This window comes from Anastrepha obliqua, chromosome 1 (genome assembly GCF_027943255.1).
Source record: "Anastrepha obliqua isolate idAnaObli1 chromosome 1, idAnaObli1_1.0, whole genome shotgun sequence".
NCBI lineage: Eukaryota > Metazoa > Arthropoda > Insecta > Diptera > Tephritidae > Anastrepha > Anastrepha obliqua.
Genome location: NC_072892.1, coordinates 100,629,748 through 100,701,836, shown reverse-complemented (window position 1 = coordinate 100,701,836; position 72,089 = coordinate 100,629,748). Strand labels below are relative to the sequence as shown.

The following is a 72,089-nucleotide window of genomic DNA, read 5'->3' as shown; positions in this document are numbered from 1 at the left end:
ACTTTGGACACACAAAGGGTAAATACAGGGTTGCCCATATTCGACGGACCCATCTGGCAGTAATATTGTATTTAATTAAGACAACACCAGCCCGTACTTATTTTTATTGATGCGTCAAACGCATAGAGAGTTTGGCTGGGATATCTTGCCATATCCACCCTGTAAAGCAAGCCTGGCATATTGCGATTATCCTCTTTTAAAAATTTTGCAAAATCTTCTTGGTGGCACAAAACTAGTTTCAAGAACGGCTTGTAAAAATAAGTTGGCCAAGTTTTTGTTTTTTACGAATAGGGATGCACTTTCTATGTGAAATAAACTGAAAGAGCCGTCACCAAGAGCTTGACAACTTAAAGTGATAATACAAAAGTGGAATATTGTTGGAACTTTTTTTTATTATAATCTGGTAGATAATTTCATTGCATTTATAATATTTTTGAATATGATATCTGCGGCTACGAATATTGCAACAAATCGATTGCTTAGCGCGATGTACGGCAAATTTCGCCATCTTGTGGAAACCAAATGTCGTCGATGTTTGGTTGATTAATTTTTGGAAGCAAAAAATTAATCAGCATGGCTCGATAGCGCTCACTGTAACGGCAGCTTATTCTTCATTTCGAAAGAAATAAGGACCGCGTATTCCGCCAGCGTGTAAACCGTGTAAAGTATATGAAGTGCTCTATGAACTTCGCGAACAGATTTATTTTTCAAATTATTTTTCAAAGCTAATTTAGCTTTAAACGATTCATGATGCCTTGCCAAACTTTATTGAACAGAAATGCCAACACAGTTTGCTATTTTCAGCTGTGAAACCATTTATTTATCGATATCGATAGTTCTCATTCAGCTAGAAAACGCGCGTAAATATATAATTATTTAGATACATAAATAATTACAAAAAAAGCAATAACTACCTGCCAAAGGTGTCAATCCCATCATTGTATGGAGCGCATATTTTTAGAACACACTTGCTATCCCCCGACCCATTTACATGAACTATCTCCAATGAATTATTTAAATTTCAATTAGTTTGTGTTAGCATGGAGAAAGTAGTCACTCACCAATATGTGGCAATACTCAACCGCGTACATACACATCTGGGTAAATAACACAGCAAAAACTGCCAGGTGAAATAACGGAAGCAGGAGCAGAATGATTAGGGTCACCTACGCAGAATTTGCGGGCGTTTAAATGGCTGCTCTGTGCTGAAGCGGAGGTTAATTTTAAAAACGATGCTCAATCAAGGGTCACCTGTGCAGCTCGGTCGTCAGGTCGGTTGGCCAGGTTAATGTTGAATGAAAGAGGAAGCGAAACAAAAGCACAATAAATTGCTTAAAAAGGGGTAAACGAAGTATACGCGTGTGTGTGTGTGTTTTTCTCTGAAAATATCAAAAGAACAACAGCCAGCTGCCATTGAATGTGTGAAAGGATTGTCAGCATATGCACATTTATGTACTCACGTCTCGGGTTAGCCTATCACGTGTGAGTATTTCAATGCGACACCCTGATGAATACTAAGAACTAAGCCATTTAGGACAAATTGATTGATGTATTGTGCATTGATTTGTATCGCACTTTCACAAAAGAGATTAAAGCAAGGATTTCCATGCCAATTTGCTACGCTACTAATTGTCTGGAAAAGTTTAAGCGGCCAGAAGCGGATGAAAGAAAGCGTTAAATCGGCAAACAAAACCAGTTGACTTAGCTTAGCAAATACTTTATGGCTCTGTAGGAAAATCCACTAGCTCTGTACGGGAGTGCTTGAATTTCGAGCTGCGATTTGTTTGCGGTATTTTTATTTTTATATGAAGTTTCTTCCTGTTAAAGTTCGCGTTGATCACAAATGAGCTAATAATTTTGAAGAAATCTCGCAGAATATATATTCTTGATTAATTGAAATTTACTGGAAAAGTATTTCGTTCATGTTTCTTTTCTAATTTATGGTGTGCATCGTGATTTTGTCCATGAAATATAAATGCAGTCTTCTGCCTCTTCCAAACTTTAAATGGCTCTCATAAAAATTTGTTTCATTATTTCAACACTCTTGGAGTGTGCTCATGCATTCACAGCATTATAACTTACGCTGCATTCTACAGTCCGCGAAAAAATATAACAATTTTGACAAGTTTTAACGATAGATCTGAACAAAGACTATAACATACGAATACCCAACAGAAAGGATTACCAGAGTAGAGTCATGTCAGATGATAGCGGTCACCATATTTATACAGACGGTTTAAAGATGGGCACTAGATCGGGGGGGTACTCGGATCAATTGTTCTTAAATTGCTCCTTTATAATTCCACATAGGTGTAGCGTATGCCAAGCTGAGATCTACACTATAACAGGAAAAACGCTCTCGCTTATCCAACAACATAACACCACATTTGGTGGGTTCCCGGCCTCTCTGGAGTGAAGGGAAATGAAAGAGCGGATGACGGTGGCGAAAGGCTTTGAACTGGACCTACGTCGAGTAGCAGGGGACACTGGGGCTCCTCTAAACGAACTATACATTACAATTGACTGACTTAAGCGAAATTGCGGAAACCAATAGAAAGTGGTCTCTGACTACTAACTGCAGGATCTCCAAAGCGTTCTGACCAAAACTGTATTTTAGAAGGATAAAATGCCTACTTGGATTAAACAGATCCTCACAGGTGTTATAACTGGTCTCTGCACTAACCAGTAGGATGGGTGCACCTTACAATGACTTCTATAGAATTTGTGGAGATCAAGAAGAAATTTAGTCGGAACAACACCTCCTCTGTGAATGTCCTGCACTTCAAAGAAGCCGTGGCAAATATCTTGGCAATTATTTCTTTGAAGACCTGGGAAATTTGCAAGATGTCTCACTGGAGGGACTAGTTGCCTTCTTAAAAAGATCTAAGTGGTTTAAGAAACTTAGTTAGGTGATGGAAATTAAATGCAGGTATCACAGAGGGCCTAAGGGCTACCGAGTGTCTTGTCTTAGACAAGTAACCTGGCTAACCTAACCTATCAATTTATTTACTCATTTTTTAATAGAATAATTTTTTTATAATATAAATATTAATATTATTAATCCAAGTTTCAAACTGCGTACAAGATTTATAAAAATTCGATAAATTCTAGTAAAAACTTGAAAATATTTGAGTAGTCCATTACATTTTAGTACATATAAGAAGAGCAAATTATAAGTAGCTCAAAATGTTCGTTGATTTTTGATATTTTTTCCCTGATAGTGTTACGTAGTTTCTGCATATAAAAAAAGTCGTGGGTTTCTGACAAATTTCAGGGAAATTTTCTAGCAATTTGCTCTTTATATTAGAATTACTAAAATTTAATGTTTTATAAAAGTGGGTACCTATTTTTTTTAAATTCTGATTATAAAATCTGCAATGAGTATTTTTTCAGTTTTTCTAATTTTTGTATAAAGCTTGAAATTAAGATTTATATGGTTTTTGTAAACAAATATTGAATATAAAAAAAAAGAAAAATAGTCAAAACCAGCCAAACTGCTGTGGTGCTATTTTTTCTTGTAGGCCGGCCACAGTTGAGTTCAAAGTCATATTCAGATGTGCGGACTGCCACATTGCCTGCGGTGTCTCTCATGACCAAATCGGTACTAGTAAAACAATTTAGAATTATTTTGAGTAGCGTTTGCAATCGCCTCTCGGCAGTCAATGCCACACCTCCGAGGGTATTTCTGCCATGAAAAAGCTTCTCATAAAAGAGACTACAAGAAATTTTAGCTTTTTTATTCGAAGTGCTAAGCACTAGCCTGTATTTTGATGAAATTCGTTTGCAGGTTTTGCAGGCTGTGATAAATCATGGATCCACATTGTTGGAATTCCTGTAAAGGCTCACGTACTGATTCTCGCTGAATTCTGCATGAATTGTTGTTCAATTAACAACTAAAAAAATTACGATTGTATGTTTCTGTTCGGGTAACTCTCTCTCTTGCTTCATTGCACCTCCTATTGTGATTTAAAGTTGGACGTGTTGTTGATTTTTCGCTGCCTTGTATGTATAAAGAGAGAAAAAAGCAATGGCTAATAAGAGACTTTGTGGCAGCGAAAAAACCAACAGTAGCGTTTAATAATTTGAATAAAACCTGACAGATGGGCTGGACGTATCGGACATATATACTAATGTTAGCATTTTTGGTCCAGTCCGTAATAAATGTGCGAGCTTGTTATCAAGTGGCGATGAATAGTTGCACAACTGATTTTTTTCTTAATTTCAATTTGAAATTTTATGTGCTTTGTACGCATGGATTCAATTTTCACTGTATAATCGTACTAATTAACAATTTTTTGTAATAAAAATGGATTATTTCGGTTTTAAAGGGTGGTTAAATTTCAAGGGCCGATGTTGAATGTGAACCACACCTAAACGTCAACGACACCGTTGGACTTCTTTCTTTGGGATTATTTGAAAGAAAAGGCTTAAGCCAGCAACAAGTCAAGAGCTAAAGGATGAGATAATTCGGCACATTAACGGCATAGAACCTCAATTATTCCTCAGCGTCATCGAAAATTTGGACCAGTGGATGGAGGTGTGCCGCCGAGACCTCGGCGTCCATTTGGCTGATATTTTGTTCCACACGTATTTGAGCCATACCAGTATTAACATAATAAAGATAAATGACAATAATTTCCTAAAAAAATTGTATTTTATTCAAAATCAACATCGGCCCTTGAATCTGAACTACCCTTTATTAAAACTTATGTAATGTTTTTAATGTAATATGTAATGGATTTCATTATTATTTCTTTTACACGGTTTTTTGCGAAAATATTTACAGTGTGGAACCTATCCCCAAATTTTTTACACGATTTTTTGTTTGTGCGTAGTTCTAAGGAACGTATCTACAATGTACAAAAATAGTTGGGTGTATTCACTTTTCTCCCAATGCCACCATGCATTCTTGACTTACACTCACATATACGAAGTGCAATAGCAAATATGAGAATCAGCAAACAATTATCATATAATATTTACATGACCAAGAAAAACGCACGAAAAATATGAAATTGTGAGCAAATAACCGCAATAAATCTAAGTTTCTGAGGCTATAAACATTTTATTTTGACTCTCGAAACAACCATTTGAAGATTCTTTGAATAATCGGATACTCTTCACACTCGCTTAGCTGTCCCCTCATATGTTAGATACATGTACATTAGGGTGGCAGTTATTTTGCAAGATTATTTTTTTATTGGTGCTACCCCCCAGATTGGTTCCTTTATTTATAAAAATGGTGGAAAAAAAGTTTGAAGTAAATCTGGTAAGTGGAAAGTGTGCCCCCGGGCCTTCAAAGTTTCAAAAAACCCGAAAATTCGTAGTATAAGTACTAGTAGTAAGTAAAGTAGCCGGGCACTTAGTTTATCACATTACAATGATAATTCAAATTATTACGCTCAAAAAAAATATATTCAATGCAGAATCTACTAAGTCGTTCGACCCTTGCTTTTTGACAACTCTGTCAAAAATTTTCCATTTTTCTTCAATTTCTGAATTAATATACAAAAACAAAACGGAAGTTAAAATATGTGAGATGACTTATCAACTGATCACATTTTGAAATTCGAAATGAAAATAGATTTCTTCAAACAGATTTCCGCGCATAAAAAGTTGGGTTCGCGTTTTGACTAACGTACACATCGTGTCTTGGATAATATCAATATCAAAAACTAGTACTAGTATCAAATAAAGTAGGCGCGCATTTCGTTTCTGAAATAACAACGGCAATTCAACTTTTTATGGCTAAAAAAGTTTTGTATTAAAGTTTTTTAAAAAAATCATTAGTTGCGTACAACATTTGAAGTGCAGACATTCGGTAGTACAATGTCGCGACCTCTATTACGAGAAAAAGTTTATCTGCTCGGGTATTATTCAAATGAAATTTTTGGAAACAAACTTCCATCTGTAAAACAAACGTTATAAGTTTTTTTTTTCAATTTACGGGTGTGTAAGTTAACAATACGAGGCAGTGCTTCACTAGCTGTGCGGGAAGTGATGATATATTGGGAGAAAGCCCGAATTCCGACGCAAGAACTTAAGAACTGTATACCAAAGTTAGAAGGTCTCTATCAGCAGTGGCGGCAAGAACGTCGATGGATCATAAGAAAAAAGAAAAAGAATTCGTTGAAAAACTCGAGGATCTCTTCGATATTGCACACGCCAATCAATTGAGTAAGTACTTATCTTCATCTTCTCTAGCTACCTATTTAACATGAATATTTATGTATATCGAACTAAATCGTACTTATATTGTCAATACTATTTCTAGCTCAATCTGATATACTGATGACGTCGAGTTCAAGCAGCGGAGAAGATTTAGAAGCGCGTGCTTCAGAGGAAATTCTGCATTGCTCAAAACATTTGTCTATACCAGCAAAACAAAAAAGAAGACGACAAATAATAATAACTCTTAAGCTTGCTGCTGCTTTGGATAAGTGCAAGATCAGTGACAGGAATGCAGTTCATATTCTTATAGCTACACTTGAAGCCCTTGGTCAAGATGTGGAGAAATTCATTCAATTCTCGTGAGAAACTCCGCGAAAAGAAAACTATCGAAATCAAAAATATCTTTAAGGATAAGGAATTGCCTGTCGCTACGATACATTGGGATAGTAAATTACTGCCATCACTAACAGGTAAAGAGACAGTAGACCGACTTCCTGTTATTCTTTCAAATTGCGGTGCGGATCAACTTCTTGGTGTACCTGCATTGCAATCAGGGAGTGGAAAAGAACAGGCAACAGCTGTTTGCGAAACCCTTGCGGAATGGGGCCTTCAAGACTACGTAAATGCATTGGTTTTTGACACTACTGCCTTTAATACGGGCCCTTTTAATGGTGCGTGTGTTTTGATTGAAAGCTTTTTAGAAAAATATCTCTTATATTTGCCTCGCCTTGCCGCCATCACATATACGAAATCATTTTAAAAGCCGTTTTCGAGAAGAAGATGGGTAAAACTACCGGCCCAAACGTACCAATCTTAAAAAAGTTTCAAACTGCTCAAATAAATGTAAATAATTTTAAACCGGAATCGTGAATAAGAAGATCAGAAAACATTTGTGGATGGCTAAGGCTATTTATTGCTTTAAGATATTCATGTTTCGCGACGAATTTAAATTATCACTGCGTGAGGAAAATGCAATTTGTGATATTTGCATTTTCATTATCTGTATATATATCGAAGCGTGGTTTTATGCACCTTCTGCAGCCAAAGCACCATTTTTGGATTTCAGTGTTCTTTCCAAAATTTATAAATACCGGACAGTTAACGATTTGGCTTTACAAAAAATCAAAAATCATTTGTGGTATTTATCACCTGAATCCATCGCCTTGGCCTTCTTTGACCCAAATGTGACGGCAGAATCAAAAATTAAAATGGTAAAGGCATTTAATCATGAAACTGATGCTGAATGTGAAAAAAGTATTAAAAGGATAACCGTGGAAACAAGCCAAGTTCCTGAATTATTAAATCAAGGACTTGAACAATTTGTCTCCAACAAAACAAAACGATTCTTTGCAAGATTTAACATAAATGACGAATTCCTGTGCACAGATCCTGCCCGGTGGCACAAACATGAAGATTTCGCCCAAGCTTTAAAAGTAGTTAATAAACTTAAAGTAACAAATGATACGGCGGAGAGAGGTGTTGAGCTAGTAGAGGATTTTAATAAGTTATATACAAAAAACGAGCGACAAATGTAGTACGTGCTCCAAGTTGTAAGTGACTATCGACAGAAGTTCCCAGACAGCAATAAACAAACTATATCTAAAAATAAATATTTTTAATTAATATTTATTTTATTTTATTCAATGAGTTATTTCTTTTTTTATGCATATATGTGTGCTAAATACTGTATGGATAATAATTTCCTTCTTCAATTTATATATGTATAATTTAATATACTTTACCAATTAAATTCTTTTACTATTTATTTACGCTGTGTATATACTCATGTAAAATAAAAAACACACTTTTAATGAAATTAAATGTTTTTGTCATTTTGGGGTAAATTTTGCATATTGAAAGGCTCAGGGGCACACCTTTCCCCTATCCGATTGGCACCAAATTTCACAGAGGTCATTTTTATATAGAATGGAACCAAACTGGAGGGTAGCCCGCGAAAAAATATTGTATATAAAAAAACACGTCAAATAACTGCCACGCTAATGTACATATTATATCGTCCCCTTAGTATTAAAATAGCCTATACATTTTTTAATGTTTTGAGAAAATGAATTTCAAACTTTTTGTCGAAAGTAGCTCTCACTCAAATCTCGTTATGTCTGTAAATATGTATTATTTTTTGACTGACGTTTTGACCCACTTTGTGGAAATATAATTTGACAAAATTTTGACCACATATAATATCGACGATGGAGAATCCAAAAATTCAATAAAAAAATAATAGCCTATGAGCACATAGGCTATTGTTCTTAGTATAACGATATGTACCTCGACTTCAGATATTGGATGATATTATTCCTTTTCCGTTTTTATTTTGATAAACAAAAAATTGTTTTTTTGCTCAGTTTAGTCATAAACGGATTCCCCGACAAGTCGCTTCCGTTAAAACTTTGAGCTTTTGGAGCTGCTTTGGCTACACATTTTTTAAATATAACATTCGATGTGCCATTTCGGCACCTTTGGCTGAAAGATCGAGAAAAGGATGGGCGGAGTTCTAAGTTCCGAGCATCTGGGGATCTTCTTCAATTTTAACTCCCCGACTATTGCAGTGTTTTTCAGACTGAAGTGATGCCATTAATTAAAAATGTGATGCGATACTGTATGGTGCGATACCTGGAGATGTTACCTATGATTGTCACTGATAGCTAAGTGGCGAAAAAACCCCTCACAGAGTAGACGACAACTTCTAAGGTAGACATGAAATGTCGCACATACCCTAACCAGATGGTTGAGCCATTTCACCCAAAGGTAACATGGGTTTCAGGCGATTGACCATTGCAACATCGAAGGGAATTGTAGAGCCAATGAACTAGCGAGACTTGGCACCAAGTTGACTGATGAGTACACAGTTAATTGCAAGAAAGTTTTAGGAACAGCGAACGAGACGTAACAAATCCACATGCAGAATCATTCCACAAGTGTGAGCGACTTTCAATGCAAAACCCACAGAATTTCTGCTGAGCCGAAATAAACGTAATCTTGCTCACTGATTTCTGCTATAACGGGTCACTGTATGGCCCTCAGGCGTGACCGTCCTGCTATAACGGGTTACTGTCTAATAGACGGACACGCTCGTGGGCTAGGCACGCGGGCACTGAATTCGGGCAAGAGGGCACTGAATTCGGCAAGAGGGCAAGAGGAGGGAGATGGCTTCTATGCCAGTTGTATATGCACCACTTTAGGTAAATAATTCTGGAAAGAATTTACCAATCGAAAGTACCTGGGTACTTCGCCCTCAGAATAAATTCTACGAAATCTGTGAAAAACCTTAAGCTTCTCGCTGATAGTTACAAAATACCGATGTCAGACAGTTCTGGCGATTTGGAATTTTCTTCTCCAAAAATTTAGTATCTATAAAGCCGATAATATTAATTCAGAAATATTTTTCTCGTTTCTTTAAATGTGAATTTGATTTGTTTTTCTTTGCAACTTAAAATATCTATGTAAATTATATTATGAAAATTGTATTCTTTTGTGACTTACACTAAAAATTATAAAGTTCGCCCTTTCACGCTATTGTCGTTCACCTAACTCATACATACGTACGTATGTATTGAGTTGGGGAGTAAGTTCATAGCGATTTTATATTTTCTTTTATTTTACAACGATTTGTTTGCTGTTTGGCAAATTGAATTACTAAATTGAATTACTTAATCTTTTATTAGTTTTTAGGCTTAGAAATAGAATACAAGAATCAACATTTTCGATAGCTCCTCTTCTTTACTTTTCATCGAGGTGAAAAAGCTGCCGAAGCAGTCTGGGACATTTGCGCCGTGTATGGAGAAGGTGTCATAGACGAGCCTACAGCACGTAAATGGTTTGCAAAGCTCAAAAATGGTGACTTTGACGTCGATGACAAGTCCTGCAGCGGAAGGCTTTCTGAATTCCTTGAAGAACGACTCAAAGGGGACGTTTTGAATGGGAAGGGTCGCCAAACCAGTCGTGAATTGGTGGAAAAAATGAACTGCGATCATTAAACGATTCTCAATTACCTTCATTCAATGGAATTTACCGAAAAATTGGGAGCCTGGGTGTCTCGCGAGCTCAACGAAAAGACCAAATAAAGTCGCCTTCAGATTGCTTCTCAGCATCTCGCTGCATCTTATAATCAGCATTTTTTGTACCGAATCGTCACGGGAGATGAGAAGTGGTGCCTATACATCAATATGAAGCAAAGAAAGGTGTGGATGGCTCTAGGAGATAGGAAGAAGATCATGATATGTGTTTGGTGGGACTGGGAGGGTATGGTGCACTGGGATGTGCTCCAAAAAAATGCCACGGTCAACAAGGAGTTCTAAAGGGTATTCCAATAACAGGTGTTATTTTCAATAGCCCGCTATTTCGGTATATGTCACTTTTGAAGCTGTCATTTTTTGATATTTGACAAGTAGAAACTACGCCATTAAACTGCAACGATACACGCTTAAACAACTCACTGAAATTTTTAAAATTCACTATAAAAATGGTGAATATTTAGCAGAGACGGTTCGTAAAACTCGAACATTTTTGGGTCATCGTGAAGCACCTTGGCGGACCGCGATACAGAAATTGGTGGAAAAAAGTTGTTGGGACAAGTTAGTGATGTGAAGAATAAAACCCGTGCACATCGCTCAAGAACAGCCGAAAATATTGCTGTTGTAGCCGAAAGTGTTGAAGAAAACCCAGGTGTGTCCATCCCTCGTCGTTCTTTGGAATTAGGCATTCCACAAACGTCATTGCACCGTATTTTGCATAGAGAGTTGGGTCTTAAGGCGTATAAAGTCCAGTTAATACATGAACTCAAGCCGGCCGATCATAAACAAGGTCCTGTCTTTGCGGATTGGGTCGTTGAAATGCATGAAAATGATCCCGAATTCCATCGAAAAATCATCTTGAGTGATGAGGCCCATTTCCACCTCGATGGTTTCGTCAACAATCAAATTTGATTGATCTGGGGCTCAGAAAATCCAAGAGTTATTTTTGATAAGCCTCTCTATTCTCAACGTTTGACTGTTTGGTGCGGTTTATGGTCCGGCGGAGTCATTGGATCTTACAGTTACGGTGAATGAATTTCGCTATCGAGAGATGATTAACAATTTTTTATGGCCGGAATTGGATGGTATTGATCTGGACAACGTTTATTTTCAACAAGATGGCGCTACGTGCCACACAAGCAACGAAACCATTGATCTTTTACGGAAAAATATTACCAATAGCAGCTCTTATTGGAAAACCTTTTACGTTGCGCAGCTACACCGCGGGAATGAAGCTATTTGACTGAAAAAAACCTGATCATACTATGTCGATCCATAGTCCTTCACGACAATGCCAGGGCCCATGTTGCACAAGTCGTCAAAGTCGCACTCCAAGAGCTCGAAAGGGAGGTCCCTTAGCATCTGCCGTATTTTTCGGACCTTGCATCGACCAATTACCATCTTTTCCGCGCTCTGTCAAACCATATGAAGGGATGTACCTTCGATAACAAAGAGGTCCTTAAAAACTGGCTCAATAACTTCTTTGACACTAGACCGGGTAACACTAGAGAGGTGGGAAGAGGTTGTAAACATCAAATAAAACAGTGTATATATAATTGATTTACTTATTGGTATAATTATGGTTTCTTGTTTAAATAAAAGTCTTTGATAAAACCGCTACGAACTTATTCCCCAACCCAATACTATAGGGCCTATTCAGCATTGGTAGCTTTACATACATACATTCACCGAAGCTAAACGCAGCTAAAGCGCGTCAAACTCCCCAGCAATCGCTAGTTCCAACACGTTTTTCATCACGGTGGGCGTTTTTGCTGTCAGTATTACTACGCGTATGTCTGTACCTTCTCGTTTGTTTGTTTACCAGACTTGCTACTAATCATGCAATGATGACGCTGCAGGAAAAATTTTTGCCACTTCCCACATACTCCCAGTTTTAAGTTCAGTTACTTGCTATCGTTTTTGTTTCACTTTCTGCTGTTCTACATATCTCAGTTGCTGCTGGCGCGGGAGACGCTGTTGCTGTAATTTGCCGTGATTGTCATTGCGTAAATAACGTCCTGCGGCATTGCTAAACGCATGGCACAGAATAGTCCGGCCGCCATGACAAGGAATAGTCTCTAACAAATTGACATTAATCTCTATTACTAAATGTTTTGCTGATGCTTTCGGTCAATGCTGGTAATTGTTATAGCCTGCTGTGTGCTTGTTGCTGTTCTGAGTTCATGTTGTTGGCACACAAAAGTGGATTAATATATCAAGACATAACAAATGATCAACAACTATCCATTTGTTATTTTTTGCCTTTTTTTCGTTTTAACAACCAACTGGTGCTGTGAAAAATTATTGCTCCTTAAAACTATAAAAATCCACAGCTCCTGCGATACATTCATCAGTAGCTGCCAATTATCTATAGTGTTCACATATCCATCAAGCTAACGAAGATTTTAAGGCATTTCGTTCTGTGGAAGCGGAGAAGTGAAAAAGTTTTAAAGAGCATCAAATCAAAGTGCTCTAAACAAATTTGGTTTTTGTTCAGCTTGTCATGTACAATTTACGCGTGTACACTTTGCTTCTCGCTTTAGGCACTTCCTGCTACGTCTCCGATAGCACTAAGGCAACCAGCAATGACGATGATTTTCTGCAGGTGAGTAGTCTGCATTGCAATGGATACGAGTATAAGCAATTTAATGTTAATCAAGTTTGTGTGCTCTTTCGAAGTTGAGTATGTTACCAATACATGTGCGTTTCTTCTCTTGCCACTTCTTATATCGAATTTGCTTTGAGCGCAAATTAGAATTGCTTGCGATGTGCGATATGTTTTCATTCGCAATTAAGCTGAAAAAATAAACTGTAATTTGGCTTGAGAGCATACTCGCACATATACCTGAGTGCAAACATAAAAGCTAACCTTTGGTGGGGAAGATGTGGCACATACTCATACTCGAGAGTTAATCTTAACAGTTTAAAATGGCTTTGACTCGTAATGATGTCTATTATACGTTGAAATTGGAAAATCGGATTGAGTTAAATGCAGTTCGAGACATTTTAGTTGTACTAGGAAAATTTGCAGATAAAACTTTCGGAATAAATTGAATTGCTTGATTTTGAAAAGAGAAATATTTGTAAAGATTATATTACACTAGCTTAATGGTGTTTAGTTCGATATACAGTCCGCAACAAAAGGTAGCACATCAACATGTTGACAAGTTTTGACTATTTTCCTTATTTCTTTTATTGAATGTCCATTATTTTGTTTTTATGAAAGTATAGCTCATTGCCGATTAAAACCATATGAATCCAAGGTTATATGAAAATTAGGAAAATTTCGCAAACTTTTCATCTCAATTCCATGGTTTTTAATTGGAGTTTCTAAAAAAATTTTTGGTATGCATGCTTGTATCTTGTAAAATTGAAGTACAAGATGGCGTAGAATTAATTATCCAATTTTTTTGAATAAGCTTTTTATTAAATGAAAACAAAAAAATTATTTTGAATGATGGAAATCTTTTCATTTTGACCTTTACATCACTTGTCCGTCTGTGTACTGCAGCTGTCTGGTTCACAAGTGTCAAGTATGTCTGATAGCATTTTCAAAAATTATAAATCTTCCAATAGAGTGATTAAGTTTGTGCCACCTTCTAATAATATGGTAAAGTGTCAGTTTTAGTGGACGAGCAACATCTGCTTCCCTCAACAAACTTGCAGGATTCATAATGAATTCCCACCCCATTACTATTTACCACAAATTGTATAGGCCTTAAATATAATGAGTAATATTTCGTGACTGTTTCGAAAAATTCCTAGAGTTTTCGGTATGTCTCAGATGGCAACAATCGCCTTATATGAATGCAATTGCGCTATTGCCCAAATATGGGGCCTTTCGCCTAGAGTTGTATTTTGGCTCAATAATACCATTATAAAGCCAATTTTTTTTTATATGGAAACTCACTAGAGAAGATGACATCGGTAAAGAAGCTGGAGAGAGTTCAGTAGTCTGCACTCATTGGAAACAGTGGAATCAACGCACGGTTAAATGTGGTAAATGTAGATATCGCAGGTAAAATTGCTGCTGCGCGTACCGCCATCATACTGAGGGGTTCGGGCTATAGACTCAACCTCACTTGTTGACACTCAAGTATCCTAAGAAACTTTGCGTTCATTTCCCCGTCGATGGATCAATCGACACCCTCGCTTAGTCCAAGCGGAACTTTTTCCACCCATATTCCATGAATGGAGGAGTGAATGCGGGGCTACACTTGGAGGCAGGGCCTGGTGAATCTTCTCACGGATGGATCGAAGTTGGAGGGAAAGGTTAGTGGAGGAGTATTCTGCGAGGAGTTCCCCAGCAGACTCAAGTTCAGATTACCGATCTACTGCAGTGTGTTCCAAGCAGAGGTTTGGCTACTCTGTCGAGAAAGTAAATATTTACTCCGTTAGCCAAGTGTTAATTAGGGCCCTCGGGTCAATGATGGTGCATACGAAACCGGTCAGGGAATGCTTGGCCCCTTTCGATTGCATCCTAATTCTTTGTCATAAGGCTCATCTGGTTTCCTGGGCATATCGACATTGCGAAAAACTTTGTGGCGGATGAGCTGGCCAGACAACCTGCGGTCAGCTCCTGGAAAGATGGGCTTCGTGCCAACTGAGCGAGCGCTGGGAAGTACACAAACTTGTAAGGTCGCGAAATACTTCTGGCCATGTCTGAAAAAATATCAGCTCTCGAACTTCGTGGGTGTTTCACAGGACATTATCCGCGAGGTGGGCATGCTGTGAGATTTGGAATTACCTCTAGTCCGTTTTGCGTCAGCTGCATGGAGGATGAGGTGGAATGATCTCAGCACCTTCTCCTTAGCTACCCTGCCTTCGCAGGGCTAAGATTGAATCATCTTGTCTCTCACCTCTTTGCATGCTGATATAACAGGGTTTGATATTAAATCTGACGAACTTCATCAGCAGCATAAAGCGGTTAACGCAACGGCAACACATTCATAACCCACATGTACTAAACCTATCCGCCTAAAACTACTTATATACTGATGTATATATATATATATATATGTATATGGCACTTACATCCTTTTCCTCCTCCTCCTCCTTTTTGTGGCGTGCATCCTGATGTGGCAAATGGTTTGTAATGATCAGCTTTTTTGTGGCAGAAGTACACTCGAAGATTTGCCATCGCTTGTCGAGGGGCAACCGTTATTAAAATTTTTTTTTTCCATTTTGGTGTTTCACGGAGCTTCGAACCAACGTCTCTCCTAATTCCGACTGGTAGTCACATACCAATCCATTCGGCTACGGCGGCCACAAACAGCAATACCTAACTTTGCTTTCCTTAACATGCACAAACATTGCCATTTTATATGTTTTTCAACGGTTTTTGAAATAGAGTTTTGTGCTATTGATTTTTTCTCTATAATTTTAATATGGTGTACGAACTTTCTTTCAGAAAATGGCTCTTAACTTTAACAATAATAATATTTGCTGGAAGTCAATAACTCAATTAATGATATGGTACGCAATGTTTGTGTACAAAAGGTTGACCGCGCTCAACCCGAAGTGTCAATACCCGGTATGATTGTGTTAGTTTGCTGTCGGCTGATATTACCTTATTTCTCAAGCCTGAAAAGCATTTCTTTTGTTAGGTGCATATGGCCGTGCGCCGTAATTTTCTTGCTTCTCCATCTCTTTCTGCTGCTTCCGGTGAGAGAATTTGTGCTAGTGCTACCAACAACGCGTGCCTACTTCAATCCTCAGCAATCTAAATCTGTACAACTACAACTTAGTGAAATTTCACTACTTACTGTATACATACATATAATGAAATTGCTGCTTTGAGAGCTGATAATACTTGAATTATCTCTTTAATCAGTGGTACGGGCGATAATAAAAAGCAACTAATGAACATTTCTGATGTTTTTCGGTCCGGAATTCGTAGAAATAATTTATCATGGAATACCAATAAATGCAATCATATGAGTTTTTCTAAAATTTTGAACTCAATTCATATAATTTATACTATTTTTAAATACCATCTCATCTCAGTAAAACATTTTGGAGATATGGATGATGTGTTTGACCCTGGTTAAATTTTGTTAAATAAAGGGTGGTTAAGTTTCAAGGGCCGGTGTTGATTTTAAATGAAATAGAATTTCTTTAAGAAATTCTTGTCATTTCTCTTTATTATGATAATATTGATATGGCTCAATTACGTATAAAACAAAATATCGGCCAAATGGCCTCGGTGGCACACCTCCATCCGATGGAAATGACGATGAGGCATAATTGAGGTTCTATGCCGTAAATGTGCCGAATTATCTCATCCATTAGCTCTTGAATTTTTGCTGGCTTATCGACGTACAGCTTTTCTTTCAAATAACCCCAAAAAAGAAGTTCAACAGTGTCAAATCACATGATCTTGGCGGCCAATTGACATCGCCGCGACATGAGATTATTCGGCCATCAAATTTTTCGCGCAAAAGAGCCACTGTTTCGTTAGCTGTGTGACAAGTGGCACCGTCCTGTTGAAACCACATATCGTGTACATCCATATCTTTCAATTCGGGCCATATAAAAGTTCGTTATCATCTCACGACAGCGAACACTATTCACAGTAACTGCCTGACCGGTCTCATTTTGGAAAAAATACGGCCCAATGATGCCGCCAGCCCATAAACCGTACCAAACAGTCACTCTTTGTGGGTGCATTGGTTTTTCGGTAATCACTCTTGGATTATCATTCGCCCAAATGGGGCAATTTTGCTTATTGACGATTCCACTGAGGTGAAAAGGTGCCTCATCACTGAAGACGATTTTCTTCGAAAATTGGTCAATTGCACCTTGTAAGCGTGTAAATGCAAGTCTTTATGTATAATGTTCATCAACGACGAGCGTGAGAGGTGCAATTGTTGAGCACGACGACGAGTTGAGGTGGACGGCTCTTCAACCACACTATCGCGAACAGCAGCAATATTTTCTGCAGCACGAGCTGTACGAGCATGCACTGGTGTTTTCACATCTCCTACAGACCCGGTTTGCTTAAACTTTTGCACAATTTTTCCGATTGCACATTTGGACGATTAAATTGACCGAAAAAATCACGAAGTGCGCGATATGCTTTTTGATTTGAACGCCCGTTTTTATAATAAGCCTGAATAACTTTAACGCGTTGCCCGATTGTGTGTCTTTCCATAATTCATATTCAGTTAGTCTGAAATTGAAAAATGGTTGATGAATGAAAAAATGGCACGTTTAGGTGTGGTTTATGTACATTCAATATCGGCCTTTAAAGTTTAACCACCCTTTATAGTTGCTCCTTAATTCCGATGGCTTTTAATAACTAAGCATTTCTGCGGTGAATATGTGGGAGATTTTAAGAATTCTTTATGAACATTCTGCTTCATTCAGAACTTGATATTTCCTCGATAGTTCTCATTCTAGTTATTGTTAAAAATCCGCTGTATTGAAGATTGTACAAATCTTCAAATGATTTTAAACATTTTCGAAAATGGTGTACCTTGAACCATCTGCATTGAATGCCGACAAATGTTGCGTGGTTTCATACAGAAAAAAATCAATCCATTTATTTATGATTATAAGTATTTTGAACAGTTTAAACTTTGTCGCTCCAAATATTTTTCTATGATTAGAAACTTATGTCGCAATAAGGAAGACTTTTCTGATACTTTGAACTTGAAAGCACTCTACGTTTCCGAAGTTCGAAGCCGACTAGATTACTGTTCATTAATATGGAACTCGTTCTACCATTGCTAAATAAAGAAGATCGAAAGAGTCCAAGTTTACCAAATATGCATTGTATAAGCTGCGCTGACCCAAAGGTCTCCCTAGCTTTATTTGGGCAGACTGAAAGTGATTGGACTGCAAAGCAAAGACACACTGCAAGCTGTAAAAATACACGACGAATATTCTTTTCGGCTCTCTTTGTGTATATTCTTTAAATTCCAATATAAATTGCAATGGGCTATTGAGTTTAATTAAACTTAAAATAAGGCAGCATAATTTAAAGCAGGTTCGTTTATTTGTGGATTAACGGTGTAGAACTAACTATGCCTTCGATGAACCAATAGTGCCACGCATTCAATTCTGCAAAAACTATTCTAACTTTGACTTTAACCTAGGCTTATGTAATATCAGCTATAATACGAGGGGTGCCTTTTATATGTCGGGATTTGGTAACCCTGGTGTTGCAATTTGGCAACTGACAGCTGTATCGCAAAGTTTGACATTTTTTGGCTTTTACGTACTCACAACGTTTTGAAATACCAGCTCTATTTGTGTTGTTTACAGTAACTTAAAAGATTCATCTCGGTCCAAAAATGGAATTAAATCGTGAACATTTTCGTGCGATTATTTTTTACAACTTTCGACGTGGATTAACTCGGCAACATTGCATGGATGAACTTAATTCATTTTTTGGCGATGAAGCTCCATTAAGGACCAGTGTTTATCGATGGTATGGTGAATTCAATCGTGGTCGTAGTTCACTCCAAGACGAATTTCGTGAAGGTCGTCCAAAATCAGTTGTTGTTCCGAAAACCATTGATGCTGTGCGCGAACTGATATTGCAAGATCGTCATGTGACCTATCGTGAGATTGAGACAATTTTAGGCAATATTGCATAAACATTTGACTGTCAAAAAAATTTGTTCGCGTTGGATCCCACACAATTTGTCAATCGCTCAAAAAAAAAGGCTCGTGTCGATTGGTCGAAGGAAATGCTCAAAAAATACGATCGCGGGGCTTCGAAACACGTCTATGACATCGTGACAGGTGATGCATCATGGATTTACGCGTATGAGCCCGAAAGTAAACAGCAGTCGACTGTATGGGTGTTTCAAGATGAGCCAAATCCAACAAAAGTTGTTCGCGCACGAAGCACTTCCAAACAAATGGTCGCCTGTTTTTTCGGAAAAACTGGACATGTCGCAACCGTACCACTAGAACAACGCAGAACAGTAAATTCTGAGTGGTACACAACCATTTGTTTGCCAGTTGTCTTCCAAGAAATTAGGAAAACCAATCGCCAAAGACACATCGGCTCAAACAATTGCATTTTTGAGCACCCAAAACATCGAATTAATGGGTCATCCGCTGTATAGTCCTGACTTGGCACCGAATGACTTCTTTTTATTCCCGTAAGTAAAAAACAAACTGAGAGGTCAACGTTTTTTGACACCTGAAGAAGCGGTTGCGGCATTCAGAATGCATGGAGGTACCTAATTCAGAGTGGCAAAAGTGCTTCGACAATTGGTTCAAACGCATGCAAAAGTGTATAGATCTTCATGGAGAATATTTTGAAAAACAATAAAGTGATTTTCGATGATTAAAATTTGTTTTTGTTCTCTAATCCCGACATATAAAAGGCACCCCTCGTTGCAATCTTTAACTAAATACTCAGAAACATTTTGAATATAGTCTGCAAGATTTATCTGTAGACTGAAATAAATAAAATAAAATAAAGATAAAAGTAGTTCAATGAACTAATCAGCTGCTTCACTTTTCATAACCTGCACCGACCTATTTAATCAGATATTTCATTTATTTACTGGTTTATAGAGCAAATTCTGCAAATAAATTTGTAAGTACGCGTGAAAAGATATGTTTTAGAGCTTCCAAAAACATCTAGAGTTTTCAACCCACTTTTTATTTGCTTTCAATGAAAGAGAATTTGCACGGAGTTCAATCAAATAGCAAAACAAGAAAGAAAAAAAATTGAATATTTAAATCGAATACTGAATCACTGCAATCTTAGATATAATTTACTGTTTAGTATAAAATCCTGTTTGTAAGGTTGTGAAATGAGACAAGCAACGAACGAAAAACTCTATTTTGGTTTTTGGTTGCTGCCCATGTTGGGTGATCTGTTCTAATATTCATAGCTGTTAAGGGAGCAGAGTATAAGCATAACTTCACATAGCTGCTCGCCGAACCTAATCTAATTTAATCCCTTCTTCCTTCTTATCTTAAATTCCCTTTCTCTTCTACTTGCATTGCTGTACTATTCTTGTTTCTAAGGCCACGCGAGCAGCTTGGCTGTTACTACAGACCCTTGCATTTCTCGCCAATTATCCAATTCGCTACATTAAGTATTGCAAAGTCTTCTGATTGACAGTCCATTCTTGTCATACCTAGAGCAGTAAAATATTCGGTCAACTGACATTCAGGTACTATATCGTTTTCAGCCTTGAAGCTGTCGAGGACAAAGTTTTTACCAAGCTCACCAAGAAAGACTGACGTCATACGACATATCATACATATCATTAAGCTCCAAAAACAGAGGATACTGTCTGACAATTAAAAAAAACCCACTCAATACTTAATAAACAACAAATTTGACAGACGCCGCAAACACTGGCCCGTCTCTATTAGAAAACTATATAGTGATGCCAAAGCAAACTTTTAGGTTAGGTTAGGTTGCAGCGATTGCTCACTATAGGTCACAGTCAGGCTTATAGCCCATTGTAATGCCGTGTGAAGAACTTGTCCTTTTCTTTCCTAAAACTAGTGTGCATTTTACAAAAATTTTAGAAGATTCCTGATTTCCTCAATACTGAGATTTTCCAATTCATTACGAAAAATGCTGCCTATTATTAGAGTATTTAACGACAAATACGTAGGTCGAAGCTAGTGTGCAAAAAAATGCAAAAAAAAAAACAACGTTGTACAACTTAAGAAGGTTTTCATCTTTGGTGGATCCTAATGAAATTTATTGTTTAAGGCGTTTGTATAACATATTGACATATATCTATAACTGAGCGATTCCATGTCTACGCAGTTTTGGCATAATTACAAATTTTTCTAAAAATTGGTTGATTTATGGGTTAAAAATAAACTAAAAAAAATTTGCAAGCCTATTACGATTTAAAAATCCGAATACTTATGAGATGTGAATTCAAGGCAGTTCTTGCTTATAAATAGCAATTTACACCCATAATTTTGTTTTTGAGATGTTGAATTCTTTCTTTAAAGAGAAAGCTAAATATTTATATGTATTAAAAAATGAGTTGTTGAATGTGAACCCGAGATAAAATTAACTTTTCTTTTTGGACTTTATACCAGGAAAATTAGATTTCCGAATACCTTTGTGAGGCACTGTGTGTATACTATATTTACTTCAAAAACAGTTTTTTGGATATATATATATTGGGTATGGGAATAAGTTTGCGCCCTCGTAAAAGAGGTGTCGCTGTTGATACTATATTTGTGTTCGCTCTACATAGTAATATACTGGTGATTTGAAGGTGTATATGTGAGGTCTCGATCCCAGTTATTGACATTCGTTTGAAGCGTAAATAATCTTTTTTATCTGATGTCAAAAATGTCTACGTTTGTCCCAAAAAAACAGTATTTGCGGGAAGTCATGCTTCATTATTGCCTTTTAAAAAAAGTGCAGCTGATATTGACAGATCAACCGTCGGTAAACGTTTGCACGCGATGAGAATGGTCCAGAAAGCAGGTAACTGGGTGCCACATCAATTGAAGGAGGGGGATATCGAGAGACGTTTAGTGACGTGTGAGATGCTTCGTAAATGGCAGAAAAGAAAGGTTTTCTGCATCGCATCGTCACTGACAATGAAAAATGGATCTATTATGAAAACAATGTTCATATTTCAAAGGATATGTTGTGCATTTGGTGGGATCAGAAGGGTGTCATCTATTATAAACTCCTTAATCTCTCTGAAATCATCACTGGCGATCATTACTGACTGCAGCTAATGCGTGTGAATCGAGCTCTCAAAGAAAAGCGACCGGAATCGGACGGTAGATATGACAAACTGACTTTGCTGCATGACAACGCCAGGCCACTCGTTGCTAAATTGGTCCAGAAATATTTTGAGGGATTGAATTGGGAAATCTTGCCCCACTCGCTGTATTCCCCAGACATTTCACCTTCGGGTAATTACCTGTTCCAATCAATGCAGTCAGCGCTTATTGGAGAGAGTTTCACTTCTTACGTTCGCGTCGCAAACTGGTTCAATGAATAGATCAAGTCAAAAGAACTCGAATTTTCGTGTATTATTTAATAGTTTATATAATTGTAACTTTGACTAAGAAAGGACGAAAACTTTCCATACCCAATAAATTAAATATTTGTTGACAGTCTTCTGGCAGTACAAGGGTGTCTTTGGAAAAACGAGGAGTCTTTATCCTAGCAATAACCTATGGATCTACACGGCTATGATAAGACCTATTATCAGCCATGCATCAGTGGCCTGGATGAGTAGATTCTCTCGTGGGAGTCAAGAGGACCTTATCGAGACTACAACGCACTGTGGCCTTCTGTTGCATCGCAGCTTTTCCGACTACTTCAAGCCTGGCTTTAGATGCTCTGATTGGTCTACCACCACTTGAGGCCTTGAAGATCATCTGCAGGCTGAAACACAATGGGAATTGGAACGACCTCTGTCCGGCATTGGATAACAGAGAAGGCATGGACTTCGATCTAACGATCCTCGCCATGCCCCTTGACTCCATGCCATCCAGAGTCGTGCTTAACAATAGATACAGTGTGGTGCTGCCAGAGGTTCAATTGTGGTCAAACTCTAAAAATGTGCCCGGCAAGCACTGTTCTCGCATTTTCACGGATGGTTCCAACACCGAGCACGGTTTCGGCTCTGGTGTCTACGTAGAATCCAGCGAGACAAAACTGCACTTTGCTCTTAGAATGCACGCATCTGTGTATCAAACGGAGGTGTATGCGGTTCAAGAAGGAATTCCATTATGCAATTTTCACAGATTCTTGAGCATAGTCCCTGCTATTAATGGAAAAAATTTGAAAAAAAAAATTTTTTTTGGGTTTTGTTTTACAAATTTTATTTCAGAAAATTAAAGAATAGGATGTGCCCAAAAAACAAAGTTTTTTTAAGTGTTTATTTTAGGCCAAATTTTGAATAAAACCAACGATATTTAGGTTTAGAAACTCTACAACCAGAATTTCTAATACTGAATTAGGTTCAAAAGTATCTCATCTAAGTTCTTATAATACACGAAGCTACAAATACCAATTCTCTGAAAAATTAAAGACCATGTCTAAAATACTTGGACCACTTGACATGGAATTCCTCAACTGGTTTTTTAGAAAAGTTTCATACACAAAAAAATGTTTTGAGATCCCTTTCAAGTAGAAGCCGGATTGTTCAAATATTTGAGAAAACGAAAAACGGAAAAAATGCTCGCGGGCCTCTATTATACAAGTAGGTCTCTGGAGGCAGAAATTGTATTTGAAATCACTTGCTATAAATTAAATTTGAACTAAAAACCATCTAATGTTAACCTTTCAACGCATATGGGCCCATATATGGTATAATTTTATTCTAAATTAAGTATTATAAAGTAATTCAAACGATTTTAATCCATCAAAAATATATTTAGAAATAATAAACACGATAAAATTGTTTATGATTTTATTGCGTTTCGAAATAAACTCACTTTTGTTCAAGTGGCTGAAAAGCAGAATTGAAATACTGATTCATTTTCAAGAAACGATAACAGAATAAAAAGTAGGTACTTTTTAACAAAAGAAATATTTCCATGGAGTCAATGTACTCATCTTTCTCGACGAATAGTATTATAATTTTTTCGCTTTTCAACTGGTATATATGGTTCCGTAAAACAAAAAAATATATGCAAGGTGATATCCAAAATAAACAAGACTGGGCTAAAATAGAAACGACAGGAGCTTTGTTCTGATACACTCTGACCTCGATACACTGTTTTGAGCGATGTTAAAGCTTTTCCAAGGAGTGTTTCAGGTCATTGACCGGAATGTCCTTCAGGATGTCTGTACAAGCCTTTTGGATGGTCTCTGCGGACGCAAAACTTTCTCCTTTCATGACCAAATGCAATTTTCCGAAGAGGTAGAAGTCACAAGGAGCTATATCAGGCGAATATGGTGAGTGATTGATGGTTAAAATGCGATTTCTAGTCAAAAACTCAGTCACAGGAGTGCATCGATGAGGTAGCGCATAAGCGCCAGCTTCCTCCTTCGCGGTATTCAGGGCGAATTCAACGAATGCGATGCAACAAACGCTTCAAAATGCCAAGATAGAAAATTGCATTGATAGTTTGGTTTGTTGGCACGAACTCCTTGTGGACAACTCCTTGGGAATCGTAAAAACAATTGAGCATCGACTTGATTTTTGACTTCTCCAAACGCGATTTTTTGGGTGCTGGCTAATCAAATATTTTTGTAAACGTTTTACCGGTTTTAAAACAAAATTTGATATTATCAAAATGAGTTTCGAACAAAGACTCATTTTTGTACCGATGACGTAAATATACTGACACTTTAGACGCAATAACTTCGTTTCCACTGAACCGAATATCACCAAGCATTCACTGTAAGTCAGCTAGGGATGTAACATTTTTATGACGCCAGTCTTGTTTGTGTTGGATTTCACCTTGTGAAACTTTTCCAATATTTTTCTTTTAATATTTCTTATTTATAATTAAATAAAGATATCTTCACAGTGAAAGAATTTCTTGTTCAGCAAAACATTTCTTTAATTTCATTACTAAGCATTGATACCAACGTTAGCAATGAGTTAAGTTGATGTTATCAAATAGCGGTTTCACTGTGTTCCCAATATTTTCACATCCCTCTTTCTGTCCTGCACTGTAGCAAAAAATGTAGCATTTCAACTTTCTTGTAGAAATTTCAATTACTTTTAGCTTTTACTGGTATATAATAAAAATGTGACAAACTGTACTAATTTATATTCTTATGGCCGAAGTATTTACTTTAAACGCATCCATGTAGGCAGCTTGCTCGAAAATACAACTGTGGAATATTTTGAGAATCGTACTCATACTTTGTAGCGGTGCCTTGCGTGGCTGCAATTTGTAAGTCATCACGCAAAACTTTGCCATAAATTTTCCATCATTACTCTTGCCATGAAATAAACTTTCTTCGCATTTTGGTTATTTACTAGCAGGACTAGAATTGTGTCAGCTCCAACCTTGTTATATTTAATGCAGTTGCTATTGTTGCCTGCTGCTGACTTCGTAGTGAACTCTTGGAAATTCTCTACAGACAGTTGACGAAATTCTTCGTTCTGGTATTGAAAGTTTTCAAGTGACTTTTGATGCTTTCCGAGAAAGTGAAAGCTTTTACTTTTCATGCACTTAGCAAATTTTTCACTCGTCACTCATCTGTGTCAAAATAGTTGAGTAATTGTAATATTCTTGCAATGAATTTTAGGAAGGAATATTTACTACACATCTTGTGCGTGTACGTGTATGAGTACACAGGTGATTTGTTGCTCATACGCCATGCTTGTTGACGCCAAATTTTTGCCTTAAATTGAAATTGTAATTGATAAAAATAAAGGTGGTTGAATTGCCGTATTTCATGATTTTAAATGCAATGCCCATTTATGCAGCCATTTAAAAATTACTTTCCATTATTTCTTCGTTATGCGCACTTTCACATCCAATTTTTGAAGTGAAAACTTCTTTAGAATCGTTGGGAGTGATTTGAGAAAAAGTGAAACGAAAAAAGCGACCCTCTTGGCTACGAAGCGTTATATTATATGTTGATATAAACGTAGCGACGAACTAAATAACTTTTAGGCCAGCGCCGACAGCATGGCGCGGTAGCCGAGCGACTAGCAATGTGAGCTTCCGATCCAAAATCCTTGGTTCGAATCACAAGAAAAAAATTTTTTTTATACAGTTATTTTATTTTATTTTCTGATATGTTTATGAGGAGCTTTTTCTCATGGCAGAAATACACTCGGTGTTTTGCCATTGCCTGCTGAGGGGTGAGCGCTATTAGAAAAATAGTTTTCCTTAATTTTGGTGTTTTCACCGAGATTCGAACTGACGTTCTCTCTGTGAATTCTGAATAGTAGTCACGCACCAACCCATTCGGCTACGGCGTTTGTTTAATTTTACTGATGCAAAAATTAGGGAAAATATATGAATAAAGTTTGCTTACTGTTTACACATTTTCCAAAGGTGACGGAGAACCAAAAAAAAAGTCGATTTTCAAACAAATACGAGTGCATATGTGTAATTGTGTTAGAGTTTCGGTCACGCCCCAGCAAAACCTGCGTGCATATGTGTTTGTAACATTCAAAAAAATGTAATTGTGTTAGAGTTTCGGTCACGCAGGTTTTGCTGGGGACGCTCATAATAGTAACCGCGTGTGTATTTTTATATTCGTAAATATTTTCATTTTTAAATATTTACCGCAATTATGCCGAAAAATAATGCAGAAAAGTGTCGTGAATATCGACAGAAAAAAATCTCAATAAATAGCATCACGGAATTCATTCACGAAAATTTAATAAAGTATACACCAGAACTATCGCGGATACTTAGAAAAGATTACGATAAAGTAAGTTTTGCATTGGACACAGCGGTTCCTTCAATTGACTTTCTCAATACAACATTCAATTTAAAAATGTGTAACAATCGCACTGAATCGACAACACGATCAAAAACAACCATTGACGCGGTATTTCAAAGATATGTTGACAACATCGAAACCAAAGTATTTGTATCATATTTTAGCTATCATAAGCTATCGTATCATTTGTTGAAATTGAAAACATTGAGAATGAATAATAATAAAATGAAGAAAATAAAATAGGAACTTTATAGCAATATTATAATGAACCTATAATTATCCCGCCCCTAATGCTGCTTTCGTCTCATTCTCTCTCAGTTTGTTTTACGGAAGGTTTCACTTCTATCGCGTCTAACCGTTAGACTGGTATTTTTTTTTTAATTTAGGTGCATTCCTTATTTGTTCATAAATTCAGCTGCAACCTTAATTAAATATGCACATTTGTGTTTTATTGGAGTGCACATTGCCTATTTTTTTAATTTTGTATCGTATGATGAATTATATTTTATATTGAATAATTCATGCTGCTTAAGTGATTTCTATTAAAAATTTATGTGGAAAAGTTATTGTGTAAGTTTAAAATTTCAGTTGCAATTCATTGAGGCCATAAGGATAGATTATTGCATAAATATTTAAGTTTATTTAATAAGGGATAAAATAAAAAGAACGCGGTTATTTAATAGGTTCATTTTACTTAATTTTTATAACCAGTGCACCACAAATCCACCACAAATATTGTCATTAGATGGGTTGGCATTCAAATTCGACCTTGATATGTTCGCATTCTAAAGAGCTAATACAGATTGGCGTAGCGTGAGAGGGTAACCCAGGTAGAGAGAAGAGGGGCAGGGAGGAGTGTGTGCGCTACTGATATTTTATATAGGTAAAATGGCTTGTTAATATACACGAAAATTCAAAAATGTTGAGGCTAAGTGAGGACACTTTCTCTTATGTGAAATGTTTTGATGTAGTGTGCAACCAGTGGGCGCTATCATTTTTCTATTCGATAAACTAATTGAGAATTGCAGAAAAGTATTAGGTGAATAAAATAATAAGAAAATAACACAAAATTATAAATAATTTTTTATATTTACCGGCGAGGGAAATAATAATTCTATCCCAATAACTCAAAAAATGTTTAAATTTAGTAAACGACGAAGAATTTGTTGAGAAGTGATTATTCAAAATAGAAAATGAGCATAATATTTGAGTTCTGACGGATTTTAAGAGTACGTGTAGATATGTACAGCAGCTCAAATTGAAAATGACTCCTTTACCTATCTTTAAAAAGCACAAAGTTTCCAAAATTTTCATGTAAAAAAAGAAAAACAGCAACTAATGTTCTTAAAAATTCATTGTATTGCCAGTCCACAAAATCCCATACAGTCCATATTTTATTCAAGTTGCAATTCAAGCTACAGTTACAAAAATAAAATTTAAAATAATGTCCAAGTTTCTAACCTCAGAACGAAAATTACCATTCTATTTTGAATGAATTTAAACAATTCCACAATTTATTACATATATTTGATCAGATCAGAACAACAGGAAAATTAATTTAGATGAAAAGAGTAACTTCGAGCATTGTGTCGCTTCTATGGAATGCATCTTGTGCTTTGGAAGCATTTACCATGACTCCAGGCTCGATAAAAACGATTGGAGAGCGCCCATCTGTGGCTACAGCGGCCCAAACCATTACCCGTGGCGGGTGTTGCCTCCTCGTGGCCAATCAATGACTCAAATCCTCCTATGAACGATTGGTCAAATAAACCCTATAGTTGTGGGAGTTTACGAATTGCTCCATTTGAAAATTTATCTCGTCAGAAAACTCAATGTTCGGAAATCGACCGCTCCTGGCCAAGCGAAGCAACTCCTTTGCTCTCTCAAGTTTGACTTGTTGCTGCTCTGCTGAATTTTTAGTTTTTTCGCCATTTGTTTGGCTCTTCGTCGGGGATTTTGCTTAAATCGCTTCTTCACTTTTTGAACCATTTCACGTGACGTTGCAGTCTTTTGATGACCACCTTCATGACGTTTCGCGATGCTACCATTATCATTGTAACGAGCAATGGTGCGATAAACAAAAACTTTATTTACTTTAAGGTACTCGAGCTCACGAACAATCGCGTGTTGTGATCTTCCAGCCAAATATAAGGCAATCACACTATTACATTTGAAATCCATTACTGATTTTCTTTTTTCGCATTTACTCTCGCCAAAATGCTTCCGCGCGCTTGTAAACAATACTGTGGACTGTCATTTAGCCAACTAACAAACAGCTGATGCCCATGCATCAGCAGAGCGAGCGGTTTGAAATTGGTTACACTTCAAGTGCTGGACCCTTCTCTTCTTGCATGGAATATTCGTCCAAAGCTCATACATTTTCCCACTATTGATAGTAGTACCTCATAACTTCCATTAGAAGAAATGGGCTAGAAATTTACCTTGTAGCAAACTAACTATAAATATTTAGTCTATCATTAGCTGTAATGTTTTCTCTCTGTCAGGTATTAAGGCATTTAAGGCACAGACTTTAACTCTCTTTCCTGTACTATTGATGTGTTAGACACTATTATAAATATTTAAAAATTAACTTCATGGCCAATGAGCTTTGTCGCAGGCTCAATTACAATGCGATGCACAATATAAGGGCAAATGTCAAATGTTTGAAGGCTGTTGGCAAGCTCGGTTAGCCGCTCATTTCAACGATCAAAAACGATCCTGCTGGAGCGTTAGCTGGAGATGGAATATCAGGAAAGAAATTGAGCAGTTATTGCTGTGCAGCAGTTGGTGAATACCAACAACTTTTCCGAATATATGATAATTTGCTTTCATTCTACCTCAGACCATTTATAATATGAATATTGTACATATACGTTCATTCGGTATAGACGTGTTTTCATCGAGCTCCGTGCTTTTTCTTCTTATTATGTAATATACTTTGATTAAAAAATTCATAATCTAAATAATAAATAAATGTTATAGAGAAAGTGACTCCATTATTGAAATACAAAGCATAATTTGCATATTAGCTGTAAAATGCCGTGTGTTTGTGGGCAGAGAGTTGATCGCAACAAAGTTAATGCCAAAGTTCAATGCGCTAAGTGCGGCGAATTTTACCCTTTAAGGTTGTGTTGGGATTTTGCAAAGCGATTTAGAATTTTTACTTAGCACTAACAACAATTATTTGTGTAAGGACTGTCAGGCTACTCGTCGGGCGTCTATTCGCTCCCCTCCCCTATGCCCTTCCCCAAGTGAGTGCATAAAAATAAATAAAACGAAAAAAGAACTTAAACATCATAAAAACTTGAGAAATAAGTTTTTTAAGAAGTTCAAGTTAACTAACGAAACCCGCTATTATGATTTTTTTTATCCTCCACAGGAATAAGTTTGGTACTTTAAATAAGTCTTTGTATAAGGAATTCATTCACAAATCTGAGCTTAATATAAAAAGTAATCCGAAGAATTTTTGGCGATATATTAAATCGATTAAAAAGGCCTATTCTATTCCTAATTCTGTTTTTTATAGGGACGTAACTGCCTGCTCTGTCAGCGATGCAGCGAATTTATTTGCTGATTTCTTTTCATCTAACTTCGTGTCTGATGAAGATATTCAGGAAGAACATTTGGCAGCCATTCGCCATAATTTCGTGGGGAAAGTGTCTTCTTCAGTTGACTTTGGTTCGCTTGTTCTATCAGATGATGATGTCATTGAGGGATTGTTAAAGATTAAAAACTCGGCCCATTCGGATGTAGACGGGCTTTCTGTAACTTTGTTTAAAAATTGTCGCTCTTTGGTTCAACCTCTTAAACTAATTTTTAACAAATCCTTGGCCGAAGGAATATTTATCGATGATTGGAAGCTGACTTCAGTCACTCCTATCTTCAAAAGCGGTAATAAAAGTCATATTGTAAATTATAGACCAATTTCCAAATTATCTGCTGTATCTAAACTCTTTGAATGCGTTGTTAAAGACAAGTTATATTTTAGTGTTAAACGTCTAATTAGTCCACGTCAGCATTGTTTTGTAGCTGCAAGATCTACCTTAACTAACTTATCCGTTTTTTCTGATGATTGCCACGCCGGCTTCCAGAATGGTTTCCAAACTGACGCGATATACACGGATTTTTCTAAAGCCTTTGATAAAATCTCCCATACGATTTTAGTAACTAAATTGGCTTGTCTCGGTTTTCATTCTACTTTCCTTGATTGGATTCGGTCCTATTTAATAAAGAGATGCTGCACTGTAGTCATCGATGGTGTTTCTTCGAAACACTACACTGCCACCTCTGGTGTACCTCAGGGTAGTATTTTAGGACCTTTGTTATTTGTTTTGTTTATTAATGATATTTATTCGTATTTTTCCTTTGCTAATTTTCTTCTCTATGCTGATGATCTTAAAGTGTACGCTGAAATAAGAAATTCCAGTGATTCAGCCGCCCTACAGTCCGAGTTGAATAATTTATTTTCCTGGTGCCTTATAAATCGTCTATTTCTTAATATTGAAAAATGTCATAAAATCACATTTTCTAAGCCTCAAAACCCCCTCAACACCTCTTATCATATCAATTATACATATCTTGCCTCGTCTGATGTGATAAAAGATTTAGGGGTTTTCTTTGATTCAAAGCTTAATTTTATCACGCACCTAAATTATGCCGTTTCCAATTCTCTTGCTATGCCCGCTTTTGTTAGACGTCACTCATCGCACTTCACTGATCCATATACTCTTAAGATTTTATACTCTGCGTTTGTGCGGTCCAAATTAGATTATGCCTCTTTTATTTGGAGGCCTTATCATGCAGTTCATATAAATCGAGTGTAGAGGGTTCAAAAAATTTTTGTGCGTTTCGAGCGACATTCACTCAATTTCTCAGACCCCAAACCATCATACGTTTCACGCTGTCGCTTGATTAGTCTCTGTCCATTAAGTGACAGAGGTACGTTTCAGGCAGTTTCTTTTATTTTCGATCTTGTTAATGGACTAATTGACTGCCCGTTTCTTCTTGAAAGAATATATTTTAATGTTCCTTGCAGGAACTTTCGCCGTGTCAAAATTTTTCATGTTGGCGTTAGGAGGACATTATATAGTTCCAAAGCACCTCTTGTTAGAACGCTGTCTGACATTAACTATCTCGCCTCCCTTTTGGATCTAAACTTTTCCAGAGCGAAACATGTATTTAATACCCAATTAAAAAATTTCTTCCTTTGTAAGAATTCTAAATAATTACCTAATACATTTTTAATTAATTTTTAATTTTAATTTAGCATTAATCTGTTTTCATAGTCTGTAAGAAATACTGTATTTTTATACTATTAATTGAATTAAATTAATGAATTAAATAAATAAATATGTAATATGTAAGTGTGCGTATAGGCAGATGTTAGTGCAGTAGTTGCGTTGGTTACGTCGGTTGCGCTGTTTGTATAGGGTTATTCAATAGGTGCGCTTCAACTTTATTCCGATAAGGAGGGCGAACGACGCAATATTTTTATTTTTCGCAATTATTTTTCGCTTGTCATTTGTAAACTTCATTAGTATACATTTCATCATGGAACGCTACATACTTGAGCAACGATTGCAAATCGTGCAAATTTTTTATGAAAATAATCGTTCTGTTGCTGCTACTTTAAGAGCATTACGACCATTTTACGGTCCATTTAACAAGCCGTCCCGTTTTGGGGTTATGTGAAGTCATTGGTCTACAGTAACAAGCCGGCGACGATTTGTGAGCTCAGAGCCAATATTGAACGCGAAATTGCTGGAATTTCCCCCGATTTATGCAAAAGAGTGGTCGAAAATTGTGTTCAACGATTGGACTTCGTAAAACGTGCACTCGGTGGTCATGCAAAAGAAATCGAATTTCATACTTAAATGTATATGTTCAAACTCGATAATAAAAAAAAAATTAGTTAAAAAAGTCAAACCGTTTGTGTTTTATTCAAAAAAGTTCAAAAGTTGAAGCGTACGGTTTTAAAAGTTTCGAGCAAAACAAGCATATTTTTGGGTGGCTCAATGTGTGTATTTTGAAAACCAGCTTAAATAAACTAATACGCAGAGCTCATTATTGCCTAAAATCAGCGTTATTTGCATTATTATTATGTTCAGTTTATATAATTATCATTTGTTCCCTATTTTTAAAATGTGGCATTTATAGCTCTAACGATTGCAAAATTCTCTGTATCCAGAAATTTCAAAAAATCGATTTTTTGATTTTTCAATATTTCGAAATCTTAAAAATATACTGTGAAAATTTCATGCGGAAGTTCCCAATATTATAGTTTCTACAGCCCATTAACTAGGTAGAGAGTGGTTCACGCGTTCCTGTACCTCAAACTTTAAATTCATTTATCTCGAAACGACTGTTTTCGGCCTAGTCTTGTCAAAAACAAAAAAAAAAAATATTCAACCGAAGCGTCTGAAATTTTACATGTTGTTCACAACATCAATGGCTATCGCCCATACTAAAATCATATTATTTTTTGAATTATTTAGTAATTTTTATTTATTTTTTACTAAAAAACTGAAAAAACCCCGATTGTTAGTGTCAAATTCAAAACCGCGCCTTTTTGTCAATTTTTTTTATTCTACAACGGGACATATCTACAGTCATACTGATTAATAGTTCTTTTGGTTTTTGTGTTTCAGATAAATAGAAGAGCAAAAAGGGACAATACCGTGCAGGTCCAATTTTTTGGGAGGGCAAATTTCAGCGCCATTTTTTAAATTAAATTTAATGATAATTTTTTTTTCATTTTTGTAAGTAAAATAAGAAGCTTAAGAAATATAAACATCGTTATTAAAAAAAACAAAATCCTGAAAATAACCTACATTTTCGAGCTCTAAGCCACTGGGACCCCTTAAATGAGATCCTTCATCTTTTCTCTAAAACTAAATCTTGGCTTTTGTTAATAAAGTTAACAGCTTTCGAAAATCTCGTTTCTGGAACGTTTAGCGGAATACGGGTAAAAATTAGCCAAATTTTTATTACATTTCTTTTTTTAATTTTAATCAGAATTAAAAAAAAGCTGTATACACATTTTTATAGTCCATTAAAATTTAATATAATAAAGGGTTAGTTTATAGTAGCTCCTTGAATTAGATACTTTTTTCCCTAACAATACCGCGTCGTTTCCCTATATACAGTGAAAGAATATACATATATGTACATAAAGGGTGATTTTTTAAGATCTATAGGAAATAGTTTCAAAAAACCACACCTAAAATTCAAAAAAATGCATGAAGTTTTTGTTTAAGTCGATAGTACAGTCCATATAATTCAATGTTTGAAGATTATGTCATGCAAATGTTGACCGCGACTGCGCTTCAAATGGTCCATCCGCTTAGTCCAATTTTGGCATACTCTTTCCAATGGTTCGGCCGGCATCTCACATATAAATGCTTTAATGTTGTCTTCCAATGCGTTAATTGAAGCAGGCTTGTCTGAATAGACATGAGCTTTAACATAGCCCCACAAAAAATAATCTAAAGGCGTTCTATCGCACGATCTGGGTGGCCAATTGACAGGTTCCGAACGTGAGATAAAATGTTCCCGGAACTCGCCTCTCAACAAGTCCATTGTTACGCGTGCTGTGTGGCATGTGGCACCGTCTTGCTAAAACCACATGTCATGCAAGTCAAGTTCTTGCATTTTGGGCAAAAAAAAGTTGGATATCATTTCACGGTAACACTCACCATTCACAGTTACGTTACGATTCGCAGCATCTTTGAAGAAGTACGGTCCAATGATACCTCCAGCCCATAAACCGCACCAAACTGTGACCTTTTCTAGATACATTGGTAGCTCTTGCAATTCTTCTGGCTAATCTTCACTCCAAAATCGACAATTTATTTTAGTACACATTGATCCAAAAATGAGCTTGGTCGCTGAACACAATTTTTCGACTTTAAACTTTCTTAACAGAACACGCATTTTTATAATAAAATTCAATGATTTGCAAGCGTTGTTCGTTTGTAAGACGATTCATGGTTAAATTATAGACCAAACTGAAGATGTTTGACAGTGAAACAAAACACGAAACGTGCGTCAGCTGTTTAAACCAACTGTTTAAAAAGATAAAAGCTAAAAAATCACCCTTTATATAATTGTTATATATAATATATAATTTTTTTTTATTTAAGAAAAGCAATGCAATGAAGAAAAAAACTGTAAAAGATCAACGTAATTATTTAGCAATTTCAAACTTGTACTTCTTTGTACTAATCAGGGTTGGGCATTTTGCACTACCACTATATTGCACTACCATTAGTTTTTTACTGTTAGTTAAAACAAGGGTTCCATTATCACTAAACCTTCAGTTTTTCAGTGTTTTAACTATTCAGTTATTGTATTAATTATTTAGTGCACCATACCCAAGCCTGGTACTAATATTTATCTGGCTAGAAAATTACGTACTAATTATTTTGGGATTGTTTTTTTTTTTTAATTCTTATTAAAAAGTTAAAAATTTTGATAAACTTTTGCCCAATTCTGGTTTAAGTTTGAAATTGGAAGTTATGGCTTTTTGTCAGACAATGAGTTCTACTTTTATAAAAAAAAAGTAATGAACATTAAAAACAAGCAAAAAAATCATAACAGGTCAAAATATCGAGATCATATATTTTTTCCAGGGCTGTATATGCACAGATTTACATAATGAAACTGTTAATGTGAAATTTTTTACTATCCTGAAGTTCAAAAATTAATTTTCTTGTGCTTTCAGCTTTTCAAAGCTCAAAATTCAATTTAAACTGCAGAAATATGTCAAAACGGTTAATGTGTACTGTAACAATTTTCTCCTACACCTACGATAAAAATATGCAAGAAGTGGGAACTTTGACTCTCCTAAAAATTTTTCAGACATAAACTTTCAAATCGTCGCCACACGTATATTTTTTATGTTTTATGTTTTTACTCTACGAGAATTGTTATTTTGGAAAAAATTAGAATTGTTCGTACTGTGTTATAGAAATGTTACATGATTTTAGACCCCATTCCATAGTCCCCATTTTAAATATCGATTTTATTTAAAATTATTAAAAAATACAAAATCGAAATTTTTTTCTTAGCGCCACACAGTGCGATTCCCAAAAAGCTGGCCAAAACTCAAAAAATTAAGTAATTGATTCAAAATTTCTTACTCGGGGGTTGTCGGGGTCGCTGATTACGAATTTGATCTTAAAATTTTGAAAATCCACCCCCTTCCACCCCTATTGGCCACCCCCTCACGTGAAATAGCGAATATTCTAGAACATAATCAAGATGCATGTTAATTTATGTTTTCAATTCAATTCGAAATAACAAAATGTGGGATTTAAGTCTAGTAATACATTTTTCGATTTCATACGAGTATGACTTCAATGAATAAATTTTTTTGCACTCGTAGCTTTTCTGCGATGGATTAAGTCATAAAGCTGATTATGTCCACTTCAGAGAAAGACTTAAGGCAGCTATGAAGGTCAAAATCAAATCACTTATTTTTGTTTTCAGTTCTGCTTTAAAAAAAAAATTACAATAGAAAAATTACTTTCACACTGAAAGCGCTTTAAAATACTATTGCAGAAATACTCTTTACAATTTTCCCACGTATTGTCGCCCAGTTGCTTAGTTTCCCAGGTGTCTGATGTTGCATTATTCTAAATATATACCTCATGGCGGATTATTTATTTTGAAATATGCATTCAACCGTTAAAAGGACTTACTTAAGCCAGCCAAGGTGGCATAATAGGAAGTTTAATTTTAAAGCAGGAACAGCAAAAAATCAAATATTATTACATTATTGTTGGAATGTAGCAAACGAAAAATTATAGCTACTTCCTTGGGTTTCATCACCGAGGCGCCAAAGGTCATAAAAGATAAGAGAAACAAAAAACAAAACAAAAAAAAACACAATGTACACAAATACTTATACTGCTAACGGAGCTAATCGTTACCCTGTAGGAAAATACACCTTCATTGATATAAAGCAGTGATGCCTAGTGTTGGCGCAAAATGGTTGCCTAAGTATTTGTGCTGTTTTCGGCTTTATAAATTTATCAATTCCAAAGTCTTGGTAACGAGGTCTTCGTGATGCTAGTTCTTCATCAAATAATTTTTTTTTAATAAATAAAACACTGAGGATCGTAAACGAATTTAAGTAAAAATAATATTTCAAATAGAATTAATGGCGACATTTTCGGTTTATTTTATAAATATTTGTTGCTTCGAATTAATAAAATAAATTAGCCCAAGTGACGCTTAACTCACAAGCAATGTTACCAGATTTACAGTCTTAATTGAAAAGCACAGGGTTTTAAGTATCACACAGCAAAAGTTACAATTTTTCTAATATAGAATATCAGATTTGGTAGAATAAATTAAAATATCTGAAGTTTTTTAATTTTTTAATTCAAATTTTTATTATATAATAAAATTAAATGATAAAATATTAGGAATTCATGCATTTTCTGCTATTTTAAGAAAAATCGTATCCTCGTGTCAAATAAAATGTTTCAAAAAAATGAACAAAGCAGTTTACGAAAAATAATGAAGCCTAATTTCATTAAATGAAAATGTGATTTAATTTAAATCTTCCAGTTTATAAGCAATGTTTAGAAAAGAATAGTTGAGATTATTTATTTATTTATTATTTATTATTATTTATGTTGTTTTTCTGTTATGACATTCAGTTTAATTTAGATATTTCGAGTTTCCTTAATTTAAAATTCCATCTCCAAAACTGTGCGAAAAGTATGATTTTTGATCGTAGAATCAGCCAACCATTGTGCCCCATGTGGCTCATTGTGGCCCAATGCTTCAATTGAAAACTCTAGGAATCGATGATGGTAATGTGCCATTGCTTTTCTATGAAATTCAAATCGGAACTTCATGTTGCCTCTTGCAGAAGAAAGATTTACTACGTTCTATACCACCCCAAAGATGCTGCGTTGTCATGCTGCCGACGTCTTGTCTGATGAGAGCGCCTTCTAATACTGCGTTTTTAGTGAAATGAATGATTTAGTTTTTAGTGCAGTTGCAGAGAACGCCACCACTCCCAATGCTGATAGATTATCAGGCTTGGCCTTCAGCTATGGTGCAAAACGAAATTGTGAGAGCAACTTCGGCTGTCACGTCATAGGGGATACCGCAGCAGAATTCTGTCCGCTCATTTCTCAAGTATTCTAAATAGTCGTTGTTCAGATGGCAATGAAGCAGTATGGGCATGATTTTTTTCCTAGATAACCACCAAGGTATCAGTTTTTTCATAACAAACCGCTATAATGACCACGGTTATGCCAATAAGCTGATTATTTCAAATTTGCTGAGAGCTGGTTAATTGGTCTGAAATTGGCCACACCTTCTGAATTATTTTCACCATGATCGCTCCCACTCTAACTCTCCCACCTCCGAAATTTGTTTCGAAGATCACGCCAATAGCACCTCATGGAATCGGAATGGTTAAAATTAAATAACTTCTCATCGGAGAAGACAATTGTATTCTAATCCTTTTCTCATTGTCTGCGTGCAAATTTTAGCTTTGTCATTGTGTGAAGTGATTTAAGCGAGGGTGGGGAAGCAGCCACTTATTCCATCTAAGGTGAAGCGTCGATCGTAAAATATGCCTCAAAATGTCTTTTTTCCTTGAAAGTTAGGAATGACAGACTTAGAATTGGTTACTTCTTTGATAAAAGACAATTTAAGTTTTTTCTTTCTTTGACAAGTATTTTCCTTTAGCAGTATTCTCATTTCTTGGAGGAACGTAAAGAAATTTTATCGAATTTTTTTAATTATGTTAAAAGAGAGATAACTACTACTATTTAAATGCAAACAAATAGTTAACAAAAATTGTTTATTTCATTGAACTTTATGGTTATTTAGGCTACGGTTATAAATGACTAAGTAATTAAATATTTCGCGAAAAAGAAGGCATGCCTGGCCGAAAAAAAATTTAGGTCGACTTAAGTTTTTTTAATAAATTCGTAAAGATATGTGTGTAATATGCAAGATTTCTATTTCATTTTTATCATACTTGTTCTTATTTGACAAAGTAGCACAAGCTTTGAATGCAAAATTTGTTTCACTGGTTCATGTTTTCCTGCCGGGTCACTTTAGTCGACTATTTGAAGCTGCTTTATTTGGAAGTTCTTTTTAGCGTGTGTGCTCATGTATGTGTTTATAAAAACGCATCGATATGTTGTTACTCAATTGAGACATTTTTGTATCGGTATCAGGTGCCGGCAGCTGTAAATACTGATAAAAAAAACAAGATTCTATTGTAGGAGAAAATACGGAAGGAAAACAAATTGCGAATTAAACTATGAGGAAATCAATACAGGTACACAAATAAATAAAATGCGGGCAAGAGAATATATAAAAACGTGTTGGCATCTTTTGAAGCGAATTGAAAGAAGAATTGAACAAATTTTACAAAATAGTGGATTAAATATTTCAGAATAGTCGTATAATAATATCATATAATATTACAGTACAGTGACAGCCCCTGGGAAAGAAGGAAAATATACAAAAAAAATGTAAGAAAGCTGTTGGCAATTGATATTAAGCAAATAATAATAATTTAGTTCCCTACTTTAAGGATAAGTAGGTTATGGAAACAAAGTATGCTAGGCGTGTTTAAAAAAAGTTACAGTGCCAAGCTACCGAGAAACAGCGTTGCCAGATTGTTTTTTTTAACCACACATTTCGAAAAACTAGTTTCGACTAAAAAACCGTCATCTTCAAAACGAAGAAATTTTTAAGAAAATATTTTTTTTTTGTACTACACACAAATAACAAAACGAAAAATAAAATCATTTAAAATAGAACAAAATAAACAGCTTCAAAACAGTTTTTATTAACTGGAATATTTAATTAAAATCAGAATTTCTTTAATGAAACTTGGTTACTTTGCATACTCTGTTTTGCTAATTTTTTTGTACGCTTGATTCCATACTTAAAATTTAGTACAATTTGAAGAATTTTTTTTTAAGAAACCTTTCGTCCAAAAAAGACCAGAAAATGGTGGAGTTTCTAATTTATTTCTAATTTATTTTTGATATATTTTTTTTTAAATTGATGTGGAATTTTTCTTATGGTAATTCAAAACAAAAAAGAAAAATAGGATATTTCAATTTATTCGTCCTCATCTGAAATTCCAGAAAAACTGTAAACTGTAAAGAAACCCGCAAGCTTTTTGTTAAAACAGTAACTGACAAATTCGAATCTCGGTTAACCACCAAATTAAGAGAAACATTTTTCTAATAGCGGTCGCGCCTCGGCAGGCAATGGCAAACATCCGAGTGTATTTCTGCCATGAAAAAGCTTCCCATAAAAATATTTGCCGTTCGGGGCTTGAAACTGTAGGTTCCTCCATTTAGGGAACAACATCAAGACGCACACCACAAATAGGAGGAGTAGCTCGGCCAAACACCCAAAAAGGGTGTACGCGCCATTTACAGTTTCTTGCTTATCACAAACGAATGACGCCAGAGAGTAAATAAAATTGTATTTGCTGATTAGCAGTTAGCTAAGTCGGCTTTTTTGTTGTTAGCTGCCTTATAAAGAATGTAGACATTTATTACTGAAAGGTCAAGTAAAAGTGCAATTCCCAATTTCTCATAAGTATCAATTCAAACCTTTGCTTGATTTGATTTTCTTATATTCAATAGCAGCCAATGATTTTGCCTTGGCTCGTTTTGTAGATCTCGTTACGTCGCCTAGTTTAAGGCTCACCAGGATTAGTTTGTTCATCGAAAGAGTCAGTATACAAATCGAATCATCTGACAATCAAATCTCATCAACCATAGAGCCATCACCCGAAAAATCAATGCTTCACTTTTTTTTAACTTTTGCTTTGCCATTTATAACCAATTCTCACAAATAATTCTGAAAAACTAAATTAAAGTCGTATAAAAAATTAAACAAAAATAAAATTGAAGTAAAAAATACATAAATAAAATAGAAAAAAAAAACATTTTGCATATTTTGGTAAGATACCGATTTTATAGATTCCAGTGCCGTCATGCTGGGCCATGTCATGCAAAAACTTGCGACATTACTAATAATGTAATAGTTATAAAATCCAAAATAAGCAGTAAAGCAGATCGGCGGAGGTGGCACAGCAATCAATATGCCGGGTGGCGCAAAATTAATCACCCTCTAAGAAGATTTACAATTTTTGCAAATGGCACTCTACGTCAATCATATTTGACCCTTTTGAGCTCAACAGCTGCATGATCTGGTGATGAAGCGAAAAAAGGTTATTTAAATGCGAAATCGGATGATTAATTTTGTGCCACCTTGTATAATGTTTTCACATCATTTTCTAACTGAAAACCTGTTTGGGCTCATGTGAAGATTGTCGTCGAATTCACTTGGCACTCAATGTCTCAAAGAAAATATACGAGCTCGGTTAAATACCAACAATTACAACTAATGATTAAAAACTGTGTAAAAGCTTGTTTAAAAGAGGGAAATTAGTTATCAGAGGGAACCAAAGAAAAAAGAAAGGCTGGCCCAAAAGTACAAGAAAATTAGAAAAATTAGTATTTCTTGCTTATAAAGTGAAGATATATGAAATACATATTTGAACAAAATTTGGCATTGAACGCAGAACTGTATAAATGCGTTTTTTTTCTAATGGATCGGCGGTGTACTGCGGAGGGTAGACCCTTGACAGATTTGCGCCAAGTTTCTCCAGTCTTGCGTGTTGAATTTTTCCCATTAGAAAAATCGAGCACTTTTATGCCATTTCCGAATGACTGCGGGCTTTTAAAGATTGCGTCAATAGAATTGCGCAACAAAAACCTTAAATACCCCATAATGACTATGAATACGAGGTGTGTACAAAAAATTTCTCGAATTTTGAATGTTCGCAGGTTACGTATAATCCAATTTCGATTTTTTTGTGGCGATGTGTTGGTACTCATGTCTCTCACTCATGCTGACGAGTTCGGCCATTTTGAATGTTCAGTTAATTTTTGACTGCTGCTTTGCTTGCACGTGTTTCGGCTCGTCTTCGATTTTTACATATTCAAAACGATGGATCAAAGAACCTGTATCAAATTTCGTGTGAAAAATGAAATTAAGTGCGCGGATGCATTCCGAATGTTCCCTGCGTCATACGGAGAAGCTATTTTGGACCAAAGCAACGTTTATCGGTGGTACAAAATGTTCTCAGAAGGCCGAGAAGATGTGAACGACGAAAAGCATGGGCGCCCGGCATGCACTTCAACAACAGACGAAAAAATTGCTGAAGTGAAGAAAATGGCGTTAGCCAATCGTCGAATCACCGTTAGAGAAGCTGCTGAGGACCTAGACATAACGATTGGCTCGTGCAATTCGATTTTTTTCGCCGTAAATTCGTACCAAAACTGCTCAATTTCGACTCAAAGGAGCATGGCATGAACATTGCTAATGAGATGTTAGACTCTGTCGGCGATGACACAAAAATGCTCCAGAGGGTTATAGCTGGTGACGAATCGTGGGTTTATGATTATGACGTGGAAACCAAAGCTTAATCATCTCAATGGAAGCTGTCGCACGAACCAAGACCGAAAAAGGCGCGCCAAGTTCGGTCGAATGTAGAAGTATTGCTTACCGTTTTCTTCAATTGCAGGGGCGTTGTGCATAATGAGTTCACACAGGGTAAAACGGTCAATAAGGAATATTACCTGCAAGTCATGCGCAATTTGCGCGAAGCAATCCGCCAGAAACGCCCGGATTTGTGGAAGAACAAAAATTGGCTTGTTGCATCATGATAACGTCCCTGCTCACACATCGTTGCTTGTGCGCGTCTTTTTGGCCAAAAACCAAAGAATAACGCACTAATGATGCCCCAGCTACCGTATTTCCGAGATCTGGCTCCCTGTGACTTTTTCTTGTTCCCGAAACTGAAGAGGTTCATGAAGGGACGACGCTACGCTACGATTGGCGAGATAAAAATGGCATCGAAGGAGGAGCTGAACAAGATAAAAAAATGATTTTTTGAAGTGCTTCGAAGATTGGAAAAAACGTTGGCACAAGTGCATAATATCTCATGGACATTACTTTGAAAGGGATGAAATAGATATTAATGAATAAATAAATAATTTTTGAAAAAACAGAAAATTCGCAATACTTTTTGAACACATCTCGTACAAGAAAAAAAAAATATTTTGATGAAAACTACTTCCATCTAAATATGAAAAATGCGTCTTAGAAAATATTTAATGTTGTGAGTTTTTTACTTTTTCTGTAACATTCGCCATTAGAGCCCTAATCCTGTCTTGGTCCGTCTAAATACTCGCAAATAATTACTTTCGGCGAAAGTCGTTTTCTTTGTTTCAGGTTTGTTTTGTTGCCTCCGGTTTCCTCTTGACTAAAGCCCAATATCTGTCGGTTAGATGGAGCTCTGGACAATTAGGTCGATTTGCCTGTCTGGTTACAATTTAAATTTAATAAAAATATTATAGTTATTAAATAGTCAAAAGCTGACTTTCTGATGTGGCATGACTAAGGCAAAAAGAAAGTTCACACATTATGTTGGTCACTAAATGTCGGAAGACTTTTTTGTAGTACTCTTTCACATTCATTTTTGCATTAAGGATTCCGGTTGTGGCGAAAGGTTAACTTATTTTGTCACAAATAGAAGCCTGCCAGTGCAGAGAGAAGCTTTTATGAGTACTCCGTGTGAGTTATGGAGTTTTAAGCTTTTTCTCAACATTTCCTTTAACATCTGCCTCGTAAAACTCCTAGCCTAGAAGCTGAGAAATATCAAATAAGGCTTACTCGCCTCTTTCGTCATTCCTAAAGCAGTAATCGAACTTTTTGAAGAAACAGGATTGCTGTGAGGGATTTTAACTCGTATTTTTTTTTTTATTACATATTTTTTTTTGCTGCATTGCGATCCAGTGCTTTTTGGACTTTAAAAGTCTTGGCTCTGCGCACAAATACAACTTTGGCTCTGCGCACAAATGCATTAAAGCAATCCGCTAGTAAGGCGGTTTTTTCAGATAGCTAAGGATTTTTCTTTAGCAAGCTCACTACTTTTCTGGTCACCAGAACCTTTTTCACTAGAACCGCTGCCTTTGTTCTGGTTAGCAATGCGATTTATAACTCGTCAAAATTTTACTGACTTTACAATTTTATTAGAAACGCTCTAAAGGAAGAAAGGCAATTGAAGAAACAGCAACACAACGCTGGAATCACAAAAATCTGTCAAAATAAAGCTAAATAAATGGCAAAAACGTGTCTCAAAAAAGATATACAAAAAATTGTCGTTCTCCCTACATAAGTACATTTTTTTTACCTTTCTGTTTCTTTTTTGCTGCCATTTTTCTTTCATGCCTCATACTGATGAGCTGTTTATTTGTTTTTGTTTCGTTGTAGGCCATGCATTTGGCAAACTCTCCCAATATCAACTCAAAGCCGTACACGCCCATACAGGAACAACAAAAACAACAACAACGTCAACAACATGAACAACATCTTCAACACCCAAACAAACGGTCATTGTTAACGCCAGAAGTAGCGACAGCGACATTGAAAACACGTCAAAAACGTTCACAACATGGTTTGGCCACTTCGGACGAGTACTTGAGAAATATGCCAACGTATGCTTACAATCTGGCATTACTCAACATTATGCACAGCCTGAGGAGTGAGTATATAATTCGCATGGAAATAAATCATATTCACTTATAATCTAAAATATTAATGCCCTTGAATTGAAGTGTTGCGAATGACGAAGTAAATAAAGTGCGTCTCTTCTTAGAGTGAAAAACAAATTTTAGTGAAATTTTTTCTTTTTGTGTTAACAAAGAAGTGAAAATGTGCATGAGTATTCTCCCGTTAATAATTTTCATTTTTAAATACTAAATTTTCCATGTATACTAGGGGAGAAGACGCTTCGTAACTAAAATCCAGCAAATTTCAAAACTTTGGCTAGACTGAACTTTGACACAACTAGAGTTGGGTATTTCCCGAGAAAATCCCAATCTCGACAATCGGGATTTCCCGAAATAACGAAAATTTCAATTCTCGAGATGCGGGATTTCCCGAAAATAATTTTTGAGATTTCTCGAGAATTCTCGAAAATTCGGGAAAAATTCCAAAAAATTAAAAAAAAAATCTAAAACCAGTGTAAGAGCAATGAATTTCATAAAATATTATTTTTATTTATTTTTATTAAAGTATAAATTACATAAACAAATATTTGAAAATATTACTATTTTAATTATTGCAAACAAAAAAGTGAAACAAAAATAATTACAAAAAAATTCAAAACAAAAATAATTCAAGATTATACTTATTAAAATAGGGGGAAAAAGTGATTGTAAACATTATTTCCCAAAGTGGTGTTTTAAAAAACACAGACTGTCAATGGCTTCGTCTGACAATCGCGTATGCTTTTTGGACACATTACCCGCTGTAGAAAAATTCCTCTCATTTTGAGTCGATGTTGGCTTAACAGTGTTAAAAGGCCCGATCAGTCTTTCAACATTTTGTGTTTTCTCTCCAGTTTTTTCATATAGTTTTAGCTCGTTGCTAAGCGACGAAAACATCTGGTTCGCCGCATGTTGAGCAATGTCTGCTTTCGGTTTTGAGCATTGCTGAACGTATTTTTCAAGCTGTTTCGCCATATCTTCTTCATCGACGTTGTTGGTTGCAAATACGTCATCATCGTCAGAACTAGACACTGCTTGGTATTCTTGAATGCTCGTAGAAAATAGACGAACCAAGTAGTTTTCGTTTTTTAGGCTGGATAAGAATTCATTGCCCAATTCGGTGTTCTGATTCTCCAATTTTGTGAACAAAAATTTGAGAATAGAATCCGCAGCAAGTAAGTTCACATTTTGGCGACTAAGTGCTTCTACAGCAACACGTATAGGTTTAAGAGCATTTATGATATCCTCGCAATACTTTTCTTCTGCGTCAGTAGTGGCCATAAAATTTAAATTAAGAGTGTCGAGCGCCTAACGAACATGCTTGCTGATGCAAATGTATCTGGCCAGCATAGTTTCCAGGCTATTCCAACGTGTTTTGCAATCCAACAGCAAGAAAAGCTCTTTCTTCTCGACCTCTTTAACATAATTCTGCAAGATGGCATTCCGTACAGGCGAGTTCTTGAATTTCAAAACTATCTTGCGAACCTTTTTTACGATTTCAAATGCGGACTTTATAGTGACCGTCTTGTCAGCAACAAATACGATATTGTCGTCCTCGTCATCGGAAGCGTTTTCCGCATTAATGTCGGAAAATGAAGTACTGGCTGCATTGTTTTCATTTTCATCGGAGCCTCTATCATCCGAATCGTCTCCATCGCTTACGTCACTATCGTATATCCTGTTTGCGACTTTTCGTTTCTGGTACATTACCTCCATGACCGCCAAATGTATGCCGTGATTGTAGCAAACCTGTTGATGCGCTGGTGATAGTCTCCCAAATTTCATGATTGATCATGACACTGGCACCATCACTTGTAATAACCACGATGTCGAACTGTAGTTTTATATTGAAGTCTGAAAGCTTTGCATTTACGAGCTCATATACTTTTTCAGCGGGACATGATTCCTGAATGCGAACCAGGCCAAGGTTGTCAGATTGTCCATCGTCGTAATATATATGGATGTTCCTGTAACGTCGGTTTCGCACGCTTGTCCACTCGTCGATGCTCAAGCTGAACTTACGCTGTGCAGATTTAAAATTTTCAATTTTGATCTTCAAATCGCTTTTCATTTTCGTGCAGTACTTCATAACCAAACCCAGAACAGCTTTGTGACACTTTGGAAGATGAAATCCTAAGCGGCTGATACTATTACGAATGAACTCACTTTTTGTTATCGTGTTTATTGGAATTCCATCTTTTGCAGCCAATTTTGCAACAGTTTGTTCAAGCGATTCAGGCGAGAAAGAAGTATTGAAAAAGTTGTGAAGAGTTCGGGTCTTCTTGGCTGGTGGCTGTTCTTTTGGAGCCTCATGTTCCCTTCGCTCCATGTTGTGTATCCTCTCCATGTGACGGTGAAGTCCAGATGTTGACGATGACTTGCATTTAATGATTTTATTGCATTTCAAACATGTTGCTTCGTCGTCAAATCGCTTGAAAAGCTGCCACACTTGGTCGTATTCGTATTCTGAACTCATGATTTTTAATGCTAAAAATTCAAAACTGTTTTAAATTTTGTTTTTTAAAGGAAGTAAATAACCGGTACTCACAGTCAACGATACGTCGATTCAAAACTTAAAAATAAGTAATATTTGGACCACAAAATATTTTATTATACGGTGTATAATTTATTTATACACAAAATGAAATGCACCCGCTCACTACAAAAAATAAATTTACAAACGTCGTCTGTGCAGACTGCGAACAAATTGAAATTGCTTGACTATTTTCAAAGCATTTCTAATTGCTTAACTGCTGCTACATATAAGAAACACATAAAACTAAACTTCATTAGCTTGATGTTACAGTGCTTTCCTTCGACATAGCATAGCAACGCATCTAGCATTTACTCTGTAGTCACCCTAAAACAAAATTGAAACTATGGTGTGAATTGTATGTGATTCTGCGAAACAGTATGTAGTGTGCGATTCTTTGTAACATAATGGCCGTTACAGTTTGGTGTTTCCAGGTATTAATCATATGTATGTGTATTCTTTTACTTTTGAAAGAATTGTTTTTTCTCTTAATATTTGACAACAAAAATTAAAAAAAAAATGGATTTCTCGAGAAATCTTGAAACATTCTCGAGATTCGGGATTTCCCGAAATGCCAAAAATTTCAATTCTCGAGATTCGGGATGGAAAAATATCGAGAATTTCTCGAGAATTCCCGTCGGGAAATTCCCGAAACCCAACTCTAGACACAACATGACAATTTAAACAATTTAGAAGTAATTTAACCATCCTCATGGCCTTATGGTGGGTATCGTTAACTTTTCTATTCCGTGGCCATAGGTTATTTTTGTAGAATTCGATTTTTTTATTAAAATTGTTTTTTTTTTTTGCTACCACTTGCAGGTGCCTGGAAAGTGACAAAACACATACAGACATATGCAAAAGTTTTATAGAAACCGTGCAAATATCAAAACAAACATTTTTGAGCTTCCTAAAAACTTTCTCACAGTCAGTGGAAAATATTCCTGTATATTCATGTATAAATATGATATGCTATGAAAAGGTCCGTCCAACTTTATAATGGGTAGGGCGAAAATATGAAAGCGTGCCCTTATTGAAAGAGTGCCAAATTGAAGCCAAGAAAAGTGAAAATACTTTTGCCTGTCGGTTTACTTAACTGAAATTAAATATGTTTGTTCCGCTTTGAGTAGAATTTTTCACACTTGGCTCTAACACCTCATGAAACGGGACTCCACTTTTATATATTTTTTCAAGTATTGCCACAATTTTTCGCCCTTAACTTCCAAAATTGGTTATCTAATTACTTTTGGATACACATTTAATTCTATACTTTTTGAAAGCCACCAAAGAATTATGACATTAGCCAATAATAAATCTATTAAGCACAGAGAATGTAATTGAGTTTTAAAAAGAGACTCTTTCGTTTATAGTTTTGACTTCTTATGGTATGCGTCTTGATGTTGTGCCACAGATGGAGGACCTACAGGTTGAAGCCGCTTCCGAATGGCAGATGGTTTTTTATGAGGAGTTTTTTCATTGCAGAAATACACTCGGTGATTTGTCATCGTCTGCCGAGCGGCGAAAATTATTAGAAAAAAAATGTTCTATTTTTTTTTATTTTTTGTTGTTTCAACCCGGGCCTTACACGTTTTCTTTCGAATGCTAGTCACGCACAATTTTCTATGGCTTGACTATTCTTGACTATAATAATGAAAAATTATGTGTGAGTTGCAATTCAGAATCAGGATTACGGGTGGGGAATTTACTTATGCAGAATTTTTTGTAAAAATCTGTAGCACTTTTTTCGCTACCTATTAAAGTAAAAATTTAAATGAGACGGATAGAAGCATGGCTGGGATTTTTGGCAAAGATTAAATTGAAAAAAAAAAGAAGTTAGATGGCAATATACAATGTAAGTGTTCAAAAACCCAATTACAATATAAAATCCCAACAAAAGTCATTATTTTTAGGTAGGAAAGCAGAATTATTAAGATTTCATTCAAACTACTGCACCATAATCTTGCTTAATGTGCAAGTGAATTTGAAATAATAATAAATCAACACTAATATAAATGATAGTGGTGCAGCCAAATGCAGCACCGGCACCCTACCGGTATACCTTTTCATTTGAACTATTTTCATTGAAGATGACGGTCTAAAATTAGATAAGCCAATAATGATTACATGAGTCCGAATAATTGCGTACTCGGCTCGAATACCTCGATTAAAAATATTCATCAATTTATATACATAAACTTCATATTATACACCCTCGCAAGTGATAGAACTTCAGGAAGGAATATATTCCTCTTTGTTACCAGCATATCCGCAGTAGAAAGTGAAACTACTCAGCAGATATTCTAGTTAATGAACTGGAATATATTTGATGGAAGCTAGCATACTGGTTCTAGTGCAACTAAAAGTAGACCAGTTGCAACATTACCAATTAGAGGTGCATGCAAATGCTTCAAATTATTTAAAATGCACAAAACAAAGGCTCCTTTTCTTCAGTGCTTAAAATCTTAATTGCTAAGTTCTTCTGAATTTTTCCTTGTTTCTTACGCTTTAAATACCAATAGTTTATCATTTTTATTTGAATTTGCTTTCAGTTGGCTTCAACATAAATACAAATTTTAATATGGTTTTTGTTAATTTTTTTTTTTTTTATAAAATCACATTAGTCGAACAAATTTACAGATGTGAAAATATTTAGTGTAACATTTCAATTTACAAAGAAATATTTTTTAATTTTTGATTCACTTTTGCATCTCGCCCGAAACTGGCGAATTTGACCCCAAATTGGACAGTAATACGGACACTGGCGCAACTGCGTTTTGGATACTGTAGCAGGTTAAACTCCTACTTATCCAGAATTGACCTCGACATACCAAGCATATGTCCGGCATGTGAAGGTACTCCGCACGACACTAACCACCTCTTCATATGCCCTCTTAAACCTACTCATCTAACACCCCTCTCCCTCTGGACCCAACCCGTCGAAACAGCTTGTTTCCTGTCCAGACGAGGATGATCGGTGATATATACTACACTGACGGGGCTTCTATTACTGTTAAAACAACAACAACAACATCCCCAAATTGGACCAACATTTTCGAAGCCTATGATGCTCTAGTTCATTAACTGGTACGATGCTGATGCAGGGGCTAACCGGTTCGTTAAATAGAATTATGCTGATGTATATGTAGGGTAGCAATTGGTATTTCGTAGAAAATCGCCATGTTAAAATTACCAGTTGCTAGCAAAGATGGTAGAGTTTCTAGAAAAAATTTCAGTATGCAGTTTTCTAGCCCCATCAATTTTGACATAATACTGTACGTGTTTAAAGTGGCGCAAAATTCGCATTGAATTTGGAAATTGTTTTTTCGCTGAAGAAAAAAAATCGTGAACTCGTTATTTGGAGAAAATGCGATGAGATCACTTTAACGCAATGTTCAATTGAGCACCGAAAACGGCTACTTCAGCCGCAAAGCAAACTGATAGGCAGTTGGTTCACTACTCGCAGCCTTAACTGCAAGGGTACTATACAAACATACATGTTTATGTACCTAAGTAATGTAACTTTGACTACTCCTCGCCGAAAAATAACAAACCCTCACTGCGCATTTGTTCACTCATACAAAAAACAACACTCTTTCATTTACATGTTTGTGTGTGTGTTCATATTTCTTGTTTTCTTATTCGCAGAACAACTATCCAACATCGAGTTGGCGCGTTTACGTGCACGCCTTGGACGTAGTGCTGCAGCTGATTTGCAATTGTTCAATGAAATCTACAATAACGACAACAACAATGCCGCTCTTTTCAATGATGAATCTGCAGCGCTGTATGGTGACGACTTAGGCAGCAGCAGCAGTAGCAACGGTAATGGTGGTGGTGTTGGCTTTGCCGCTGGTGCCAGTCTTATTGGCACTGACACTGGCAATGGTGGACTTGGAATGCTCGGGGGCGTTGCTGATGCAGGTGCCAATGTTGGTGCCGGTAATGGCATGCTTGTCAATGACATTCAGGACCTTAGCATGCCATGGAAATTTGTGGGGCGCGTCAGCAAAAAATCCTCAGCACTGTATAAACCGCGACTGGGCAAGCGTACGCAAGAACAACAACAAACAGCATGCAACTGAAATGACAGCGACAAGTGAGGGAGGAGGCACAGCACGTAGGTTGTGCGGAAACATGGAGCAAAATGTATGAGTTTCATTTACAGCATTGTTTGTTTGGCCACCGTTTGTGACCAAGAGTAGCAATTTTTGAAGTGGGCGAGTTGGTATGTGGGTCAACGTTGACAACTTTGTCGAACATGCACAAGCAAACACACGGGCGCACATATGAGCTGGAAAAATTCAACAACATGCACAACCGCAACTGCAATTACAATAACAATACTTGTATATGTATGTATGTGAAGGTGCCCTTTAGGTTTATTTATAAAAAAATATGTATGGCCATAAGCGGCAAAAATGCCAATTAAAATGTAGTTGTAGTATTCGGGAGGAAGTTAATTTTTTGTTAATATTTTAGTAATAATTTATATACATAAATAAATATATTTAAATGTTAGTCGTTTTAAAAGTTGGGTATTATGTACTAATGGAATTTTATATAGGTATGCACCTAACCTAGTCAAATATATAAAGATGTAGAGACTTAAACTCATGGAACTGTAGAAATAGTTTTTTTAATTTTTATTATAGTTATAAAGGGCCATTCAAAAGTGATGCCTAGATGCCTAGACAGATGCACAATTTTACACGATAGAACAACGCGTACCTTAAAGGCAAATCTACGGAGACAGCGCTTCACGAGGTAATCCGAACAATAGAGGGCTCTCTAGAGAACAAACATTATACCATGGCGGCATTCTTGGATATAGAAGGCGCCTTTAACAATGTTAGTACAGATGCGATCCAACGGGCATTGATAAACTTAGAGGTGGACAATTGAATCAGTAATTGGGTCATCTCTATGCTAGAAATCAGGATCATCAAAGCTAATATGGGTAATATCAGTATAACCAAGAAGGTCCACAGAGGCACCCCACAGGGGGGAGGATTGTCTCCACTTCTCTGGTTATGCGTTATTAGCAAAGTCTTAACAAAACTTAATAGAGGTGGGGTAAAAGCGGTGTCGTACGCTGATGATGTGGTGTTAATGGCGTCAGGACTGTGTCCTAATACGATCAGTGGGATCATTTAAAGGGCGTTAGGCGAGCTTAACTCTTGGGCCACAGGCTGTGGCCTAGGTTTAAACCCACGTAAAACAGAGCTTATGCTTTTCACCACCAGATATAAGGTACCAACTTTTATCCTACCAAATATTAACGGACAAACTCTCTCACTATCACCCAGCGCAAAGTACTTGGGGGTAATTCTGGACTCCAAACTAAGCTGGAAATTAAATGTTGAAGAACAGGTAAGGAAGGCAGAAATTGCTTTATATGCCTGTAAACGTATGCTTGGAAGAAGATGGGGTCTTCAACCTAAGCATACACTGTGGCTGTATAAGACGGTTATACGACCTATTCTATCGTATGGTTCGGTAGTTTGGTGGAAGGCTCTAGGGAGAGAGTACAATACCAAACTACTGGGCAGAATACAAAGATCAGCATGTGCAATAACGGTCGGTGCAATCAGATCATGTCCTAGAGAGGCTCTCAATGCACTGACAGACGTTATTCCAATAGACCTACATATTAAGAAGACGGCAACCATGAGTGCATTTAGGTTAAACTAAGCGGGTCGCTGGAGAGAAAAAACGTATGGTCATTCTAGTCTATTATTGCGACAAACTCAGTTAAGCTCGGTGAGAACTGACTACATCGTCCCGACGGTAACTTTCAATAGGAATTTTGCCACTCTCTTTCCAACTAAGGAAGAATGGAATAAGGGATTCTCTCTAAACAACTTCGACACTACAGTCTATACGGATGGAAGTAAAATGGGCTGCGGCGTTGGAGCTGGTATAAATTCTCACAGACTTGAAATTGAGAAATCTGTGCATCTCCCTAATACCAGCAGTGTCTTCCAGGCGGAAGTACTGGCAATTGGGGAAGCCTGTAGGCTAAAGGTAATATCGCTATTCTCTCGGATAGCCAAGCTGCAATCCAAATCATAAAGTTACCTTAATCTGGGTCCCGGGACATCGGAACATTGAAGGTAATGAAAAAGCAGATGAACTGGCAAGAGGGGGATCTGCCATGAATAACGCTCTTGCAGAATCGGTACTCACACCATTAGGTGCAGTCAAGAGTACAATTTCCCAAAAATACCTCCGAATCGCAGACTGTAGGTGGAAAGTCCAGACGAAATGCAAAATTAGCAGAACGTTATGGCCCACCTACAACCTCAAGCAATCGTTGGCATTAATAAGAATGAAACGACGGGACGCTTGGAGACTAACGGCAGTCATAACTGGCTTTTGGTCTATCGGAGAACAAGCCGCCAAAATGGGTATTCCTCACAATACATACTGTCACAGTTGCAAAAAGCCGGAGAAAAAGGAGACAATCTTCCATTTCCTCTGTGAATGCCCTGCCCTATGGAAGGACAGAATGTTAACCCTGGGCCAACCGCTGTTCGAGAATCTCGAACAACTATCTGGCTTAGACGTTAACAACCTAATAAGGTTCCTTAACCGCACAGACTGGATATAGTCATGCTGTAAATAACCGTACGACGCCAGTGCTAATTCAGGTTAGTGTCGTTCGAGAGTTTTCCGTAAACTCAACCAAACAAAAATGAGTGAGAATTACGCGAAGCGGTATTTTTATGCACGTATTCTTACGCTGCGCCTGCAAAAGTGATTAAAAATCAAAAAAGTTTATTGTTATGTGGAATCAGCGGTATAAAGTGTACAAAAATGTTGATGATTTTTCCTAGCGCGGTTTGAAGCGAGTGACGACAAAAAAGCAGGATAAAGTGGTCGTGCAACTTTTTAAGCGGGACCCTTCTTTGCGACTACGCCAAGCATGCACAATTCTTGCTACAAAGAGAATAGATGTGAGTATCAACACTATCGAACGACGACAGAAGGAGGCGAACATATCCTACCGTCCCACAACATCAAAACCCCTACTCTCCCTAAAACTCATTGAGAAACAATAAAACAAGAAAATGGTGACACAGTAATGGATAGCCTTCCCAGTCCATACGCGCCAACCCCATTGAAAATGTGCAGTGAATTATGAAAACGCATCTTGCCGGAAAACCAGTCAACGATTTAAAGCAACTCGTGCGTAGAGTTCGCAAAATTTGGCACTCTTTGTCGGCGAGCTACGCCAAAGCTAGTTCAAAGCATGCCGAGAAGATGTCAGACTATACTCGACAACGATGGAGACTACACAGCTTATTGAGTAATTGCAACTCGTAGTTTTGTACATCTTTTATACTGCATGAATAATCGCGGTTCCTTTTTTCTGACACAGACTGTTTATATTATATATGTATATATTAAGAAAATGGTCGTTCTTTAAGAACAACGTATTGCAAAATTCGTAATTTTTTTGGTGGAAATAATTGTACAAATGAGTCCACAATTGAAGGGTTGGTGAAAAAATTTCAAGAAACTGGTTCTGTCAAGCATAGAAAAAGACTGGCAGTCTAAAAACTGTACGTTCTGTTGAGAATATTCTTGCAGTAGCGCAATGTGCTGCTGAACAACCTTCAACGTCAATATCTCGACGTTCTGAAGAATTAGGCATTCATGAAACAACTATTTAGTGGAGTTTACCTGTAGATATTTAATGATGCTATTTTTCACATATATGGTAATTGTTACGAGCCGTGTTGTGAACAAATATAGTGAAACTTATAGAGTCTAATTTTTAAATTTTGTTTAAAACAACATCTAGGCGCCTCTTTTGACAGTCTATTTACAAGTGAAAGGTAGGAAAAACTTACTGAAAAAAAACATGACTGTTGATATTTATTAATGGGCGGTCCTTTGAAATAACATTAAAAAGTGGGCGCAAAATATTCTTAAGTACATATTTAGGTCGCCTTTTGGAAGGGAATGAAAACCTCCAAGTGGGCGTAATGAAAGAGAGTTTCCATGCGTCAATGAAACTCCCCGACGATTAAGATTTGTTGAATATAACTTTCAGAGGGCAGACCAATGCTGATCAAATTTTTATTAGACTTTTTGAAATTCCATCGGCATTTGTTTGAGAGGAAGATTTCAGTTGAAGTAAAGCAAAAGTAAAGGCAAAGAGCTTCGAAGTTGAAGGCATAATCTATGTCAGAAGAAAAGTCACACGGAAGAACCCGTTTTGACCACTTTACTTGAGCATAGCGCTTGGCTATTATCTAAAAGATGCCGGTGGGAACACTGGCTCTACTGGCTCTACTTTCTCTAGATTTTATGTATTTCCAGAAGGTTTTCGGATTTGATTTAATGTTCAATTCCAGGTTATTAATATAGGTAGATTTATTTAAATAGTTTAAATCCTCTAATCCGTATATAAAGTTAGAATCGCACCGAGTTTAGTTTTTTTTTAATAAAATAAGCATATAAAGTTTTGACACATATAAAAGTGCCGATAAATTGAATTTGAATTTAAATTTACTTAGAAAGATGGATAATTGTACTTACAATCTTAATCGTTGACTTGCGAAAAAATTCGGTTCTGATTCTGAAAAGATAAAACAGAAATTATAACTAATGTGCAGCGATATATACATATATTATTATATATGTACAAGTATATTTATCTACACTTAATCGTAAAATATGGCTGAGTCCTAATGTATTGCGAATCAGCTGTTGGTGATTGTTATGAGACTTAGCTGCATTTTGTCAAAACTTTCGAATTGCTGTGACATTTTGAAAAATTGTAGATTATTGGGTTTTTTGCTAGTTCTGTAGCAGACTCTGACTCGACTCAGAGTCGACTTTTGCATCCCTAGCCAAAGTACGACTTGGTATGCTTTGAACGGTCATTTTAGAGCAGATATTCATTGTACCAAGCTATCAACGATCTATTAGACTTTGGTACATTTTCAAATAACTTTAAACAATCTAATAAATAACGTCCCAAAGATAGCGGAGTGTAATATCTAATAATGTGACGAGTAAGTGCACTACACCCACAAATAAAAATTATTTTGTTTTACGGCCTTTGTCGGCATTGAAGGTTCATTTACACATATAATTTTGGAAGTCGTAAAGATTGACATAAAAGATGATATTAAATTACTTCTTCTTCTTCGTCTTTCATAGCGTTACAACGCGGGGTGCGTCAAAGCTTCCTTCAAAATGCTCCTCCAAAGCGGTCTATCTTGAGCTGTTGCTTCGTACTTACGTATTCCCAGCTTCATAAGATCGTGTTCCACTGCGTCTACCCAACGGTTCCTCGGTCTGCCTTTGGCCTTCACGCCCATTAGCTTTCCTGTCAAGGCTTTCTTCACGGTACAGCCAACAGGCATACGGATCACATGACCTAGCCATCTTATGCGCTGCGCTTTAATAAAACGTACAGCTGTCTCGTTCTGAATTAGATCGTTCAGTTCAGAGTTCAATCGGATTCTATAGGTACCATCATCCATTCTTATTGGGTCAAAGATCTTTCTTAAAATTTTTCTTTCCATGCGAGCAATCTGAGCACAATCATCAACCTTAAGAGTCCATACCTCACAACCATATGTTAGAATTGGTCCAATAAGAGTCTTGTACATAGTGAACTTTGTAGCTTTAGACAAATGTCGGGACTTGAACAAGTTAAGGTGGGCATAATACGCTTTGTTGGCGGCTTTGATGCGATCCCTGACGGCGGAAGTTGAATCACCGCTACATGCGAACATAAGTCCTAGGTACTTAAAATGTTGCACTGCTTCAAAAGTATAGGCTCCCACATGGAAATTTGGCATCTGTGCAGGCCGCCTCGATTTCAACAGATATTTGGTTTTGCCCTCGTTTACAAAAAGGCCGATATCGTTCGCAATTTTGTTAATTTTTAAGAAAATTTCTTTTAAGTCATACCTATTTCTTGAGAGAATAGCGATGTCATCTGCATAAGCACATATTTGGGTTGTTTTAGTTATCAAGGTACCACCTTTGTTGACTTTCCTTACGACAAAGTGCAGCATTAAATTGAATATGACTGTTGATAAGGCATCACCTTGTATGGGGGGTATGGGAAAGTGATACGAAATCTATAGCCTCTCCTCTTCAAATAACAACTTCACCCACTGTCTCTTAGACTTGGTGCCCCCTGTTATCGCCAACCAAGCAATGTCGAACGAATAAGGGCGGGATAACCCTAACACCCTGGCGCTGAGCAAATGCTGTCGCCCTGCGCAGGTAAAAATTCCTGCCGCAAACTTGCTGAAAGGCACGTGGACTTACGGCTGACACCCCCATTTCACGTAAAAAGCAATAAGTCATGACACCTTCACAAAAGCCTCGGTATTAAATTACTGATATACAAAATTTCGTGAAATAACATATGCGCTCTTTTGTGCTATTTAAACAAAAAGCTGCTGAGCACACCAGTTGTCAAAAATTGTAAGTTAATCATGTGCCAAACGATTTGTCATCATTTGTATAAGTATTCATAAATATATAAGAATATGTATGTGCATTAGCGTACGTGCATATTTAATGTTAGTGTGAAAATTTATTTAACTTAAAAGCAAAAGTGCATACGCCCACCCGTGACAATATTTCCTTTGAGACAAGAAAGTAACTGTGATATGAAGAAAATTTTTCATGCCAGCCGAGCAAAAACTGGGAGCAATGACAAAGTGAAGAAATATTATATGAACATTTAACATTTAACATTTAACATTTTTTTTTTTTTTTTTTTGTCGGGACAACTAGCAAGTGCAGCACTCAGACATTAATTAATTAGATTCCCTTTTAATTTTCTTTAAATCTACCCGATCTCCGAAGAAATCTGAGTTGATCTTGTGGTGCCAAGGAGCCAAGATGGTCGCTTCTTAACACATCAGTGCCAAATACCTCAAACCTGATTCGAGCGAAGGCGGGGCAGACACACAGGAAGTGGTCCGCCGTCTCATCCTCCTCTTCACAAGCTGGGCAGAGTACACTTTCTGAGATGCCCAACCTTTCCATGTGCTTTGCCCAAAGAAAGTGGCCCGTCATCAGTCCAACCAGCCGTCTGCACTCCCCTCTACTTAATGACAGAAGGGTTTGCGACAGTCGATCGGACATGACAGGTAACATCAATTTAGTCCATCTGCAGCCTCTCTCAGCCTGCCAAGCTCGCTTGTGGGTGGTAGTTACCCATTTGCTAACCGTGGCTGTGATGGCCGCAGAAGGGAGTGGCAAAACGGGCTCTGGGCCAAAGAAGTTGGCCTCAGAGCCCATCTTGGCTAAGCAGTCAGAGGTCTCGTTACCCGCGATACCCACGTGTCCCGGGACCCATGCTAGCATCAGGCTATTATGTCTACCGACATAGTTCAGCCTGGATTTACAGGACTTGACTACCCCTGATGTGGTTGGAGGGCTGTCTAAGGCCATAAGCGCAGCTTGGCTGTCTGCTTACTATCGAGGATTACTCCAAGATATTTAATTTCCTTGGATAGCTGGATTGTGACTTATTTTAGCTTTGGCAGAACGAGTCCATCAAGCTTCCACCTTCTGGTAAAGAGGACAATACCAGTCTTGGCGGGATTTGCCGATAGCCTATTCGCACAGCACCAAGTGTCAGCCCGATCCAGAGTTTTCTGCACTTTTCTGCAGATGTTCATAAGCGAAGCGCCTGTTACCAAACAAGCAACATCGTCCGCATATGCTTGTGCGTAGACTCTGGAATCATTTAACATTTAACATTTAATATTTAACATTTAACATTTAACATTTAACATTTAACATTTAACATTTAACATTTAACATTTAACATTTAACATTTAACATTTAACATTTAACATTTAACATTTAACATTTAACATTTAACATTTAACATTTAACATTTAACATTTAACATTTAACATTTAACATTTAACATTTAACATTTAACATTTAACATTTAACATTTAACATTTTACATTTAACTTTCACTAATTTTTCCTAGAGTAGTAGTTTTAAATAGTTTCAAATCTACTACCAGTTGAGAAATAGTTAGAAAATACATACATATATACTTGTACATACATAATATATTACTTCTATGCACACATTTATTTCCATTTTCTAACACATATTTGCAAACTTTTCACATTAATTCTCTTCTAAATACCACATGAGCCACTTGTTCGCCAACGATACGTGCCCGTTGAAATACGTTATGGTTATCCCTGCAACTTATTTATATTCTTCATACATACCTGGACACGTAAATGTCGTATATTAATAAATGTGCTCGCGGTTTGTGAAAATTGATTACAAAAATTATTTAATGCATATCCTGGCGTTGCTCGCAGCACTTAACATTTATTTTGTGCTAACAAATACACACAAACTCTCTAATAAGCCTGTTAGAAATATTGCAGATATAAAGTTGGATGGGTAATGACATCAGCCATACATAAGTTAAGAGTTTTAGTAAGGAACACGCATAAATACATATGTGCAAATACCATCGTACTCGCACACGCTTGCATACTAATACAATTTTAAAGTGATATTTATTGTTTGTATTTTCTACCATTTGCAGGTGTGTTTGCATGCAAAAATAATGGTTATCATTTATATGAAAAAATTGAAAGCCTTTAGCGCTAAAAAAGAGTAGCACTCTTTTATTTATGAACCACTTTAATATGCTTGCATAAAAATTTGAATAAATACTTGTGTACAGGCATGTGTATTCTGAATGAATACACAAATTTAGGTCGATTTTATTTATTTGGGGCTTTTTCAGTTTAATATGTAAACATGCAAGTGTAATTTATGTAAACTAACTATGAATAACTGCAGAATTATCATGTATGAACATTGGAAATATCATTAAAATAAAAACTGTAAGTATATATATAGATATATATATAGTACATATAGGGGATGATGTGGCGGGTGTAAGAAATGCAAGTAGATAATTTTTGAAAACTTTACCTGCCTATTTGGATATGCTAATTTCCGGAACGGATGAACCGAGGAATGTTCTGATCAGTATATAGTTAGGCTACTTTTCTTCCTAAAACTATTAGTCATCAGAGTTTGTTGGCGTTGAAGCATTTTGTTAAATCTTATTTATGCGCTTATTCGACTCATATTCAAAACATGCAGTGCATTAAATAAATATTTCACACAGACTTATTGACAAGTTTTGACAATTTATTTGTTTGCTATTTAGTTTTAATAAATTTTATGAAAGCATAGCTCATTCTCTCACAAAACCATATGAATCCAAGTTTCAAACTTTGTGCAAATCAAAAGAATTAAACAAATTGTCATCAAAGTTTTAAACATTTTAACCCCCCTTCCGCGGCGTAGAGCAAGAAACACCCTTCACTTTAGTTAATATTTCATTTTATTCTACGAAGCCTATAACTTCACATGCTGCTATTGCAAAAGACCTTAATTTTAAATTTCGTAGAGTATCTTTTCGCTTCACGCGACGGTTTAGGTTACATCGTTCTTTCGTTACCTACAACTGTTTTGGCAGCGAGAAGCTCTGGTTAGAGCAGGAAAACGATGACGAAATAACTGACGGCATCAATGGTGGCAATGGTGTGAATAATGATAAACAATTGAATGTATTTCATAATTTTTTCGGTAGAAAGTGGCAGTGAAAGTTCCTAGACTGCTACTCTCAACTTTGCACAATAAATATGCTCTAAAGACATCGGTACATAAAAAACTTTCAGAAATTATTGAATTTTTCAATTTTACTAAAGGTGGCGCTGACTTTGTCGCTAGATTTGAATCTAGCTATTCAGTAGCCTACTCTTTCTCCAGGTGCCCACTTCATTTATTTTTTCAATGCTTTGTGTATGTATAAATACTCATATAATATTTAATACTTTGCTTATGGAGCAGAATGTAAAATACCAGGATTTCATTAAGTCTTTGGGATTTTCCCTAATTGAAACTGATCTTGCTTGTCGAAGCACAATTAAAACATTGCCTCGGGGGTTGCAGTTTCTCATCCAACGTTTAATATAATGCTCTCACGATCAAGAAAATATCTCAGAACCAGAACGAAAAAGCATAGATGTGAATTCTGTCCTCCGACTTTAGATAGAAAATACATAAAAACATGAGCCCATTGCAGAAAGAACTATTTGCTCAAGTCACTGTTGAACAATTTTTTTGGAATGTGTAAAGTAAAAGTCTTGAATTTTAGCCATGGAATTTGTATGTCTATTTTTGCTTTTTCCAATAATTTTGTTTTTAATACCTCTTTTAGTTTTCAAATCTTGAGAGTTATAGGAATAAGAAATGTATTCGTTACCACTGAACTTTTTACTGAAACAATCAAATATTTCACATGATTTATGGGCTCTTTTGAAAAATGTACTTGAAATGTAAATAAATGTATTTGGTTAAGTAACTGAATGCATTTTTTATTTGAAATCCTTGCATATCTAAATACAATTTTTGTTAAAGAAAGTTAATAATATAATCTAAAATATTTTAAATGCAATTAATTAAAATTAGGGTTATAAAGGACCCCACGCAATGGATAATGGTAGTAAAAATTGAAGCGGCGGACGGCAGGTTAATCAGAAGTCTGGGGATTTTCTTCTTCATAAAATATGTCGAGCATGTAAACAAATACAAAATTGGCCTGCTAAGACATAGTTTTCGTACTGTACGCAATCTCCAGGGTTGCCCAATCCCGGGTTGCCCATTCGTTGAGTTCGCTTCGCTTCATATCGTTTTTAAAAGTATTTAGTCAGGATTTAAAGGGTCGCCCCTACTATTGATGGTAGCGACTGTAAGAAATTGGTAATTCTTTAATGCATTCTATTCTGGTCTCCTCATAATGTGCTCATAGCGAGGACCTGATTTAGCCATATCCGATCACACGATAACCCAAGCAATGAAACTAGTTTAAAACTTTTTTTTTAATAAAACTCGACCAAACTTTCTACCCGTATCTTTTTTTTTCAAAAAAGCCGATAAACTACAACAGTTCTTACTGACTGAAACTATAATAAAATTGAATTTAGTAATTAAAAAACACATTCATTTAGAAAAAAAAAATCAAGTATAACAGAATTCTAAATCTCGTTGAAGTGAGGCATTTCTTGCGTAATTCGTACTAAAGGCCTTCCCGAAAAAACCGAAAATTAAAAAGAAGTATTCTCGCAAAAAAAGAAATTGTTTAGTTCGCAGTAATGCGGGGCAATCGATTACACCACTTACCAAACCATGCACATAAGACCAGGAAAAATAAACTTTGTGCTTCCGAGGGACTTAAAGTTAATCAAAAGAAAGCGATAATTGTACGAAGGGATGGGAGTGGAGAAATATAGGGAAGATAGGGAGTATTTAAGGAAACCCCCTTGAATACCCTCAATTCTATCAATAGCAAATTCGTGATGAGGTCTCCAGCTAAATGCAGCATATTCAAGCTATGTACAAATAAAAGATGAATAGCGTAACTTCAGAATGTAGGGATCTGTGAAATAGAACTATTTCGGCGAGCAAAGCCCAACGCAGCATAAGATTTAGATATGATGGAATTGATGTAGTTGCTGAATTTAAAATAGGTATCAAAGACTACTCCAAAGTCTTTGACCTCCTAAAGTGACTGAAGGGAAGTACCAGATATATTATATGAAGTTCGTACTACGTTATGTAGTTTGGAGAATGCATCGTGATAACATCTATTGATGTAAGCGAGACCGAAAACACCATAAATGCAATCTAGTGACCTCTAATTTAACCTTTGAAACATCTTCAGAACTGCTAATCGAAGAGAAAACTTGTAGGTCGCCCGTATAAAGTAAGTATCTAGAAAACGAAAAGCAACAGCCTCTATCATTAATAAAATGGACAAAGAATAGATTTTCTAAGATACTTCGCTAAGGCACGCCAGAGGGTGTAATAAAGGGAATAGAAGAAACCCCTCTGTTGAGACCACACAGCTCCTATTACCTAAATAAGAACGCAACCACTTCACAAATATAGTCTGGGATCCAAACATGGCTAGTTTGCGCTATAGAATGCCATGGGATACTTTATCGAATGCTTTAGAAAAGGCAATGAGTCCTGATAAAATCTTATTAATGCAGTATTCGCTTAAGACCGCGAATTTGATAACCGTAGAACGCCCAGCTACAAAGCAATGCTAGTGAGGTGAGCTTAAACTCTTAACTACAAAATATATTTTCTCTTTCACTATGCTCGAGAATAGTTTGCTCGTCATCTTAGTGCCAACATAAATATTTTTGAAATCGTATAAAAGCCATGCCCTCTTTTTGTGTTTTAAAACTAAATTTCCGACCGTTTGTCTGGTGTTACAAACTATTGAGCTCTCATTGCCTAAGAGATTGTTTAATTTCAAAAATGAACAGCCTGCCCAAATTCAATTTTACTAAAATGCGCGCGGGTATATTAAGTTCAGCCCGAACCGAATTTAGCCTTTCCCACTTTCATCCTTCCTTCCGTTTTTCTCTTTACATTTACTAATAAAGAAACAAAACACTGAACTCCTGGCACACTTTGCGTAAATCTCATTTTGGTAAACAGGATATTGGCAGGCAGTTCAAAATTGATAAAACAAACACATGCTTACATCAAAAGTTTCCACTTTATTCGGCACAATTTAACAAGGTTGTTCGTGAGTCAAACTTTAAAACAAAATTGCAAATGGAAACAGCCTGTCGCATCTGAGCGGCAGCTTAAAAGTGCGAGGGACGAAAAATTCGAGCTATGAAAAGTTTGTAAAATTATTTACTGGTGGTCTTACATATAGGCTTACACATACATATATACATAATCGATTGCTTGCTTAAGCACTTGACGTTTTCAGTGTTGCCGCTTAAGCATTTTTTTCTTATGAGCAAAATTACCAACCAAAATATGTATGTATATTTAAACTTACCAAGAATGGAACAGTATTCAGGATTTCTGATTTTACAATTATTTATAAATAAAGAATTAATTAAATGGCGCACGGTAGTTGAAGGCAAATATACTCGTATATGAAGCTTTAACTTCCCAAAACCATTATTTTTCTCTTTGCTCTTTTTCAGATAAGCCATGGAGGACTACAATTTAACTCAAGAAATAAAGGCACATTTACGTATCGTGGCTATGTTATGAATGCAATTCACACCGATTTATATGGTAAATCTCTTATTTTCTTTAATGCTCCTTTTCATTTATTCATAAGGTTTGCCGTAATTGGAAGCATGCAAAACGTAAACAACCCGAGGAACGTTTGCACATTGTCCGATCTGGAGAATTTATTCAACAAGTGCAAGCAGTCATTGACAAGGGGCTGTCGAGTCGTCCATGAAGATCTCCGAAATAAATCCTACGTTATGTGCAGAAAGTAGACATGAATTGTCGGAGCAAACACGAGAAGAGTGAGTTATCCGATCTAAACGTCTTCTAAACTAAACCCCGAAGTGCCTGATATGCTGCGGTTTTTTGACGTAATAACGTCTTATAATTCGATGTAGCCGGCTGCACGCACCAAAAAATGCGGGGTTACCTTGCTCATGCGGCGTTATCTTGCTCATGTGGCGTTACCTTGCTTAAACTGCAAGCGAGAGCGCGGAACGAACGACAAAATGGCACAATCGGCCCCCGCGTTCGGCAACGTTCGACATCTGGCTCTCTTCTACTAGAGTGAGCATATACAATATATATAGGCCGGGTCGATTTGTGGGGAGGCAAAAAAATCGCCCATTGCTCTGTGAAAATCATATTTTAGGAATCAAAATAAGAAACTTTGCCGAAAGAACCATACCTCTAAAACGATTTCTGATGTCCTCCAATTTGGGTCGAACTTTTAGTGTCTTTTGTGGGGAGGCAAAAAAATCGCCCATTGCTCTGTGAAAATCATATTTTAGGAATCAAAATAAGAAACTTTGCCGAAGGAACCATACCTCTAAAACGAATTCTGATGCCCCCCAATTTGGGTCGAACTTTTTAGTTTCTTTTCTCATGTAAAGGCCAAAAATGGTGATATTTTGAAATGATTGTATGGGGAACCCCCCAGGGGAGTTCCAGGGGGTGTGCCACTGGCATGGGTGGATCGGCCGTCCAAAGTCAGTGGGGGTCGGTCATACATTGGGACTCGATTGGAGCACTCTAAATGGGTCAAAGTGGGATTTTTCGTTATGCCGTTGTCACGTTAAACTATCGTACAGACAACCTCTTTTTTTTGACGAAAAATTTTTACCAAATCAACCGCAGAAATTACCAAAATAACAGATGGCTATGTTCCAATCATACAGAGATTCCTGTTGTCATGCACAGGAAATTTCCAGCCACTGTTATGGTCTTAAGTGTTGCGAGCAACAAAGGGCATGTCATGCCAACACACTTCTTTACTCAAGCGAGTGAATTCTGTTGCATATGTCGAGGTTCTAGAGACAGTAGTGAAACTCTGGATTGGTGGTGTACGAGGTGAGACCCCATACATCTTTCAGCAAAACTCTGCTCCTCAAATAAAGTGATTTCGAGGTTGGATGACTGAAAGTTTCCATTAAAATATAATACCGAACGTGCGGCCGCCTATTTCCTCAGGCTTTAATCCCCTGGATTACTACTTATGGCGTGTAGTTGAGTGTGAAACCAATAAGCATCCTCATAACGCCATTTCTTCAATGAAGGCTGCAATTAAGACCGTTATGGTTAATGTGGCAATAATTTTGGCACCTCCGGTACACACCCTGTATATAATTAAAAGTAATAAATTATTACTTGCGTTAGTCCCTATGGTGCTACAAACTCTTCTTGCGTTTGGCACGAAATTTCACCCACACAATACTTCCAATTTTTGACCTTGAGCAGATGTTTTGATTTGCTTGTGTGAACAAAACTTACAAAATCTCATTCTAACTTGCCAACTTATCTGCAGAAAAAAATTCTTCCAATTGTGATAAGGAAAGCGCAAAGTTGGCAACACTACTGGTTGTTGATTTAAGCGGCGATGTTTTTATCCAAATCGCCGCATTTTTTCATCTGTTGCCTCACTGCAATTGAATTGGCGACACGTTTGCATCAAAATTTCAAGGCGAATGTTGCCAAAGGACATAGGCATGAACTCACATAGCCACACTTAAAATTCACTAACACACACACACACAGTGCGCAGGTGAGACGACGGGTATGCACAAAAAACAAAACAACAACAACCATATAAAAGCTCATTGTGTGAAAAAATATGTTTTTACTGCTTAGTGCTACGCAAAAAATAAAAATAAAAGTATATATCAAACGTTTTTATAATCCTTGCTTGGTTATAGTACCAAAGACTCACACGGTGCACTGAGCTGGAAGCTGTGTTGAAACTAGAGAGCTACCAGCAAATATTTGGCTTACATGCAGTGCGTGAAGTCATCGAGAAATTCATATTCATCGCTTATTTTTTTAGCTTACAGAAGGGATTATTTTAAAATAGGCATGTCACTGGCGGTAATCTGCAGCTACCCAATGTAAACTCTACTGAAAAGCATGGAAAATGCGATTATAAGTAATCGATTTTCAAATTATATGTAAGTCTGACTAAAAGTTAGTATTTTAATTTCGTTAATATTTCTATTTTATTTAAGTGTATAGAAGCAATTAAATTTTCTTGCTCTGGCAATACCTCTAGCAAAGTTACCATTTGTAGACACAAGTAGCGAAATTTGAGTTATAATAAAACCGCAGGACCGTGTAATTGTAGCAGTTCATTGCCTGTGCGGTGTAGTTACGGACCGTCATCGTCTATCTCATTCAACTTTAGGCCCAGGAAACATGCAGTTTCGAAGGGATTATGAGTAGGTGATTAGTATCATGCGGATTATATAGTTGAGTATATCGGGTCGATTCTGGATAGGTAAGAATTTAATCTGCTACTGTATCTAGAATGTAATTGGGACAAAGTTACGCGAGTCTCATGGGGGTGCTGAAGCTCTTCATCTGCGATGGCAGTAGGGGTTTTCCCACTAAGGGTTGATGTGCATTGGAAATATTAGATTCTGAAAAATAGAGAATAGTGGGCGATGTAGAAAGCGCCAGGAATAGTGATAGAATTAGGATTACAAGTGATTGTAAATTAATAATGTGGGATGAGAGCACATGACTAATCGGAGAGCAGTCAGGCGACTCAGAGGGCCCAAAGAGATATTCTGATCCATCAGATGAAGGTGTTATGATCGTTAGTTGAAGAGATTTTATCCAGATATTGCCAGCGGTAAGAACGATGTACTGCCGCTGTAGCCGAATGTGTTGGAACCAGGTAGTGCCCGGGTAGAAACGTTTTTTTCTAGATAAGCGATCGCTCCTCGACAGGCAATGGTAAACAGCTGAGTGTATTTTTGGCATGAAAAAGCTCCTCATAAAAAAATATGCGTATTTTTTTTTTGCTTCCGCCAAGATAATCCGCTTCATCAAAGCCCTTTACGAACTGGCTGTGCTTCACAAATGCGGTATCAGCGATCCATTCATTACCAACGCAGACGTAAGGCAAGGTTGTCCACTGTCGCCCCTTCCCTTCGCCATCGCCCTTGATGACGTCATGACAAACATCACAACTCTCTGACATGCAAGAGAAGACGAACAAACTAGCCGCGCTGGCACACACTGTCGGACTGGAGGTGAACATCAGCAAGACCAAGGCTATGAGAGTTAACCACACTAACGCAAGGCAGATATTGGTCGACGGATGCCCGGCGGAATTCGTTGAAAGCTTCTGCTACCTCGGCTGCATCATCACGGCAGATGGTGGAGCAGATGAAGATGTCAACTGCAGGCTAAACAAAGCAAGGGTGGCATTTGAGCGAATGCATACGGTATGGGGGAGCTCGCAAATCTCCAGGCGCACTCAACTATGAATATTCGGCTCACGCGTAAAGTCAGTATTGTTGTAAGGAAGCGAAACATGGCTGGTTTCATCAACAAATGCCTCCGCCTCATTTGCAGAATATTCTGGCCAAACACCATTACTAATGACGCACTTTGGAGATTAGCGAACAAGGAACCCATTCTTAGGCAAATCAAACACAGAAAGTGGTGATGGATAGGTCACACATTGAGAAAAAAGACACTTGGAGAAGGTCGATGTGGAACGGTGCAAAAAGAGCAGCACAGAACCGTGTACGAAGGAAGAGTCTTGTCGAGGCCCTATGCTCCCGAGAGGAGTGAACAAGGATAAAACAAAAAAAAAATTAATATATATACATATATATCTGGTAATCGTATGTGAATATTCGCTTTAACACAGAAATTGAAAGGTTTTCTATATCGCAATGGGCCCGCTATGATAATTCGAAGCGCAGAAAACTATGGGAAAAAGTTTCAACATGCTTCCATCTCGGCGGTCGGAGTGAATGTTTACAAACGATTTATTACTGCTCCTTCCAATTATTTGCTTCACTCCTAGGCCTACTAAAACAAATGGATCGAGTGATAGATCGCCTCAAAAGTCTAGTAGTTTTTCGAATGTAAATATCTAATCACTTTTTTTTAAAGAATGCATTAAATTATGAAGAAAAATTGGCGAAATCAAGTAATGTGAAACTCTGTTCACTAAATATTATTTAATTTTAGGACTTTGTAATTTCAATGGTGCTAAGCAAAAAAGCTGCTTATAAATTTTCACGTAGAGTAGCAGAATATCTCTTTTTTTCCTGCATAAAGTTTGTTTTGTGTAGGCAAAACTAATATTTTGTCTGTAGATAAGGCAGAGGGTAATGATTGAAGTACGCCTATAGCAGCGTTTTATGCAAGAAAACTAAAGAATATTGTGAATAGATTTTCTTCTGTTTTCAAAACGAGTTAGGCGTGACTACCATTCGGAAGTGCCCAGGTTCTAATCTTCTGGTATGAAAAACCAAAATGATAGAAAAAGTGTTTTCGGCAAGCAATGGTAAACGTCTGAGTGTTTTTCAGCCATGAAAAAGCTTCTCATAAAGAATATCTGCCGCTCGGAGTCGGTTTAAAACTGCAGCTCCCTCCATTTGGGGGAAACCATCAAGACGCACGCCACAAATAAAAGAAGGAGCTCGGCCAAATACCCAACAATAACCAATATTTGAAATTTATCAAACACCGCCAATATTTTCACTAACGATTGTTTGCACCTTTGCGTGCTTGTACGCCTAAAACCTAGTTTATTATCAACCGATTTCAAATTTTTTAGCAGTTTAAGAAAAACAAAAAAACTTGAACCTTTCAAATGGTGCATATGTGAACTAAGAAAACTTAAGACATTTTTATGTATTTTCTCTTCAAACACAATGTTTTTTTGTACTTTTTTCGCCTTTTTGCATTTCGGCGAGGTTTTCATGCACTGTGGTATTTAATAAAGAAGCTACGGTAGTGTTGAATTAATAAAACAAAATTACATATCATAAGCGAGTGAAACGATACGAAAAACCATTACTTTCAAAAATACAACTTTTGGCTATACAACCAAAAATGCATGACCATTGTCATGGAGACTAAATTATAGCAGACAACCTGGATGTGACAAAGTACATGAATACACATAAGGATGTGGGAAGGCATGCATCACTATTTTTCACAGCACCGAGTACCTGGTAAACAATTTCATTACTAGTAATGGATAAAGTAAGTGCATTGCTGTTTTCCGGCCTTTTGTAATGCATTAATTGAAAGCCGTTATACAAAAAGGAAAAAATTCTGCTGGGTTGTACCTGATTTTGCTGCGCAAGTACGCTAGTTTACTAGGAGTGAGGACGTTATACGAGTACATACTTATTTGCATGAATGCATGTACATATGTGTGTATGTATGCATATTAATATATGTTACTAAAGCAGTTTAGAAGAGCCAGCCTCTGTTATTTATGGTAGCAGCTGCTTGAGTGTTTCGCCTACAGCTAAGTAAATTTTTATTTCTATGTATGTGTGCAGTAGCAGCAATAAAAGTCAACCTTTTGACAACATTTGCAAATATGTATGTAAGGGATAAACGCTAAAAAAAACACTTTTTTCATGAATTTATTGTAGAAAAACGGTTCAAGTCAGTTTATTAAAAGTTGTTGCATATTATTAAGTAACATTTCAAGAATATTTGATAAAATTTTCATGTAAAAATATTGCAAAATGAGCGAATGAGAGCACATTTACGTAGACGTCTTTTCAAAAATACATTTTGCAGCAGTCAGCATATCTCAGCGTAGAATCATCTGAAATCAAAAAAATCGAATAATTTAGTTAAAGTATGAGTTAAACTTCCCCCCAACGTTTATTTTGACGATTTATTTTCATTTTCAGCCATTTGGTAATCGTTTGAAGTAAAAAGTGATTTTTGACGAAAAAATGCCGCCATTTTGTTGGTGTAAAACCACCTTAATATAAAAAAAATGGCGAAAAAAAACGTTGGGAGGAGGTTTTTTATATGTAAAATATGTGTGCAAAATTTCAAAGGATCGGTTGAGTAATTTTCAAATGCCAATGACTACGCAGTTTAAAAAAAAAGGTTCGAGAAAACCTCGTTTAAAGTTTGTAACGGACCACGCGCGCAACTGCTGCGTCTCGGCAGATGTTTATTAGTATTTAAGTCTAATGTCCCTTTAAAATTATTTCATAATCGTATTATTATTATTCCATAGTCCTTTAGGAGCTTAAGGATTCAACAAAAGTTGTCTAAACATTTCTATTTCTAGACCTAAATCTCAGTTCATTAAACGATTTTCCAGTTTCATTGCGGACAGTCCTTTGCAAAGTCATCAATGGTCTGCCTCTTCTTCTCGTTCCTTGTGGGTTTCAAGTCAAAGCGGCATGCGGTATTTCCTCGTAAGGCTTTCGCAGAGTATGTCCATCCATATTTTCTTTTCTTTTGTGTATTTGGTCACCATATCTTAAGTATATTACGCAGACACCTGTTTATAAACGCTTGTAGCTTCGCGTTCGTTGTCGAAGTTACCAACCAAGTTTCGGATCCGTACAGCAACACGGACTTAGCGCAAGCGTTACAAGTTTTACCTTTGTGCAAGTTGTGATGTTGTTGGAGTGCCATATATTTCGATGCCTAGCGACTGCGTTACGTGCCTTATTCATTCGGTTGTAAATGTCACTTTTTGCACCACCGTCTATGGAGATCATACTTCCCAAATAGCAAAAACTGAAAACGTCTGCAATGGTTTCATCACCAATTGTAAGCAACGCAGCGGTGTTTGCTTTGATATGCATAGATTCCGTCTTTTTAATAGTAAATTTGAGTCTTGTTTTTGCGGACTCCTGCTGAAACAAATTTAATTTCATCTGCATGTGTTGATACGGTTATTCCACGGTTTACAGAGTTGAATATTTGAAAAATCCAGTCCACTACAACGACAAATAACAAAGGGAACAAGACACACCCTTGTCGCACTCCAGTAGGGACCTGAAAGCTTCACTGAGTTTTCCATTGTGAAGAACTCTACAGTGTACACCACTGTAGCTATTTCTAAATAGATTTATGATTTTCCTCCGTATATTTAACCTTTTTAAGGCTTTCTATGTGTAACCTCTTTTGACAGAGGCAAATGCCTTTTTGTAATCAACGAATGTCATATCCACCCTATATATGACGATATATTCAATACATTGTTCAATTATCACTCGCTTAGAGTTGATGTTATCATTACAGGAACGGTTTTGCCGGAATACAGCTTGGTGCTTACGCAGCTTACTCTTTATTTACTGGCTGAACAATGCAGTTCAATCATTGCGTAGGTTATCTTGTGAGTCCCATCAACTAAAATCTAATAATGGTATGCAAATTAGTGGGTGTTTTATCTCTATCGCTTCTATATCGATCTCTTCTATCGCGGAAGGTGATGTGGTTATAGAATTTTTTTGAAAGTATGTGTGTTTAGGTGCAGATCTTAGAACCAGCTTAATTTGATAAGAGTGATTATTATGAGGTGGATACCAAATGATAGCGCAGTATTCACCGGCACTACTAATCAAAGACATATAAAGCACGCGAATGGTCATAAGGACTCTAAATTTCTAAGTATTCATCTTGTATTCAAAGAAAAAGATACTTTTCTTTACATCGTTGACGAAGATTAGGCATTTTGAAGATATTGATAGCATTAATTTATTCCCATTCAATGAGCTCTTTTTGTAAGAATCGTATTTTCATAGGTTGCCCATTGTGACGCTGTAAAGGGAGCTGATCCTGATCTCTCCTAACACCCACGTCAACTGATCAAAAACTGTAGATGATCTCTGATTTCCGCAGTACTGAGCTCTTCCAGCTCATTAAAAAATTACCTACCTAAAGTGGTGAGAGTCTACGTCTGACTACAGCAAAACAGTTGCATAGAAGATTTCTTCCTTTTCTTCAACTAGACAGCATCTGCAGAAGTCAAGTGCCTGCGCGGTAAGCCTCTGGGGGTGTCTATCTATTAGCCAGTGACT

At 36.6% G+C, this 72,089-nt stretch overlaps 1 protein-coding gene across 1 annotated transcript; it reads left to right on the top strand.

Moving 5' to 3' along the window:
* The first annotated feature begins 12,569 nt into the window (after window positions 1-12,569).
* On the top strand, window positions 12,570-51,287 carry LOC129252898 (uncharacterized). The gene is made up of 3 exons (XM_054891051.1): window positions 12,570-12,807; window positions 43,879-44,149; window positions 50,335-51,287. Exons 1-3 carry the CDS (start codon window positions 12,706-12,708, stop codon window positions 50,769-50,771), a joined length of 810 nt encoding a protein of 269 aa, XP_054747026.1. The 5' UTR covers window positions 12,570-12,705; the 3' UTR covers window positions 50,772-51,287.
* The last annotated feature ends 20,802 nt before the right edge of the window (window positions 51,288-72,089 follow it).

Excerpts from the sequence above, each read along its gene's own strand:
- LOC129252898 (XM_054891051.1), top strand. The coding sequence starts at position 12,706 with ATGTACAATTTACGCGTGTACACTTTGCTTCTCGCTTTAGGCACTTCC. Across the intron at positions 12,808-43,878 it reads ATGACGATGATTTTCTGCAG|GCCATGCATTTGGCAAACTC; the intron begins GTGAGTAGTCTG and ends GTTTCGTTGTAG. Across the intron at positions 44,150-50,334 it reads CATTATGCACAGCCTGAGGA|AACAACTATCCAACATCGAG; the intron begins GTGAGTATATAA and ends TCTTATTCGCAG.